General features: G+C 55.6%; 2 protein-coding genes across 10 annotated transcripts; one reads left to right on the top strand and one right to left on the bottom strand.

Annotated features, from left to right (window-relative positions):
• Positions 1-23,380: 23,380 nt before the first annotated feature.
• Positions 23,381-25,491, bottom strand: LOC140913693 (carbonic anhydrase 15). Its single transcript, XM_073350497.2, has 4 exons — positions 25,397-25,491; positions 25,091-25,163; positions 24,651-24,814; positions 23,381-24,340 (listed from the first exon to the last, which is right to left on the bottom strand). The coding sequence occupies exons 1-4, from the start codon at positions 25,451-25,453 to the stop codon at positions 24,131-24,133; spliced, it is 504 nt and encodes a 167-aa protein (XP_073206598.1). The 5' UTR covers positions 25,454-25,491; the 3' UTR covers positions 23,381-24,130.
• A 5,569-nt stretch (positions 25,492-31,060) lies between these two features.
• LOC140913642 (transforming growth factor beta-1-induced transcript 1 protein) lies at positions 31,061-57,428 on the top strand. 9 transcript variants are annotated; one of them, XM_073350374.2, is made up of 14 exons: positions 31,061-31,381; positions 32,266-32,373; positions 32,849-33,686; positions 33,927-35,368; positions 46,182-46,336; positions 46,623-46,690; positions 47,184-47,326; positions 47,717-47,813; positions 48,086-48,191; positions 51,285-51,524; positions 52,075-52,248; positions 54,429-54,510; positions 54,739-54,887; positions 56,278-57,428. In XM_073350374.2, exons 1-14 carry the CDS (start codon positions 31,075-31,077, stop codon positions 56,542-56,544), a joined length of 4,176 nt encoding a protein of 1,391 aa, XP_073206475.1. In that variant the 5' UTR covers positions 31,061-31,074; the 3' UTR covers positions 56,545-57,428. The 9 variants fall into 9 exon arrangements, 8 of the variants coding, with proteins under 8 accessions (XP_073206475.1, XP_073206478.1, XP_073206480.1 ...); XM_073350375.2 differs by having other exon boundaries at positions 31,332-31,417; XM_073350376.2 differs by lacking the exon at positions 31,061-31,381 and adding an exon at positions 31,851-31,943.
• Positions 57,429-60,948: the final 3,520 nt, after the last annotated feature.

The raw sequence follows: 60,948 nt of genomic DNA, 5'->3' as shown, positions 1-60,948 counted from the left end.
CTTTCCTGCACTCTGACATTATTTGCCTCCACGCATTCGTCTGTGCTCTGTCAGTGTGGGAGGACAGCATGAGCTCGGAGAACATTTCATCGTGAGTGCGTTTTTTTTTCTTTCTAAGCTTCACTAGCCTCTGGGAAGGAGAAGATCCTGTGATCATTGAAACACATGCAGCTGGTGGAGAAAAAAAAAGGGACAGCGGTATTTAAAAAGACACATTTTATAAAACAGTGGCTACACTCTTTCAGGGTAAACCTTGCTGTTAACATTACATACATAGCACATGTGCTTTCGTTACAAGGTCGCATTTTGCCTCTTCCCACTGCGTGACTATCCCCTCAACCTTCCCCCCTCCCTGTGGCTAACAGTGGGGAACATTTCTGTTTAGCCACAGGCAAACAGCCCAGCAGGAATGGGCTCCTCTGAGTGTCCCCTGAAGAAAAGCACTCTATTTCAACCAGGTGACCATGAATTATATCTCACTCTCCTGAGGATAACACAGAGAGATAAAGAACGGATGTTGTTTGAATGCCAGCAAACATACACTGCAATGCTTTGTTCTACAATGATTCCCGAGTACGTGTTACTGGCCTGGAGTGGTAAAGTGTCCTACCATGAAGGATGCAATAAGGCTGCCCTCCCCAGAAACCTTTTGCAAAGGCTTTAGGACTACATCTAGGAGAACCGCAAATGCCAGGGCAAAGTAATCCTTTCACATGCTTGCTTTTAAACCATGTATAGTATTTTAAAAGGTACACTCACCAGAGGTCCCTTCTCCGCCTGCTGGGTCCAGGAGGCAGCCTTGGGTGGGTTCGGGGGGTACTGGCTCCAGGTCTAGGGTGAGAAACAGTTCCTGGCTGTCGGGAAAACCGGTTTCTCCGCTTGCTTGCTGTGAGCTATCTACAACCTCCTCCTCATCATCATCTTCTTCGTCCCCAAAACCTGCTTCCGTATTGCCTCCATCTCCATTGAAGGAGTCAAACAACACGGCTGGGGTAGTGGTGGCTGAACCCCCTAAAATGGCATGCAGCTCATCATAGAAGCGGCATGTTTGGGGCTCTGACCCAGAGCGGCTGTTCGCCTCTCTGGTTTTCTGGTAGGCTTGCCTCAGCTCCTTTAGTTTCACGCGGCACTGCTTCGGGTCCCTGTTATGGCCTCTGTCCTTCATGCCCTGGGAGATTTTGACAAAGGTTTTGGCATTTCGAAAACTGGAACGGAGTTCTGATAGCACGGATTCCTCTCCCCAAACAGCGATCAGATCCCGTACCTCCCGTTCGGTCCATGCTGGAGCTCTTTTGCGATTCTGGGACTCCATCATGGTCACCTGTGCTGATGAGCTCTGCATGGTCACCTGCAGCCTGCCACGCTGGCCAAACAGGAAATGAGATTCAAAAGTTCGCGGTTCTTTTCCTGTCTACCTGGCCAGTGCATCTGAGTTGAGAGTGCTGTCCAGAGCGGTCATAATGGAGCACTCTGGGATAGCTCCCGGAGGCCAATACCATCGAATTGTGTCCACAGTACCCCAAATTCGAGCCGGCAACGTCGATTTAAGCGCTAATCCACTTGTCAGGGGTGGAGTAAGGAAATCGATTTTAAGAGCCCTTTAAGTCGAAATAAAGGGCTTCATTGTGTGGACGGGTGCAGGTTTACATCGATTTAACGCTGCTAAATTCGACCTAAAGTCCTAGTGTAGACCAGGGCACAGAGGGAACACCCCCCCCGCAACCAACTGTTATCAACATTGAACAGAGCAGAACATCACACCCGTGACTTGTGACAGCAGGAGCCATCAAGATTCTAAACCGCCATCAGTGGCCCACACTTTGCATAATTACAATAGGACCTCAGAGTTATACTTCATATTTCTAGCTTCAGATACAAGAATGATACATGGATACAAATAGGATGACCACACACAGTAGATTATAAGCTTTGTAATGATACCTTACAAGAGACCTTTTGCCTAAAGCATGTTGCAGTTACATCATTTTCACGTTCTTAAGCATATTTCCATAAAACATATGGAGTGCTACGTCACACCCACACCGGAGGTTTTAATCACTGGCAAAGTGTCTAGAAGCTAGGGTGGAGGTTGGGCTGCAGGGACTGGAAGGATGGGTAAAAATAAATGAAAGGTTTTTGCTAATTTGCTAATGCAAATGGACTTACCAGCATGAAGTTTGCCTCTTTAAACACGGGGATGATTTTGTTGTTTGCATTTCATTTAGGAAGTGAAGGTAGCTTCAGTGTAGGTGGCATTGACACAGTTATTTGCAATTGTGCAAAACACCAGGGATGGCCCCTAATCCTGGCAAAACAAATGGCACTTCAGAGAGCGGTGCCATGCCAGTAGTGAATCAAACAGAAGTTGTCCTGTGTCTTGCTTTAATTCAGCTCCAATTTCACACCACAAAAGGCATATTATCAAGAGTTATTCAAAGCAAATCAGTTGACAAGCGAATTGCCAACGAAGCAAGAAGGAAAACCATGCTTGCTAACGTTTCTAAAGGGAAAAATTTCCAAAAGTAATTTTTGTTGTTGATTAAATCCTCCAAATTATAACTCCCTTTCTGAGTTATTTATTTATCAAACTGAAGGTATGACTGACCATTTGGAGATTTCCTCCGTATATTTTAAAGAATGTTATTGAGCAAAGAAGCCACAGAAGTTATTCCATTATCTAACCCTGCAGCCTCCGCCAAAAAATGCTCTGGATTAGAAAGGTAGATTCATGAAAACTAGAAGAGAGTATGTCTGATGCAGAATGTGTTGAAAAATGCAAAGCCTATAACCTCTGTTCAGATTAATTTTTCCTTGGGTACTTGGGGGATTGCCAATATCCCTTTATAACAATTACTCAGCTCAATCAGTAAAACATATTCTGAAGTTGTGTTTTAGAAACAATGATATGAATGAATCTGTGAGCAGGTATTTAACATAGTTTTATACCAGTGTAACAACATCCACAGAGCTGAACCGTTTTGTAAAACTCTTTTAGTTTCACTAAAATATTCACTTAACTTTCTGAAAACCCCTTCTCCCAAAGTCTAAGCTGTGGCTTCAAAACCAGTAATAGTTTAAGTCCCAAAAGACTAATTATTAGCTAAAACAATGAGGAGTCCTTGCGGCACCTTAGAGACTAACAAATTTATTTTGGCATAAGCTTTGGTGGACTAAAACCCACTTCATCAGAGGCATATTTATACATAGTACATGAAAAGATGGGAGTTGCCTTACCAAGTCGGGGGTCAGTCTAACGAGCCAATTCAATTAACAGTAGAATACCAAGGGAGGAGAAATCACTTTTGTAGTGATAATGAGGGCGGCCCATTTCAAACAGTTGACAAGAAGGTGTGAGTAACAGTAGGGGGAAATTAGTATGGTAAAATTAGGTTTTGTAATGACTCATCCACTCCTAGTCTTTATTCAGGCCTAATTTGATGGTGCCCAGTTTGCAAATTAATTCCACTTCTGCAGTTTCATTTTGGAGTCTGTTTTTGAAGTTTTTTTGTTGAAGAATTGCCACTTTTAAGTCTGTTATTGAGTGTCCAGGGAGATTGAAGTGTTCCTCTACTGGTTTTTGAATGTTGTAATTCCTGATGTGAGATTTGTGTCCATTTATTCTTTTGCGTAGAGACGGTCCGGTTTGGCCAATGTACATGGCAGAGGGGCTTTGCTGGCACAGGATGGCATATATCACATTGGTAGATGTGCAGGTGAACGAGCCCCTGATGGCGTGGCTGATGTGATTAGGTCCTATGATGGTGTCCCTTGAAAAGATATATGGACAGAGTTGGCACCGGGGTTTGTTCCAGGGTTTGGTTCCTGAGTTAGTGTTTTTGTTGTGTGGTGTGTAGTTGCTGGTGAGTACTTGCTTCAGATTGGGGGGGCTGTCTGCAAGTGAGGACTGGCATGTCTCCCAAGGTCAGTGAGAGTGATGGGTCGTCCTTCAGGCTAGGTTGTAGATCCTTGATGATGCGCTGGAGAGGTTTTAGTTGGGGGCTGTAGCTGACAGCTCTTGGTGTTCTGTTACTTTCTTTGTTGGGCCTGTCTTGTAGTAGGTGACTTCTGGGTACCCTTCTGGCTCTGTCAATCTGTTTCTTCACTTCCCCAGGTGGGTATTGTAGTTTTAAGAATGCTTGATAGAGATCCTGTAGGTGTTTGTCTCTGTCTGAGGGATTGGAGCAAATGCAGTTGTATCTTAGAGCTTGGCTATAGACAATGGATCGTGTGCATCATCAAGGATCTACAGCCTATCCTGAAGGACAATCCCTTATTCTCATAGACCTTGGGAGACAGGACAGTCACTGAGGCCAAACATCAACAGACTGACAGAACTGAAGCGTTGCCAGGTATCTGGCAAACACTAAAAACTCTCTGGCAGGCAAAGAATTGTATCAAGTTGTATGACCGTTTTATTATTTCTAAGAAAATCGAAATAAAATATAAATGTTTTCTTTTCTGAATACCATCTTCAGTGGCATTATTGGCCCACTGGGAGGATTTGAGGACTGGCACTGGTCCCAAGGCAAACTGAATTTGAGACCCCTGGTATAAAGCTTATACAGGGTAAACTCATGAATTGTCCGCCTTCTATAACACTGATAGAGAGATATGCACAGCTGTTTGCTCCCCCAGGTATTAATCACTTACTCTGGGTTCATTAATAAACAAAAGTGATTTTATTAAGTATAAGAAGTAGGATTTAACTGGTTTCAAGTAATAACAGACAGAACAAAGTAAGTCATCAAGCAAAATAAAGCAAAAACATGCAAGTCTAAGCCTAATACATTAAGAAGCTGTTTACAGGTAAAATCTCACCCTCAGAGATGTTCCAAAATGCTTCTTTCACAGGCTAGACTCCTTCCGAGTCTGGGCCCAATCCTTTCCCCAGTACAGTCCTTGTTAGTTCCAGCAGACATCTTAGGTGGAAACTAGGGGTGTTCTCATGACTGGCAGCCCCCGTTGTTCTGTTCCACCCCCTTATATAGCTTTGGTGGGAATCTTTTGTCTCTCTGAGTCCCCACTCCTCCTTCTAAATGGAAAAGCACCAGGTTTAAGATGGATTCCAGTATCAGGTGACATGTTCACATGTCCTGTGAGACCCCAGTCTCCATTCTTCCAGGGCTGGCCTGCACGTACCCAGGAAGGTCTGCAAGTGAACAGAGCCATTCACGACCAATTGTCCTAGTCAATGGGAGCTGTAGTAAGATGAGGCCCTGAAACATAAACTCTTGCATTAGAGGCCTGGTATGACGCCTAAGGCCTGAACTAAAGTAATGGTCAAGACTTTGCTAACATAAAGCAAAGTTAAGCTGTGAGCCAGAGGAAAGCCCTGCTCACAGAATCTGGCAAGAAGAGGGCTAATGTTGTAAAAATACACGTACCTAAAATGGTACTGGGCACTAGTTATGGAAACACGTGCCAGGATAGTACCAGAACATGCTGGTACTTGCACATTCCCCAGATAACAGGGACAGGCTGACCTATCCTAAAGACAGGGGCAGGAAGGTAATATGGTAGAGCTGTTTTGTGAGAGGCAGCAGCCTCACATGTAGGGGGGATTGCACCTCTACATGTCAGGAGTGATCTGTAACTTGTTTGAACCTGTGTCTAAGAATGCATCCCTGAGCGGATGTCTGTCTGGCGTAGGGGGCAGTGGTAAATCCCGCCACTGACCGAGCCCGTCCTTTGTCAGGGAGCACATATGTACTAGGAGAACTGCAGACATCTGAACCGGGGAGCTAGAGACTGTGTTTCGTTTGGCAATAAACCTGGCCGGGTGCCTTCATACCTTACCAGAGTCTGTGGTCATTGGGGGTTCTCTCGGGGTTGCTGTGTCAGCGATCTGCACAGAGCTGAGGCAGCACACAGAGGGAACACCCCCCCCCCCGCAACCAACTGTTATCAACATTGAACAGAGCAGAACATCACACCCGTGACTTGTGACACCAGGAGCCATCAAGATTCTAAACCGCCATCAGTGGCCCACACTTTGCATAATTACAATAGGACCTCAGAGTTATACTTCATATTTCTAGCTTCAGATACAAGAATGATACATGGATACAAATAGGATGATCACACACAGTAGATTATAAGCTTTGTAATGATACCTTACAAGAGACCTTTTGCCTAAAGCATGTTGCAGTTACATCATTTTCACGTTCTTAAGCATATTTCCATAAAACATATGGAGTGCTACGTCACACCCACACTGGAGGTTTTAATCACTGGCAAAGTGTCTAGAAGCTAGGGTGGAGGTTGGGCTGCAGGGACTGGAAGGATGGGTAAAAATAAATGAAAGGTTTTTGCTAATTTGCTAATGCAAATGGACTTACCAGCATGAAGTTTGCCTCTTTAAACACGGGGATGATTTTGTTGTTTGCATTTCATTTAGGAAGTGAAGGTAGCTTCAGTGTAGGTGGCATTGACACAGTTATTTGCAATTGTGCAAAACACCAGGGATGGCCCCTAATCCTGGCAAAACAAATGGCACTTCAGTGAGCGGTGCCATGCCAGTAGTGAATCAAACAGAAGTTGTCCTGTGTCTTGCTTTAATTCAGCTCCAATTTCACACCACAAAAGGCATATTATCAAGAGTTATTCAAGGCAAATCAGTCGACAAGCGAATTGCCAACGAAGCAAGAAGGAAAACCATGCTTGCTAACGTTTCTAAAGGGAAAAATTTCCAAAAGTAATTTTTGTTGTTGATTAAATCCTCCAAATTGTAACTCCCTTTCTGGGTTATTTATTTATCAAACTGAAGGTATGACTGACCATTTGGAGATTTCCTCCGTATATTTTAAAGAATGTTATTGAGCAAAGAAGCCACAGAAGTTATTCCATTATCTAACCCTGCAGCCTCTGCCAAAAAATGCTCTGGATTAGAAAGGTAGATTCATGAAAACTAGAAGAGAGTATGTCTGATGCAGAATGTGTTGAAAAATGCAAAGCCTATAACCTCTGTTCAGATTAATTTTTCCTTGGGTACTTGGGGGATTGCCAATATCCCTTTATAACAATTACTCAGCTCAATCAGTAAAACATATTCTGAAGTTGTGTTTTAGAAACAATGATATGAATGAATCTGTGAGCAGGTATTTAACATAGTTTTATACCAGTGTAACAACATCCACAGAGCTGAACCGTTTTGTAAAACTCTTTTAGTTTCACTAAAATATTCACTTAACTTTCTGAAAACCCCTTCTCCCAAAGTCTAAGCTGTGGCTTCAAAACCAGTAATAGTTTAAGTCCCAAAAGACTAATTATTAGCTAAAACAATGAGGAGTCCTTGCGGCACCTTAGAGACTAACAAATTTATTTTGGCATAAGCTTTGGTGGACTAAAACCCACTTCATCAGAGGCATATTTATACATAGTACATGAAAAGATGGGAGTTGCCTTACCAAGTCGGGGGTCAGTCTAACGAGCCAATTCAATTAACAGTAGAATACCAAGGGAGGAGAAATCACTTTTGTAGTGATAATGAGGGCGGCCCATTTCAAACAGTTGACAAGAAGGTGTGAGTAACAGTAGGGGGAAATTAGTATGGTAAAATTAGGTTTTGTAATGACTCATCCACTCCCAGTCTTTATTCAGGCCTAATTTGATGGTGCCCAGTTTGCAAATTAATTCCACTTCTGCAGTTTCATTTTGGAGTCTGTTTTTGAAGTTTTTTTGTTGAAGAATTGCCACTTTTAAGTCTGTTATTGAGTGTCCAGGGAGATTGAAGTGTTCCTCTACTGGTTTTTGAATGTTGTAATTCCTGATGTGAGATTTGTGTCCATTTATTCTTTTGCGTAGAGACGGTCCGGTTTGGCCAATGTACATGGCAGAGGGGCATTGCTGGCACAGGATGGCATATATCACATTGGTAGATGTGCAGGTGAACGAACCCCTGATGGCGTGGCTGATGTGATTAGGTCCTATGATGGTGTCCCTTGAAAAGATATATGGACAGAGTTGGCACCGGGGTTTGTTCCAGGGTTTGGTTCCTGAGTTAGTGTTTTTGTTGTGTGGTGTGTAGTTGCTGGTGAGTACTTGCTTCAGATTGGGGGGGCTGTCTGCAAGTGAGGACTGGCATGTCTCCCAAGGTCTGTGAGAGTGATGGGTCGTCCTTCAGGCTAGGTTGTAGATCCTTGATGATGCGCTGGAGAGGTTTTAGTTGGGGGCTGTAGCTGACAGCTCTTGGTGTTCTGTTACTTTCTTTGTTGGGCCTGTCTTGTAGTAAGTGACTTCTGGGTACCCTTCTGGCTCTGTCAATCTGTTTCTTCACTTCCCCAGGTGGGTATTGTAGTTTTAAGAATGCTTGATAGAGATCCTGTAGGTGTTTGTCTCTGATTGAGGGATTGGAGCAAATGCAGTTGTATCTTAGAGCTTGGCTATAGACAATGGATCGTGTGCATCATCAAGGATCTACAGCCTATCCTGAAGGACAATCCCTTATTCTCATAGACCTTGGGAGACAGGACAGTCACTGAGGCCAAACATCAACAGACTGACAGAACTGAAGCGTTGCCAGGTATCTGGCAAACACTAAAAACTCTCTGGCAGGCAAAGAATTGTATCAAGTTGTATGACCGTTTTATTATTTCTAAGAAAATCGAAATAAAATATAAATGTTTTCTTTTCTGAATACCATCTTCAGTGGCATTATTGGCCCACTGGGAGGATTTGAGGACTGGCACTGGTCCCAAGGCAAACTGAGTTTGAGACCCCTGGTATAAAGCTTATACAGGGTAAACTCATGAATTGTCCGCCTTCTATAACACTGATAGAGAGATATGCACAGCTGTTTGCTCCCCCAGGTATTAATCACTTACTCTGGGTTCATTAATAAACAAAAGTGATTTTATTAAGTATAAGAAGTAGGATTTAACTGGTTTCAAGTAATAACAGACAGAACAAAGTAAGTCATCAAGCAAAATAAAGCAAAAACATGCAAGTCTAAGCCTAATACATTAAGAAGCTGTTTACAGGTAAAATCTCACCCTCAGAGATGTTCCAAAATGCTTCTTTCACAGGCTAGACTCCTTCCGAGTCTGGGCCCAATCCTTTCCCCAGTACAGTCCTTGTTAGTTCCAGCAGACATCTTAGGTGGAAACTAGGGGTGTTCTCATGACTGGCAGCCCCCGTTGTTCTGTTCCACCCCCTTATATAACTTTGGCGGGAATCTTTTGTCTCTCTGAGTCCCCACTCCTCCTTCTAAATGGAAAAGCACCAGGTTTAAGATGGATTCCAGTATCAGGTGACATGTTCACATGTCCTGTGAGACCCCAGTCTCCATTCTTCCAGGGCTGGCCTGCACATACCCAGGAAGGTCTGCAAGTGAACAGAGCCATTCACGACCAATTGTCCTAGTCAATGGGAGCTGTAGTAAGATGAGGCCCTGAAACATAAACTCTTGGCCAATGTACATGGCAGAGGGGCATAAAATCCTTTCCCCTGGTACAGTCCTTATTAGTTCCATCAGACATCTTAGGTTGAAAACAGGGGCTTTCTCATGACTGGCCTGCTTTGTCCTGCTCCACCCCCTTTTATAGCTTTGGCACATTGCGGGAATCTTTTGTCTGTCTGGGTCCCCGCCCCTCCTTCTAAATGGAAAAGTACCAGATTTAAGATGGATTCCAGTATCATGCAACATGGTCACATGTCCTGTAATACCTCATTCTTCATTACCCAGGGGCTGGCCCACACCCACATGTACACAGGAAGGCTTGCAGGTAAATAAACCATCTACAACCAATTGTCCTAGTCAATGGGAGCCATCAAGATTCTAAACCACCATTAATGGCCCACACTTTGCGTAATTACAATAGGAACTCAGAGTTATACTTCATATTTCTAGCTTAGATACAAGAATGATACATGCATACGAATAGGAGGAATATATTCAGTATATTATAACCTTTGTAATGAAACCTTACAAGAGACCTTTTGCATAAAGCATATTCCAGTTACATTATATTTACATTCATAAGCATACTTTTATAAAGCATATGGAGTGCAACGTCACACCCCCTCTGCCCACTCAGTCCAAACTCCTGGCGGTGGGGGCTTGTAATCCAGTCCTCCTGAGATATGTTGCGAATTATACCTGATAGGTCATGTGCAGTTCGAGTCTAGGCTGAGGCACATGAACAAAGTCCCCAACTGCAGAGTTCCCAAAGATATTAAATTTCTTATGCTTGAGCGCGGTGCCCCCCTGCTAGCCAGAAGGGGACCCCGAATGCAGGTTATACAAAGATTGTATACCTTTTATCAAAGCATGTTGCCCTCGTGCATCAGAAACCTTAGCCAATAGACAAACCCTTTCCTTATCTGCCACCTATCCCTGCTAGGTACATTCCCCGTGATAAACTATTACTTCAACTACGCAACATGGTCCTAAAGCAATGCACCAGTAGCCTTTCTTATTAGGATGGGAGGCCCACATCACAAGGCCAGGAGGCAGGGAGTTAGAAATAGACAAAGAACAGAAACCAGGAGTCGAGACAGGCTGGAAACAAGTGGGAGGGTTTTCACAGGAATGCAGTATCTAAGGAACACTCCTCCTGGTGCATGATGTTGTTGCCGGCACCCAGTGCCGAGAGGCTAAACAACAGCTGAGGTTGGTTCGCTACCCGGTGTGCGTCACACAATAATCACAACGGGGTGGAGAAGCAGAAAAGTTTATTTGCAGCTGCAAAAAGGTACAGGGAGAATAAAATCTCAAATCCTGCACACAGAGCAGGAAGTTACACAGGCTTTTATACATCCTTTTTCCCAGCATACTTATCCAATAGCAAGCTGCCCTAAGTATCCATATAGCCAGCCAATCCAGTTCCCAGCTAGTGCCCTTGTTCTCTGTATAATTTGTTAAACCATACATAAAGCTGCTTTATTCAGCATTTTTCTTCCATATCTGCCCTGTTTGGCCTTGCTTAGTTTCAGGCAGTCTGACTCTGCAGCATATTGTTGCAGATTCTCAGCATAACTGCTGTGTGTGCCTCCAGGCGGGGGGGCCAAGGACACTTGGGCCTAGTACGTAGAGCTGCTGCGAGTGCCTCCAGGCGGGACGGGGGGCCAAGGACACTTGGGCCTAGTGCAAGGGGGCTTCATCGACACTCGTGGTCTTCCATCCCCTCGAGTTACCTAGTGGCCATGCCCCAGTGTCCCCAACAACTCCCTCCTTTGAGAACACTCAACAACCTTGGCTCTGAGTTTTCTCACTTGGGCTACTTATTTCCTTACAATAGGACTTTGCATAAGCACTTTGTGATAGCCCTGAAGAGAATGACTTATTAACTTTTGCAAAAGGGCCCTAATACATTATACTGCACAGCACAATACCAGTAATACAAGCAATACAGGAAAGAGAAGTTTCAATAGCAGGCTAAATAAACCACCAAGCCAAGATGACAAACCCCAGCCTGAAAACAAGGTTTGCAACCAATCATTCTCGGGGGCAGTATAGGCAACCTGTGCTCCGGCTCGGGCATGGGCCTCAGCCTGTACCACCTTTTCACAGATCTCATAACTGCTATCATTTACATATACACAACATCGGGGCCCGACGAGGGCACAAACCCCTCCTTGGGATGCCAAGAGATAGTCCAAAGCCAGCCTGTTATGGAGGGAAAACGTCCTGAGCTGCTGTTCCTCTTTATTTAATGTTTTTACTGCTGACCCTAAATTACTAACCGAGTCCTCCAACTCTAAGGCAACTTTCTCAAGTACCATTTGCAGCCTTACAGTATAACGGCCTATGCATGCCATGGCTGGCCCGGTAAACAGTATTCCCAGTACAGAGCACCCTACAAGCTTCTCGGTTGTGAGGGAATTCTTCATATTGCCCTCCAATGCCGTAGTCAGTCGCCGCAGGGTCTTTTCTCGTGACTTTTCTCAACAGAGGTGTCTTGGGCATTTCTAATCTTTCCTTTGGAGTGCGGCAGTTATTGACAGATGAGGAACTCCATGAGCTATATAACAGCTGGCAGCACCTTGTAAGCCTTTCGGCCACATACAAAATAGTGACCCTGTAGGGCCCAGTAAGGACTGTTTCTTAAGGGGATACCTGGGATATTTAAGGCTGCTTTTCCGAACAGTTCATATGCCCCTAAGGGGGCATCCCATCCTCCTGATTGGGTACAAGTGGGGGCATTTCTAATTGTGCCGTTCAAATTACACTCGCCATAGGGACCACTGCAAACCCACCATTGGCTTGCTACATTGGAGATGTTAACTGGACGGCAAGTTATATTTCCAAACCTTTCTTTTGTGGTAAGTTTATTCGTAAGAGTTTCCCTAAAAGGGGAGGAACCATTACACCCACACTGCTGGCCTCCCCTGTTGGTCTTTATCCAATACCCATCAGCCCACTGTGTAATAACACAGGAGCTTTTTCCCACAGGACACCCATCGTGACCAGATTGTTTTCGGGTAAAACATAACACTCCCTCAGTGAGTATTGCAACTGAATACTCCTGGTTCTGATAGGTGGCTTGCTGTAAAGAGGTCTTGTTCCAGAACGGTGAGTTCGTTCTTTCCTGCTCTTTGGTGGTGGCTAATTCTGCTAGGGTCAGGGGCAGCATGTCAAGGGGCATTCCCGTTTTGGGGGACAGTGGAGTTGGAGCACATACCTAGCAATCAGTCTGGTTTGTTAAATTAGCAACATGGTGCGCAAGCAAAACAAAGGAGTTATGCTCCCGATATGCACGGTTTGGAAATACCAATACAAAGAACAACAATGTTACCCAACAAATTATCACCAGAGTCTTCCCAACCCAGGGTCTCCAGTACCTGGGTGGGCCCATTTTAGCATTAAGGTGCCCGCTATCTGTGTGTCTTAAACAGTAGCTTTAGCCCGAGATCGTCACTAAATGAGGAGTCAGCAGGTTGGACGGTCCACTGTTCTGCTGACGAGGGGGCGGGTACTGCCTTCAGACGAGAGGGATGGATCCAGTTCTTGTCTCCCTTGATCTTTGCCGCTGTATGGGAAATCAGCAGGACGGTATACGGTCCCTTCCACTTTTCCTGGAGAGGCTCGTCTTTCCAGGTGCGAACAAGCACAGAGTCACCGGGCTGTAAGGAGTGAACGGGAGAGTCCAAGGGGAGAGGCTGGGAATCCTTGGTATACCTGTGAAGAGACAAGAGAACAGCAGACAGGGAACACATATACTGTGACAACAAACCATTACCCAACTCCCATTCCCCTGACAGAACCGGGGTGCCATTCATAGGCTATGCCCTTCCAAACATAATTTTAAAGGGACTGAGCCCTAATCTATCCTTAGGGAGAACGCGGATAAGGAGTAGGACAAGGGGCAAAGCATCAGGCCATCGCAGTGAGGCTTCTTGGCACATTTTTGAGAGATGCCGTTTAAAGGTCTGATTGATACGCTCCACTACCCCACTGGCTTGCGGTCTCCAGGGCGTATGGAGTTTCCAGGGGATCTGTAAGGCATGTGAGATGCTTTGAATGATTTTTGACGTGAAGTGTGTCCCGTTGTCAGATTCCATCCACAGGGGGAGCCCAAAGCGAGGAATGAGCTCCTTAACAAACTTGAGGGCCACTGTCCTGGCAGTGCAGTTACGGCATGGGAAGGCTTCTGGCCATCCGCTGAACCAATCCACTATAACAAGGAGATATTTGAACCCTTGGGTCCGGGGAAACTCAGTAAAGTCTATTTGCCACACTTGTCCGGGGCCCGGAGTGGGTTCTAGGGCAGCTGGTGGCACAGGATGTCCCGGTCGGGGGTTATTCTTTTGGCAGACTAAGCAGTCCGCTTGTACCTGGGCAGCCAGGGGTCGGAGTCCGGAAGTGATAAAGTATTTTCCCATTAGCTGGATAAGTGCTTCCCTGCCAGCATGAGTGGTTTGATGTAGTTTCTGCAGCACTGGCCGGATTAGGCCCTTTGGTAAGAGGACCTTCCCTTCCGGAGAATGGAGCCATCCCTCCTTTTCCCAGAGACCGAGTTTGTCAGTTAGCTGTCTCTCCTCCCCAGAGTACTGAGGGGTTGGAAGCTCCCCTACTGATGGGATAAGGGCATGTATATGGGCGTTCTCAGCCTGAGGGGATGGCAGGGTGGCAGCATGCTTAGCCTCTCTATCTGCCCGGGCGTTACCTCTGGCCACGTCTTGATCCTCCCTTTGATGGGCTTTACAGTGTACCACCGCCACTTCCGAGGGGAGTTGTACAGCTTCTAGGAGCCGGAGGATTTGGGGCCCGTACTTGACTGGGGAGCCTTGGGCTGTCAGCATTCCCCTTTGCTTCCATAGGCCAGCATGAGCATGCAGCACACCAAAAGCATACTTTCAATCAGTAAAAATGTTGACCCGCTTTCCTTTTGACAGTTCAAGTGCACGGGTCAGGGCTATCAGTTCGGCAAGCTGGGCAGAGGTCCCAGCAGGCAAACCATCAGCTTCCACAGTGTCATGGAGGGTCACAACAGCATAACCCGCCCTCCTTTGCCCATCTATTACTGTGCTGCTACCATCAGTGTACCACTCATAATCTGCATTTGGGAGGGGTACATCCTTTAAATCCGGACGGCTGGAGTACTGGACATCTATGATCTCTGAACAGTCATGGTTCTGTTCCTCTGTTTCTGGCAACAGAGTGGCTGGGTTAAGGGAGGGGCAAGGCTGTAGGGTGACTTCAGAGTTCTCTAACAGCTTAGCCTGGTACCGAGCAATCCGAGCCTGGGTGAGCCAAAGCCCTCCCTTTGCATCCAATAAGGCTCGGACCATATGGGGAGTATAGATTTGCATAACCCCTCCCAAAGTTAGCTTCTCGGCTTCCTCAAGCACTAGGGCAGTAGCTACCGCCGCCTGTTAACATGCCGCCCAACCCTTTGCAACCTGATCCGGTTGCTTAGAAAAATAAGCCACAGGACATCTCCATGCTCCTAACAGCTGTGTAAGCACTCCTAGGGCCATCCCCCTTCGTTCATGTACATACAACTGAAACGGCTTAGAGAGATCTGGCAGGCCCATAGCTGGGGCTTTCATCAATTTTCTTTTCAGGATTTTAAATGCCCTGTCAGCTTCTGGGGTCCAATAGAAGGGGTCATGATCCACTCCTTTTACACAGTCGTACAGGGGTTTAGCCCATAGTCCAAACTCTGGGATCCATATCCTGCATATCCTGCCATACCCAGAAATGCCCTGAACCGCTTACGATTACTTGGAGTAGGAACTTGACAGATAGCTTCCTTTCTTTCGCTTGAAAGCTGACGCTCCCCTTGCCGTATGTGAAACCCGAGGTATCTGGGAGGGCGATTTGAGCCTTACTCCGTGCTACCCGATATCCCCGGAGTCCAATAAAATTCAGGAGGCTCACGGTGGCTTTAAGGCAGGGGGTTTGTCCCACAGTGAGATTGATGGTAACAGCGGTACAGGCCGGCACTAAGAGAAGTGGCCGGGGAGGAAGCGGCCGTGGACGCGACCATCCGGGCCTGCAGGAGAGACGACTGGGTCGCAACCAGTGTGCCCTGTGTCAACAGGAGGGACACTGGAAAAATGAGTGCCCAAAGAGGAAAGAAAAGGGGGGTGCCCCTATGATGGCGATGGTGGAGCAGGAATAGGGGTGTCAGGGGAGACGGACCACCCTACCCCCGGAACCCCGAGTAAAGATGCGGGTGGGAAGCTCAGAAATAGATTTTTTAGTGGACTCTGGAGCGGCCCGAACTGCCGTAAATCAGCCTCTTCAGTTGCCAGTAGCAGATTCCCTTACTGTGGTGGGAGCCACAGGCAGGGACACCAAGTGCCCAGTGTATGCCCCAGCGGAATGTGCTTTGGGAGACAGGACTATATCCCACAAGCTGGTATACCTCCCTGAGTGTCCAACGCCTCTGCTGGGACGGGATCTGCTTTGTCGCCTCGGTGCCACCCTGCATTTTACTGAGGACGAAATAACCCTTACCTTACCCCCTGAGAATGCATGGATCATGACCCTTGCAGTTGAGCCCTCAGCCATGCAAGCCCCAGAATGGAGTCCGTGGGAAGACCAGGTGTACCCCCCCGTGTGGGCATCAGGGATTCCAGGAAAGGCCACCCACCAGACCCCCATTGCTATTCAGCTCATACCAGGGAAAGGCCCAGTGCAAGTAAAACAGTATCCAATCAAGAGGGAAGCCAGAGAAGGTTTACAGGAAACTATAGATTGATTCCTAATATATGGTATTCTCCGGGAATGTCAGTCAGTCTGGAACACTCCCATTCTACCCGTACAGAAGCCTAATGGCACGCATCGGCTGGTACAGGACCTAAGGGCAGTCAATGAACGAGTTAAGACTGTGCACCCTCTTGTCCCTAACCCGTATACCTTATTGGCTTCTATAGGGGGACAGTATACCCATTTTTCAGTCCTCAATCTGAAAGATGCTTTCTTTACCATCCCAGTTGCCACCCCGTCACAGGAAATCTTCTCCTTCGAGTGGGAGGACCAAAAAAGGGTTAAAAAGCAACTTTGCTGGACAGTGTTGGCCCAGGGATTTAAAAACTCCCCCACCCTCTTTGGCCAGGCTCTGGCCAGGGACCTACAGGAGTGGGATAATGAGGAGGCTCTCCTTCTGCAGTATGTAGATGATTTGTTAATTGCCACTGTGGGCCAAAAACCCTGCCTTAAAGCCACCGTGAGCCTCCTGAATTTTATTGGACTCCGGGGATATCGTGTAGCACGGAGTAAGGCTCAAATTGCCCTCCCAGAGGTACGGTACCTCGGGTTTCACATACGGCAAGGGGAGCGTCAGCTTTCAAGCGAAAGAAAGGAAGCTATCTGTCAAGTTCCTACCCCAAGTAACCGTAAGCGGCTCAGGGCATTTCTGGGTATGGCAGGCTTTTGCAGGATATGGATCCCAGAGTTTGGACTGTGGGCTAAACCCCTGTACGACTGTGTAAAAGGAGCAGATCATGACCCCTTCTATTGGACCCCAGAGGCTGACAGGGCATTTAAAATCCTGATTAGAAAATTGATGGAAGCCCCGGCTCTGGGCCTGCCAGATCTCTCTAAGCCGTTTCAGTTGTATGTACATGAATGAAGGGGGATGGCCCTAGGAGTGCTTACACAGCTGTTAGGAGCATGGAAGTGTCCTGTGGCTTATTTTTCTAAGCAATTGGATCAGGTTGCAAAGGGTTGGCCGGCATGTTTACGGGCGGTCGCAGCTACTGCCCTATTGCTTGAGGAAGCCGAGAAGCTAACATTGGGAGGGGTTATGCAAATCTATACTCCCCATATGGTCCGAGCCTTATTGGATGCAAAGGGAGGGCTTTGGCTCACCCAGGCTCGGATTGCTCGGTACCAGGCTAAGCTGTTAGAGAACTCTGAAGTCACCCTACAGCCTTGCCCCTCCCTTAACCCAGCCACCCTCTTGCCAGAAACAGAGGAACAGAAACATGACTGTTTAGAGATCATAGATGTCCAGTACTCCAGCCGTCCAGATTTAAAGGATGTACCTCTCCCAAATGCAGATTATGAGTGGTACACTGATGGTAGCAGTACTGTAATAGATGGGCAAAGGAGGGCGGGTTATGCTGTTGTGACCCTCCATGACACTGTGAAAGCTGAAGGTTTGCCTGCTGGGACCTCTGCCCAGCTTGCTGAACTGATAGCCCTGACCCGTGCACTTGAACTGTCAAAAGGAAAGCGGGTCAACATTTTTACTGATTCAAAGTATGCTTTTGGTGTGCTGCATGCTCATGCTGGCCTATGGAAGCAAAGGGGAATGCTGACAGCCCAAGGCTCCCCAGTCAAGTACGGGCCCCAAATCCTCCGGCTCCTAGAAGCCGTACAACTCCCCTCGGAAGTGGCGGTGGTACACTGTAAAGCCCATCAAACGGAGGATCAAGATGTGGCCAGAGGTAACGCCCGGGCAGATAGAGAGGCTAAGCATGCTGCCACCCTGCCATCCCCTTAGGCTGAGAACGCCCATATGCATGCCCTTATCCCATCAGTAGGGGAGCTTCCAACCCCTCAGTACTCTGGGGAGGAGAGACAGCTAACTGACAAACTCAGTCTCCGGGAAAAGGAGGGATGGCTCCATTCCCCGGAAGGGAAGGTCCTCTTACCAAAGGGCCTAATCCGGCCGGTGCTGCAGAAACTACATCAAACCACTCATGCTGGCAGGGAAGCACTTATCCAGCTAATGGGAAAATACTTTATCACTTCCGGACTCCGACCCCTGGCTGCCCAGGTACAAGCGGACTGCTTAGTCTGCCAAAAGAATAACCCCCGACCGGGACATCCTGTGCCACCAGCTGCCCTAGAACCCACTCCGGGCCCCGGACAAGTGTGGCAAATAGACTTTACTGAGTTTCCCCGGACCCAAGGGTTCAAATATCTCCTTGTCATAGTGGATCGGTTCAGCGGATGGCCAGAAGCCTTCCCATGCCGTAACTGCACTGCCAGGACAGTGGCCCTCAAGTTTGTTAAGGAGCTCATTCCTCGCTTTGAACTCCCCCTGTGGATGAAATCTGACAATGGGACACACTTCACGTCAAAAATCATTCAAAGCATCTCACATGCCTTACAGATCCCCTGGAAACTCCATATGCCCTGGAGACCGCAAGCCAGTGGGGTAGTGGAGCGTATCAATCAGACCCTTAAACGGCATCTCTCAAAAGTGTGCCAAGAAGCCTCACTGCGATGGCCTGATGCTTTGCCCCTCATCCTACTCCGTATCCGCGTTCTCCCAAAGGGTAGATTAGGGCTCAGTCCCTTTGAAATTATGTTTGGAAGGGCATGGCCCATGAATGGCACCCCGGTTCTGTCAGGGGAATGGGAGTTGGGTAATGTTTTTTTGTCACAGTATATGTGTTCCCTGTCTGCTGTTCTCTTGTCTCTTCACAGGTATACCAAGGATTCCCAGCCTCTCCCCTTGGACTCTCCCGTTCACTCCTTACAGCCCGGTGACTCTGTGCTTGTTCGCACCTGGAAAGACGAGCCTCTCCAGGAAAAGTGGAAAGGACCCTGTACCGTCCTCCTGATCTCTCATACAGCGGCAAAGATCGAGGGAGACAAGAACTGGATCCATCCCTCTCGTCTGAAGGCAGTACCTGCCCCCTCGTCAGCAGAACAGTGGACCGTCCAACCTGCTGACTCCTCATCTAGTGACGATCTCGGGCTAAAGCTACTGTTTAAGACACACAAATAGCGGGCACCTTAACGCTAAAATGGGCCCACCCCGGTACTGGAGACCCGGGTTGGGAAGACTCTGGTAATAATTAGTTGGGTAACATTGTTGTTCTCTGTATTGGTATTTCCAAACCGTGCATATCGGGAGCATAACTCCTTTGTTTTGCTTGCGCACCATGTTGCTACTTTAACAAACCAGACTGATTGCTGGGTATGTGCTCCGGCTCCACTGTCCCCCAAAACGGGAATGCCCCTTGACATGCTGCCCTTGACCCTAGCAGAATTAGCCACCACCAAAGAGCAGGAAAGAACGGACTCACCATTCTGGAACAAGACCTCTTTACAGCAAGCCACCTATCAGGACCAGGAGTATTCAGTTGCAGTACTCACTGAGGGAGTGTTATGTTTTACCCGAAACCAATCTGATCCCTATGGGCGTCCTGTGGGAAAGAGCTCCTGTGTTATTACACAGTGGGCTAATGGGTATTAAATAAAGACCAACAGGGGAGGCCAGCAGTGTGGGTGTAATGGTTCCTCCCCTTTTAGGGAAACACTTACAAATAATCTTACCACAAAAAAGGGGTTTGGAAATGTAACTTGCCGTCCAGTTAATATCTCCAATGTAGCAAGCCAATGGTGGGTTTGTAGTGGTCCCTATGGCGAGTGTAATTTGAACGGCACAATTAGAAATGCCCCCACTTGTACCCAGTCAGGAGGATGGGATGCCCCCCTAGGGGCATACGAACTGTTTGGAAAAGCAGCCTTAAATATCCCAGGAATCCCCTTAAGAAACAGTCCTTACTGGGCCCTACAAGGTCACTATTTTGTATGTGGCCGAAAGGCTTACAAGGTGCTGCCAGCCAACTGGACAGGTAGCTGTTATATAGCTTATGGAGTTCCTCATCTTTCCATAACTGCCACACTGCCCAAAGGAAAGATTAGAAATGCCCGAGACACCTCTGTTGAGTCACGAGAAAAGACCCTGCGGCGACTGACTAAGGCATTGGAGGGCAATATGAAGAATCCCCTCACAACCGAGAAGCTGGTAGGGTGCTCTGTACTGGGAATAGCACCACTGTTTACCGGGCCAGCCATGGCACGCATAGGCCGCTATACTGTAAGGCTGCAGATGGTACTTGAGAAAGTGGCCTTAGAGTTAGAGGACTCGGTTAGTGATTTAGGGTCAGCAGTAAAAACATTAAATAAAGAGGTACAGCAGCTCAGGACGTTTTCCCTCCAAAACAGGCTGGCTTTGGACTATCTCTTGGCATCCCAAGGAGGGGTTTGTGCCCTCGTCGGGCCCCGATGTTGTGTATATGTAAATGATAGCAGTTATGAGATCTATGAAAAGGTGGTACAGGCTGAGGCCCATGCCCGAGCCGGAGCACAGGTTGCCTATACTGCCCCAGAGAACGATTGGTTGCAAACCTTGTTTTCAGGCTGGGGTTTGTCATCTTGGCTTGGTGGTTTATTTAGCCTGCTTTTGAAATTTCTCTTTCCTGTATTGCTTGTATTACTGGTATTATGCTGTGCGGTATCATGTGTCAGGGCCCTTTTGCAAAAGTTAATACGTCATTCTCTTCAGGGCTATCACAAAGTGCTTATACAAAGTCATATTGTAAAAAAATAAGTAGCCCAAGTGAGAAAACTCAGAGCCAAGGCTGTTGAGTGTTCTCAAAGGGGGGAGTTGTTGGGAACACTGGGGCATGGCCACTAGGTAACTCGAGGGGATGGAAGACCACGAGTGTCGATGAAGCCACCTCGCACTAGGCCCAGGTGTCCTTGGCCCCCCCTCCTGCCTGGAGGCCCTCGCAGCAGCTCTGCGTGCTAGGCCCAAGTGTCCTTGGCCCCCCACCGCCTGGAGGCACACACAGCAGTTATGCTGAGAATCTGCAACAGTATGTTGCAGAGTCAGACTGCCTGAAACTAAGCAAGGCCAAACAGGGGAGATATGGAAGAACAATGCTGAATAAAGCAGCTTTATGTATAGTTTAACAAATGATACAGAGAATCAGGGAACTAGCTGGGAACTGGATTGGCTGGCTATATGGATACTTGGAGCAGCTTGCTATTGGATAAGTATGCTGGGAAAAAGGATGTATAAAAGCCTGTGTAACTTCCTGCTCTGTTGTACAGGATTTGAGATTCAAATCTCCCTGTACCTTTTTGAAGCTTCAAATAAACTTTTCTGCTTCTCCACCCCGTTGTGATTATTGGGTGCAGCACACCGGGTAACGAACCAACTCAAGCTGTTGTTCAGCCTCTCGGCACTGGGTGCCGGCAACACCACCACAGTAAGGGAATCTGCTACTGGCAACTGAAGAGGCTGATTTACAGCAGTTCGTGCCGCTCCAGAGCCCACTAAAAAATCTATTTCTGAGCTTCCCACCCGCATCTTTACTTGGGGTTCTGGGGGTAGGGTGGTCCGTCTCCCCTGACACCCCTATTCCTGCTCCACCATCGCCATCACGGAGGCACCCCCCTTTTCTTTCCTCTTTGGGCACTCATTTTTCCAGTGTCCCTCCTGTTGACACAGGGCACACTGGTTGCGACCCAGTCGTCTCTCCTGCGGGCCCGGACATTCGTGTCCATGGCCCCTTTCTCCCCGGCCACTTCTCTTAGTGCCGGCCTGTACCGCTGTTACCATCAATCTCACTTGCTCTCTCTCACCTTCTCTGTCTCTCTCAGACTATAAGCTCGGTTTGCAGTCTCTACGATTTGTGCCATGGTCATGCCCATTAAATCCTCTTTTTTTTGTAACTTTCTCTTAATATCAGGGGCTGCTCTGCTCTTAAAAATTCCCTTAATAATTGACTCAGTTGCCTGATCATCGGGGTCTGCATTAGTGTTCTGTCGAATTGTGTCCCGAATACGCTGTAGAAAGGCCCCTGGGCTTTCTTTTAAATCCTGCATTACTTCATATGGCTTTGCCCAATTATTATGTCGGACAGCCGAGTGACGGAGTCCATGTAAAAGCAACTCCTTATAGGAGGTAAGGCGGGTCATATCCCCAGGATCATTTGGATCCCACCTGGGGTCTGCTCGGGGGACTTGTGCATCCGGGTCAGGGACATTAATATGATCCCGGTCGTACCGTCTCTGCGCTTCCTCCCTTGCCTTGGACACAACCTGTTGTCTTTCAACCTCAGACAATAGGGTTCGCAGGAGGACGTTACAATCATCCCAGTCCGGCTTGTGACTGCTGAGGCACCCCTCAAAGACTGAAATAAACCGGCTTGGGTTCATGGAGAATTCCCCAGCCTGTGTTTTAAAAGCTGCTAAGTCTATTGGATTGAATGGCACATGGGTGTAAACTTGCATAGTGGTAGCCTGACGTCCGTCTGCCCTGGGCAAGCCACAATGGTCTCGGTAAGCAAAGGATAGAGTCCCACCGAGGGGGCAATCTCTGTAACCCGAGGCATCCTACCCTTATAAGGTGGGGGCGTGGGGGCCGAAGGGGACACCGGCTCTGCCATTACAGTGGGGGTGGGGGTCTGGGGACTAACATTAGCTGCTACTGAACCAGTCGGAGTCAAATTACAACTCTGCAGAATTACAGCTCTGTTCTATTTCTTAAAGCCATAAACGCTTGTGCATACAAGTATTCATTCCATTTACCCATTCACTGACAAAACAAAACTAATTGGAGGATTATGTTGTAATTAATTGACCCTCCTGGTGGCCACCACTCCTGGTCCTCTAGTTGATATTGAAGCCAGTCAACTGTAGAGAATCGTTTTAATTGGCTCTTAGTCATCGGATCCGCACCAAATACCTTCCAGTTTGCTAGAATGCATTCTAGGGGCATACACCATGCCCTAACCCCTGAGCTCTGTCCCTGTCCCATACCTACAGGGTAACTCTGGGCGTCCACAGGTTGCAACAGAGCATACAATCCGGATTTCAAAAGGTTCCTACCTTATCCAAGGGACCGGTTCTTCACCGTGGCCTGCAGCTGCTCCTCCCCCATGTCTAAGGGACTGGTTCCTCACCGTCGTCCACAACAACTTCCCCACTATATGAGTGCGTTGCACCATTGTCTCCTCCGAGGCCCGCGGTGAACTCACCGGTGCGCGCTGGGCGTCGGTTCTCGCCGCAATCCTCGACCTCCAGGAGGGGTCCGGGCAAGGCTAAATTGCAGCCTCGTCACCCACCCAGGGACACCAAAAGCTGTTGCCGGCACCCAGTGCCGAGAGGCTAAACAACAGCTGGAGTTGGTTCGCTGCCCAGTGTGCTACACCCAAGAATCACAACGGGGTGGAGAAGCAGAAAAGTTTATTTGTAGCTGCAAAAAGGTACAGGGAGAATAAAATCTCAAATCCTGCACACAGAGCAGGAAGTTACACAGGCTTTTATACATCCTTTTTCCCAGCATACCTATCCAATAGCAAGCTGCCCTAAGTATCCATATAGCCAGCCAATCCAGTTCCCAGCTAGTTCCCTTGTTCTCTGTATCATTTCTTAAACCATACATAAAGCTGCTTTATTCAGCATTGTTCTTCCGTATCTGCCCTGTTTGGCCTTGCGTCGTTTCAGGCAGTCTGACTCTGCAGCATATTGTTGCAGATCCTCAGCATAACTGCTGCGAGTGCCTCCAGGCGGGGGGTGGGGTGGGGCAAGGACACGGACACCTGGGCCTAGTGCGAGGGGGCTTCATCTACACTTGTGGTCTTCCATCCCCTCGAGTTACCTAGTGGCCATGACCCAGTGTCCCCAACAACTTGCTTGCTTTTAGACAATGGTGGGCCCCAAACCAAAATGGAGTCACATATGCTAACTTTTCCTTAACAGATATATTAGCTGAAGGTTGTGTTCCCATTCAGTCTCCAAGAGGACTGTGATCAATGCTGTCTCCAGGACTGTGGAGCAAAACCTATCACTATTTTATCTATGGGGAACTGAGGCCCAGAGCGGGGATGGTGCTTGATGATGGTCACATAGGGAGTCTGTGGCTGAACCAGGAATGGAACCCAGGAGTCCTGGCTCCCAGCACCCCCCGTGTCTGTCTCTGTCTCTTTATAGGTGCCAGGCAATTGCTGTGGTACTGATGAGCAGAGGGATCAAGGTTGCAGGCCGCAGGGTGGAAGAGGAGCTGGGGGCGACTCGGAGGCCCGACGAGGCCTGCACGTGGCGATTCCCAAGGCTCTGCAGAGGCCGGTAGTTGTTCTGTAGCCGGGGCCCAGCATCTGAGTTTGTGGAGCTGAGGATGGAGGGGAACGCAGCCACCTGGGGAGAGAGAGACAGATTAGTGGGGGGGGGTCAAATTGAGGGGGGAGGCAAACTTGGGGTGCCCTACTGCGTGCAGAGGAGGACACCCCATCAATGGAGAGAACTGGGAAGGTTCTGATGGGGACCACTTTGGAGCAGAGAGAGTGGGGGTTTGAACAGCAGAGGGGAGGTGAGCTGGAAAAAGAGACCAGGAGCCCTGACTCCCAGCCCCCTCTGCTCTAACCCACTAGACCCCACTCCCCTCCCAAAGCTGGGGAGAGAACCCAGGAGTCCTGACTCCCTCCCTTCCCCCCAGCCCCACACTCACCACACCAGGAGGCACCAGGATGGGGTTGGGGAAGACAGTCCAGACCACGACTTCGTCACAGTTGGGGGTGGTGAGGGAGCCCTGGTAGCGGTAATAGCGGGCTAGGTTCACCGAGCCCAGGAGCTCCCGCAGGGAGAAGGAGCCGTCCAGATCTGTTTTCTTCCCTGGAGGGGCAGAGGGAGAGTGAGGGCCCCTCCCAGAGCTGGGGATAGAACCCAGGAGTCCTAGCTCCCAGCCCCCCTGCTCTAACCCACTAGATGCCACTCTCCTCCCAGCTTTAGGGACAGAACCCAGTAGCCCGGACTCCTAGCCCCAACCCCGCTCCTCTCATCCATTAGTCTCTCTCGCCCCCTGGTGGCACAGAGCTGTACTGCCCCCAGCCCCAATGCTAGGCCAGCCGTAATCCACCTCTCGCGCACCCCAGTTCAGGGGATACTCACCCTTCAGAGCCACCTTCTTCAAGTGTTGGGTGAAGGAATCCCAGGAGTGGGAGGGGCGTGTGTGGGCTGTTGCCTGAGGGACAAGACCACATGAGTACAGCAAATAGGGAAACTGAGGCGTGGGGAGGGCTGGGAGTCATAGAGTGACTCAGGGTAAGACTCCAGTCCCTCCTTGAATCATTAGATACCATTTCCCATCCAGAGAACCCAGGAGTCCTGCTGCCCAGCCCCCACTGGACCCCGCTGCCTGTCCAGAGCTGGGGATAGAACCCAGGAGTCCGGGCTTGTCGCCCCGCACTGCCTCACCTGGAGGAAGAAGGCCAGCACAGCGATTCCCTCGGGATCCTTGAGGGCGTCAGCCATGCTCAGGTTGTTCTTGGTATGAACAATGTGGAGCTAAAGGGGGAGAGAGAGAAAAATTGGAGAGTGCCCCCTATGGAGCCCCTGCGTGCTCCCTGCAGCCCAGCGCCCTCTACGGAGCCCCCCACCTGCTCCCTGCAGCACAGCGCCCCCTGCTGAGCCCCGACCTGCTCCCTGCAGCCCAGCGCCCCCTGCTGAGCCCCCGCCTGCTCCCTGCAGCCCAGCGCCCCCTGCTGAGCCCCCCGCCTGCTCCCTGCAGCACAGCGCCCCCTGCTGAGCCCCCGCCTGCTCCCTGCAGCCCAGCGCCCCCTGCTGAGCCCCCGACCTGCTCCCTGCAGCCCAGCGCCCCCTGCTGAGCCCCCCGCCTGCTCCCTGCAGCCCAGCGCCCCCTGCTGAGCCCCCGCCTGCTCCCTGCAGCCCAGCGCCCCCTGCTGAGCCCCCGCCTGCTCCCTGCAGCACAGTGCCCCCTGCTGAGCCCCCCACCTGCTCCCTGCAGCACAGCGCCCCCTGCTGAGTCCCCGCCCGCTCCCTGCAGCACAGCGCCCCCTGCTGAGCCCCCTGCCTGCTCCCTGCAGCACAGCGCCCCCTGCTGAGCCCCCCGCCTGCTCCCTGCAGCACAGCGCCCCCTGCTGAGCCCCCGACCTGCTCCCTGCAGCACAGCGCCCCCTGCTGAGCCCCCTGCCTGCTCCCTGCAGCACAGCGCCCCCTGCTGAGCCCCCTGCCTGCTCCCTGCAGCCCGGCGCCCCCCCGCTCTGCCCCCACAGCCCACTCCAGACCGCACAGCATCCCCCAGCTCAGCACTGGGGCCAGTGCTGCGCCCCCTGCCTCTCTCACCTCCATGGAGAATCCTTGGTAATTGATGAAATGCTCCGAGCCAGGCTGGGCTGCCCCCTGGCCCCAGTGCAGGTGGAAGGATTTGGCTGTGTAGATAGCTGGGAGCCCCTGGGCGCTGAGACGGAGCCCATCCGCTAAAAGCACATCCACTGTAGGGGATGGGAAGAGAGACCAACACAGGGAATGGGACCCAGGTGTCCGGAGTGGCAGTGCTGGGCACTCACTCCGGGGCAGGGACCAGGGTGGGGAATGGGACCCAGCAGGGCTGTAACATGGGCAGGGTGAGCCGGGCAGCCACCCAGGTGTGCCCCACTGTTTGGTTCAGAAGCTGGTGGGAGCGACCTGCCCGCTTGGGCCCCTGGGTCTCTGAGCTGTGGGGAGCCAGGGTGCTGGCTGGCTGCCAGGCAGCCCTCCCTGCCCTGTGCCCCAAGCCAGGCCACCTCTGCACAGCCAGGTGCTCCCCAGGCAGGGCGGGTGGCACGGCTCCTCTCCCCTTCTGTGCTAAATGGAAGGCAAAATCGGGGGGGACGGACAGGCCCCCTGCCTGCCCCCCCATGTGTCGCCTCTGGGGGGCACAGATATGTTTGCTCACCACAGGTGCTAAAATGCCTAGTTCTGGCTCTGGGACCCAGGCACCTGGCCTGGCAGTGCAGGGTGCTCGGTTTAGGGGCAGTCTGTGCCTACCTGTCGTCCCCTTGTTTTCCATGGAGATAAGCTTCCTGGCATCCCCATAGCCAGCGAGGGACACAGCCCCCAGGTGGGGATTGTGGACAGTATCAAGGGTGACGATGTTGATCGGGGATTGCCTGGTGCCGTTACAGTGACCCAGAGCCGCCCATGTCTCTGGACCTGCCAAGAGGGGAGAAGCCAACAGGGAGGGGGAAGGGCCACAGAAGAAAATGGGGGAGGAGTCAGAATGTTAATCAGCTGGTGTCACCCACCCCAGAGGTGGCTGCATGAATCATAGAATATCAGGGTTGGAAGGGACCTCAGGAGGTCATCTAGTCCAACCCCCTGCTCAAAGCAGGACCAATCTCCCATTTTTGCCCCAGATCTCTAAATGGCCCCCTCAAGGATTGAACTCACAACCCTGGGTTTAGCAGGCCAGTGCTCAAACCACTGAGCTATCCCTCACCCCAAATTTTAGTCCAGGAGTCAGGATTCCTGGGTTCTGTCCCTGACTCTGGCAGCGGAGTGGGCTCTGGTGTGATAAAGTGGGGGAGCTGGGAGTCAGAACTCCTGGGTTCTCTCTGCAGCTCCGGCCAGGGAATGCTGTCTAGTGAGTTAGAGCAGGGGAGGCTCCTGGGTTTTACACACGGCTCTGGGAGGGATTGTGGTTTAGAGCAGGGAGGTGGGGCTGCCCCACCCCTTCTCTGTGCCTCAGTTTCCCCACCCACCCAAAAAGTGAGAAAAGAGTAATTAATCCCACTCTGGGTGAGGTCAAAGGCTGCATGTCTGTGTCGCAGGGGATGGATGGGTTCTCTTACCACATTTTGGGTCTTCGTAGCACCAGGAACCTGCAGGACAGAGAGAGGTGGGGGAGGGGGTCAGAGCCGGGAGGTGGCCAATAAATAACCACATCCTGCTGCCCCCTCTCCCCTGGGCTTGGCCCCAGCAGGTAGGGTCACTGTAGAGCAGGGGCGGGGCGGGCTGGGGAGCAGCTTTACCTGTTGTATCGGCACTGGTGAAGCCGGCGCCCAGCAGCGTCCCCAGGACAATGAGGTGCTGGACCCAGGCAGGATTCATGTCTCCGATGTCACCTGCTGACAGCAACCTGGAGAAAGGATTGGAGAGTCTGGATTCAACTCCCCTGCCCTGGTCCAGCCAGTGCCCCACTCTGGGGCCAGATTGGAGCCTGCGCCCTAGAGGGGACGGGCCCCATGCCTCATTTCCCACCCCTGGAGCTGGCGCCCCTAGAGGAGACAGGCCCCTAGAGATGCTCAGCAGCAAGCAGCTCTCACCTGCTCTGTGCCTGGTGGGGGAAGGTCACACTGCAGGGGTGAAGGGCTCCTTGCAGCTCCTTATATACATGGGGTCACCGCCCAGTCCAGCCCAGTGCAGCCGGGGGGTGGAATTACAGGGAAGGGATGAGTTACATCCACGGGGTGGGGCAGTGACAGAGAGAGGTTGGGAAGGGAGGGAGAGAGAAAACCAGGGAGTGGGAAGGAAAGAGGGGGACGGTGAGAAAGAGGAGAAAGGGGCGCCAACCTGGGAGGCCGTGGGCACCCTCTGTAGGGGGAGAGCTGGTCTCAGATGCCCACGTCGGCTCTCGCTCTTCTTGGAAGGGATGTGCAGGAGAGATGGCGCAAGAAGGAAGTGACACAGGGCAGCCTGGCATGGGGCACAGCACGTCCCCCGCTGCTGGAAAGGTACCTCACACCCACCCTGGGGTGAGCAGATGTCCCTGAACCACTGCCCCTTATTGCCCGCCGAGAGCTGGGGATGGAACCCAGGAGTCCTTGTTTCCTGCTCCCCCTGATCTAACCCACTAGATCGCACTCCCCTCTCAGAGCTGAGGGCAGAACCCAGGTGTCCTGGCTCTCAGTCCCCACGTCTAAATTATTAGACTAGATTTTTGCCACCCTCAGTTATTGGCACTCAGAGGATAGAGAGCGCCCTCTATTGAGCCCCTCCCACTCCACTCCCGGCACAGCACCCCCTAATGCCGCTCTGGGGCATTGGGCCAGCCGCCTCTCCTGAACTACCAGGTGTGTTCATAGCCCCCTGAGGGCATTCGGCAGCTGGCGGGTGTACAAGGCGAAGATGCTGATGTTATCTTCTGTAACCCCATGATACCCAGATCTGTTTCCCCATCTGATGAAACTCAAGCTGGGCGGATGGAGCAAGCGTGCTTCCTGGGTTTACAGGTTCTCATTTCCCATTTAACAGGCTGAGACTGACTCACAACAGTGTCAGGCTGGTGTCTTTCATACACCCTGCTCAACATGTGGGGAACACCCACAGATCTCCAGGAGCCGGAAGACTTCCTTGAACCCCTCAGCTGGGGCTAGAACCCGGAGTCCTCGCTCACAACCTCCCATCTCACCTACTAGACCCCACTCCCCTCCCAGAGCTGGGGGGAGAACCAGGTGTCCTGGTCCCAGGATGGGGTGCAAGAAGGGTCAAAGTTGGCGTTGATCCCCCACCCCTGCCCCGACTGGTTCTCTAGCCTGGAGATGTGGAGTCGCTGGGACTCTCTGAAAACAGGGCAGGAGGATGAGGCCAGATAATTTTGGTGACATACCACGGCCCATACAAGGGTTTTAAATTCATGAGGTTGGCTGCTTCCCCACTGTGACCTGTACTGACCATGACAGTCATTAATGGGGGGCAGGGTCTAGTGGGTTAGTGTAGTGAGTGGGATGGGGGAGGGCTGGGAGTCAGAACTCCTGGGTTCTCCTCAGAGCTCTGGGAGGGGAGTGGGGTCCAATGAGTTAAACAAGGGGGGTCTGGACTCAGGACCAGTTTGGGGTTAGGGGGCTCAGATCACAAAGGCATGTGGGGACAGGGGACAGAGGACTCTCTCTTTGTCGGTAGCATCTACAAGTGTGACTGGGAACCAGTCTGGATAACTGGGCCAGCTTGTGGGAACTGGTCTGTGTTGTACCCAGAGGGAAGTGTCTTCCTCTCCTCGCTGGGAGCCTGTAAACAGGCAGCTGCTGACAGTGTAAACTCTGCTGTGCTTCACCCCAACAACTGATCTCCCCTCAGGCCTGGGGGTTGTGCAGACAGAGGTCATGTCATCCTTGCTTATAACCTCTGTCTCTCTCCAGAGGCCCAGCGCCCCTGAGGGGTTAGTGCTCTGCACAGCTAAAACGCAGAGAAGAGATGGTAGGGATGGAGTCTATTGTTTTGGAGGGGGCATGGGAGCCAGGACTCCTGGGTTCTATCCCAGTTCTGGCAGGGGAGTGGGGTCTATTGGGCACCTGCAGGGGGTTAGGCCAGATGACTCCTGCAGTCCCTTCTAACCCTATGAATCTATGATCAGACCCTGGGGCGGTGGGTTCCCATCTTCTCTGCAGTTCCTCCGAACTCCCTGATGCAACGCTAGGTGAACTGGTACCAAACAGGAGCCTAGGGTGCAGCTGCCCCCTGCCAACCTGTGGGCCCCCCACCCAGTGCGTGTGTGCTGATGCCTGGCTGGGCTTTCAGCCCTGCCTATGGTAAGTTTGCGCCCCACTGCAGTCGGACATGTTCTCCTGGCCTGGCATGTGGGGAAAGTGAGGCACCAGCTGGGGAAGGGAGTCAGTGAGGCAGCCAATGACAGAACCCGAGTCCTGGCTCCCGCGCCCCCTCGAACCCACTCCCCTGCCAGAGCCGGGGACAGGACCCGGGAGCGGGCGCTAGGGTGGGTGACAGCAGCTGTCCAACAGTCTGACCCCGCCCACTGGTTCTCTGTGGCTCCTCCCCCTCCGTGTAGACCCCTCCCCGCTCGTCAGCGCCAGGGAGGTGGCAGACCCCCGGGCAGTGTGACAGCCCCCGCAGCCACGCCCCCAGCGGAGGTGAGAACCGCAGCCCCCGGCAGGCATTGCTCCCCGCCCGAGCAGAGCCCCCCGCGCTACGCCTTCTGGGAGCTGTAGTCCTTTCCCCGTCAGCTCCGGTAGGGAGAACTACAGCCCCCACAATGCATCGCGCTCTCCCCGCGTCTCATGGGAGGTGTAGTTCCACCGGCCGCCTTTAGCGCGGACCCTGTCCGGGCCCGAACTACAACTCCCACAAACCCCCGGGGCCGGACCCCTTTCAAGGGCCCCCCCTTCCCCCGTTGCTCTTGCCCTTGGGCCAGTCCCGCGATGGCCGCCGCAGCCGGGGGGAGCTGCCCCGCCGAGTCGCTGGGCTACTGCCTGGCCCAGCTGCGGGGCGGGGCCGAGCCCGGGCTGGGCCGGGCCCTGTTGGCCCTGCGGACCCGGCACATCAAGCAGCCCGGCGGGATCGAGCGGTTCCGGGCCCGCGGGGGGCTGGGGCCCCTGCTGGGGCTCCTGGCTGGGGCCCTCCGGCCCCGCCGCACCCTCGACCTGGCCCTCAGCATCCTGGGCAACTGCTGCACCGAGGGGGGGAGCCGGGCCCAGGTGCGGGAGCTGGGGGGGATCCCCTCGCTGGGTGAGTGACGCGGCGGGGAATCCCCGACGCGAAATGGTACGGTCCGGGGCCACCTGCCAGGCCTGGGGGTGCAGCCTGGGTGTCGTTCCCCCCCCCCGAGCCAGAGTGGTACAGTCCAGGGTTACCCTATTCCTGCCAGGCCTGGGGGTGGAGCCTGGGTACTCCCCCCCTCCCCGAGCCAGGGTGGCACAGTCTGGGGTTACCCTGCTCTGGGTCGCCCCCCCCCGAGCCAAAATGGTACTGTCTGTGGTCCCCTTGAGATGTAGTGGTATGATCTGGGGTTACCCTGCAATGGCCAGGCCAAATTGGTACAGTCTGCGGTCTCCTTGCACCTGTTAGCCTGGAGGTGCAGCTTAAATCCCACCAAGCTGAAATGGTACTGTCCAGGGCGCCCCGCAGCCGAAGTGGCATGTTTCTGGATTCTCACGGTCCAGGGTTGCCCTGCGCCTGCCTGCCCGCCCTGGGAGGTTGCATCTGGGGCCCCTGTGCTCTCACATTGTGGAACTTGGGCTCCCCCATTGGTGCCGCAATAGTGCTGTGCCTTGATTTCTCTTTTCCCTGGGTACGGCGTGGCTTGGCATTCGCCCCGTGCATGCATGGTACAATTTGGGGTCCCCACTGGTGGTACAGGCCTGTGCCCCCTCCATCTCTCCTTGGGTCTCATGTCCACCTCAGAGGCGGCTACATCTCCGCACTGGACAAGGGATCGCTGTATAAACAGCCCCCGTGCCCCACCCCGGAGGTGGCTGCACCTCAGCGCTGGACGAGAAATCCCTGAATAAACAGCCCCTTTGACCCCCCCAGAGATGGCTGCATCTCAGCTCTGTGCGAGGGATAATGCACTCACCATGGTTCATAGATGATTTCTTTCTCTCTCCCCCCAGTGATGATCCTGAAATCGCTTGGAGTCGAAAGTATCCACAACCGGACAGCACGGGCCCTGGGCAACCTGGCCATTGACGTAGAGAACCTGCAGGCTATCCATGATGCTGGTGAGTGGGGTCATGCACCCCCCCTTGCCAACCTGCGAATGGAGGATGGGGGAAGACTAGGAACTGGGATTCTTGCCCCATATTGGGGAGCCCCTCGGATCCTGCTAGCTGAAGTGTAGTACTGAGGCTCACCCCGTACTGAGCATCCCCTGCTGACCTGGGCTGGGGTAATGGGAATTGTTCCATACAGGGAGCCCCTCTCTGCTTGCTTGCATGGGAGTAATAGGGGGGCTCACCCCCATACCGGGAGCGCCCTGCTGACCTGGGGGATAATGGGGTTCACGCTTATATTGGGGAGCACACTCTCTGATCCCTTGTGGGGGTAATATTGGCGTTCACCCCGTACCAGAGAGGAGCCATGTTGGGGTTCACCTGCATACTGAGGAGTCCCCTGCTGACCTGGGAGGGGGTAATTGGGGTTCATTCTCTGGATCTGGGGCTCACTAACCCCCTTTCTCTCTCCGCCCCCTCCCAGGCGCGGTGCCACCCCTGGTTCAAGTCCTTGCCAGCTCCCAGGACAGCGAGTGCCTACAGAGCATCATTCGGGCCCTGCGCAACCTGGCCGCCACCCCAGCATACCGCCTGGCGCTGGCCCAGCAGGGCGCAGTGCGGGCCATCGCCGAGCGCCTGGCTGCCAGCCCCGACGACCCCGCCCTGGCTGCCGCAGCTGCCCGGGCCCTGCTAGAGCTCACCAAGGGCTGCAGCCGGGACTGCGCCGAGCAGCTGAGCCTGGGGGGCGGGGTGGCCCCCCTGGTGGCATTAGCCGGCCACAGCAAGCGGGCAGTGCGGGAGGCGGCCGTCTCGGCGCTGTCCAATCTCTGCCTGCAAGGGATGCTGCGGCCGGCCGTGGGCAACGCTGGAGGCGTGGCGGTGCTGGTGGGGGAGATCCGGCGCCGACGAGGGGCGGGAGCCGCCGGCGCCGTCCTGCAGCCCCTGGTCAGGGCGCTCTGCCTGCTGTGCCGGGAGGCCATGAACCGCAGCCGGGTACGGGAGGCCGGCGGGCTGGAGCTGCTGCTGGCGCTGCTGCAGGATGGGCGCCAGCGAGGCTCCCACGCCCGGGTGGTCGTGGCCTTCGTGGCCTTCTTCTACGACCAGGAGGCGCTGGAGGTTCTGCAGGCCGGCGGGCTGGTGGCCCTGCTGGTGGGGCGGCTGGTGGCCCAGGGCCAGTGGGCTGCGCGCTGCGAGGAGGAGGACAAGGAGGAGGAGGGAGAAAGCGAGGACGAGCGGGACGCTGCCTCCTTTGACTTCCCCCCCGAGGGGCGACGGGAGAGCGGGGCACCGGAAGGGGAGTCACCCAGCTTCCAGAGACTCAGGTGAGCGTCTCTCCTGGTGTGCTTGAGGCTCGCTTGAGGGGTTCTCCTCCCCACTCCCTAGTGCTCCCTTCCCCCCCCGGCCCTCCTGGTTTCCCCACCCCCTGCTTGCTCCAGTGCTCCTGACTCACTAGCTCGTCTTCCTGCTCGCTTGCTCTGGGCTCCCTTGGTTCCCCCTTCCTCTCTGCACTTGGGGCTTCCTTGACCCCCACCCCAGCTCTCACTCCTTCCCTCTTGCCACAGGTCCTGGCTGCTCTCTGAGGGTTACATTGCCAGTCCCGGCGACCTCTCCCCACAGTGGTCCCCTGACGGCTCCTTCAGCCCCACCCTCGAGCTGCAGGACGACACGCCGGGGCCTGGCCGGCTGCCTGTGGGGCTGGGCTCGCCCACCTGCTTAGCTCCTCCGTCGCTGGAGCTGGCTGCCAGGGTGCAGTGCTTGGCACCCGGGGCAGAGCTGGACTCAACTGTGGCTGATGGGAGCCATGTGGCAGAGACGCCAGGTGCTGAGGCACCGGTCCTGGCACGTTCGGCTACAGCCGGAGCTGCCAGGCACCATCCAGCAGAGTTACTGCCAGCTGCGGCACCGGATTTAGCTGCCAGGCACCATACAGCATTGCCTAATCCAGCCAGGACAGGGGAGCACAGCGCAGCCCCCATGGTGCTGCTGGCTACACCAAAGTCCCCTGGGACCAAAAGAGAGAATCTGGCACAGATTGCCCCGGATGCTGCCGGCACCGCCCAGAACCTGCAGGCTCAGTTGCCACGGTCGGCGACCCCGAATGAGGAGCTCTCGCCAAACTGCGCTCGGACTGACTTGCAAAATCCAGCATGGTTTCCGGCTGCAGCAGCCACCAAAGAGTTGTGTCCAGGCACCCTGATGTCAGCCGGGCCTGGCTGGCACGTCACGGCACCATCAGACGAGCCAGGTCCAGCGCTGATGTCGCCAATTCCCACCGGGGCCAGCCGGTCCGATCGGGCACCAAGCCCTGTTCCCGAGCGCCTGCGTCCGGCGTCGCCAATTCCCACCGCGGCCAGCCGGTCCGATCGGGCACCAAGCCCTGTTCCCGAGCGTCTGCGTCCGGCATCACCAATTCCCGCTGGGGCCAGCCGGTCCGATCCAGCACCGAGCCCAATTCCCAAGGATATACGTCTGATTTCTCCGATTCCTACTGGGACTGAGCAGCGCCTCCTTGCCGATGACTTCCTGGAGCCCCAGCCCGCTGCTTTCTCCTCGCGGCGCCGTGGCAAATCACGTCCCCATCCAGACGTGGCCCCTTCCACGCCGGCTCTCTTCCATCCCCCAGGCGAGGCCCTGGCCCCACAGTTCTTGCTGTGGGGTGGGGAGGAGGAGCTATCGGCCCCCGAGGCACCTGCCCTGCTGCTGCTGTCCCGGTTCTCCCAGGCTGAGGACCCCAGCCGCAGCCTGGTGACGGGCCCGGTGCTGCGGGGGCTGCTGACCTATGTCACCGGAGCCCCCGTCCCGTTACCCCGCTGCCTGCGGCTGCTGCATCGGCTCACGTGCAACCCCATCTGCCTGGAGGCCTTTGTGCGCTGCTACGCCCCCTCCATGTTGCGGGCCTGGCTGGTGCTGGGCGTTCCCCCAGAGGAGGCTGCCGCTGTGGGACATGAGACCCCCAGAAGCCCAGGCTGTAGGCACCAGGCTGGCAGGAGGTTCAAGGAGTTGGGTGAGTCCTCTCCCCTGCTGAGCCCCGGTCCCAGGGTATGGGGATCCCCCGCTGTGCCCCAGGGGTAGGTGAGCGCCCCAGTCCTGGGCAATGGGGGTCACCTTGCTGCATTATGGGGCTCCCAGCATCCCAGTGTGAGAGCACTCTGTCCCCGAAGAACTTGAGTCCTCTCTCCGGTAGCCCCCCACTGAGGGAACTGGGGTTTGCTCTAGGTTAATGGGGGTCTCCTGCTCCCCAGCTCAGGGTGAGCCTCCTACTTCCGCTGTCAGGTTCACAGTGCCCCGGCGTGGTACTAGGGGGAGCTGTGTGGCAGGGCGCGGGGCTGGGCAGGGAATTCTGCGCGGTGGGGGCTGGGCACCCTGCTGGGGCGGGGGGGGGGGGTTTGGAGGGATGCTGTGTCACTGGAGCTGTGGTGCCGTGGGGCGTTGGGGGCGGGGGGCTCATGCTGCAGGGGCAGGGCAGGGGGATGGGAGATCTGCGCCGTTGGGGGAGGGGCTCTGACATGCTGCTCCCCTCCCCAGGCGAGACCCTGCTGTGCAATCTGTGCGTTCAGGCTGAGTCGGCCTTCGGGGCGGGCGTCCTCACCCACATGCTGCTCTCAGGCGCCGAGGCCGACCAAGTGGCCTGTGCCGTGGCCCTGCCCCTCATCTGCAGGTGGGTGGCACCGGGGGGGGGGGTGCATGGGTGGGCAGGGGGCTGGTCATTGAGGGGCCTGGGCCCAGCTGGTGGAAGGAGGCCGTTCCGGGGGAGGTGGTGGGAATGGAGGCTGCGGGGGAGGTTGTGGGGCTGATCCAGGGAGATTCTGGGGCCATCTGGTGGGGGGGGAGGGGGAGGCTGGGGGCCGATCCGGGGACTGATCTATACCCCCCCCCGCCCCGCAGGAAGAAGTCCCTCTGCCGGAGGCTGCTCCTGGAGCACTCGGGCCTGCGCCTCCTGCTGGCTGCATTGACAAGTGGCGCCGACCCGCCCTTCACCTTCTATGCCGTGGACTCGCTCTCCCTGCTGCTGGGGGCCGCCGCCCCCCTCCCCGCCCCGCCCGCCCCCAAGCGCTCCCGGCTGGCAGCCTCCCCGCCGTGCCCCTACGAGCGGCTGGTGAGGGCGGGCGGGGCGGACCTGCAGTTCCGGCTGGACTCGGGCGCCCTGGTGCCGGCCTCGCGCCCGGCCGCGTGCGCCGGCTCCGACGTCCTGCGGGCCATGCTGGCGGGCGGGTTTGCTGAGGCCCGCCAGGCCCTGGTGCCCATCCGTGGGGCGGCACCCGCCCCCTTCCTGGTGCTGACCCACTTCCTGCATGGCTGCCGGGGCGAGCCGTGCCCGGCCCTCGGGGGCCTGTTCCCGCCCGGCGAGGGGGAGCTGGCCGAGCAGACGCTGGCGGTGGCCGAGCAGTTCCTGCTGCCCGAGCTGCAGGAGCTGGTGGAGGACGCGTTGTGCCGGGAGCACCTGCGCCCTGGCGCCGGCCCGGACCAGCTGTACCGGCTTGCGGAGCGGCTGGGCCGCGGTCAGCTGCTGCGCCGCTGTGTCCGCTACGTCCTGCTGGGGGCGGCGGAGGAGCCCGCCGGCCGGGCGGCCGCCCTGGGGCGGATCCTCCGAGTCACCGGAGACCCCCAGGGCCTGGCCCAGGAGCTGCTGGAGGTTGCCATGGAGACGCCATGGGGAATGGGCACTGATGGGACCTAGGCGAGGGGGCTGGCTGAGAGCACCGCCCATGCCCCTCTGGGTGGGGGGGAGGGGCTGGGCTTAGGGCACTCTCTGTACCCCTCGGGGGGAGGGGCTTGGGGAACAGAGGAGGTTGGGGGGTCAGGAAGCTGTGGGGAGGTTGATAGTGGGGGGGAACTGAGGGGGAGAAATGGGGTAATGGCAAGGTGAGGAATGGGTATAGGGGACCCATGCAGCAAGAGGTATCAGGGCAGTGGGGATGAGCCGCTGACCCCCAGGAAAATTTGGGATCCCTTCCCTCGGTCTATGGCACAGGGTGGGAGCCTGCCTGCAACCTTCCCTGAGGAAGGGATTGTGGTGTATTTGGGGGGGGGTCCCTACTTTTGCAGCACAGGGCACCCCAATTCCCCACTTGAGGCCACAGCGAGCAGCGGGGGGGGGCTTGACTGGAGGCTGGCGCAGGGCAGTGTGTGGGCTTTGTGTGCACAGAGATCTGCCCCCCCCCCTTGTTTCCTATGTTCCAGGTAGGGTAGGCCCGGGGGATGCTGCAGGGAATGGTGAGGGGCAGCCGGGGTTGCTGCTCTGTGCTGGCGAGGGGGTGGGTGTGTACAACGGGAGTGTATTGAATAAGCTACTGTACGTGGAGAAATACAGGGTGGGCTTCGCTACGCACATGTGTCTGTCTCCCTTCATTCTGCTGCGTCCCCCCCACCCCCGAACTGGGGAGAGAACCCAGGCTCCCAGCATCATCATCTCCCCCCCCCCCTCGAATGGGGGAGAGAACCCAGGAGTCCTGGCTCCCAGCATCATCATCTCCCCTCCACCCCCCTCGAATGGGGGAGAGAACCCAGGAGTCCTGGCTCCTACTCCCCAGCCTGCTAGACCTGATCCTGGACCCCCAGAGCTGGGGAGAGAACCCAGGAGTCCTGGCTCCTTGCCCCTGCTACTGTCTGTCCCCGTCCTCCCCAGCTGAGGCTAATCTCCCATCTCTGCACCTGGCTGGGGTGTGGCGGGGACAGTGGCAGTGTGGGATCTGCCCCCAGCCGGGGGGGGGGTGCCTGAGCCTGGAAGGGGCTGGGGCAGCACCTTTCCGAGCGGGCTGGGGACAAGGATGGGGGTGGTGGATCAGGGGTGGGGGGGAACCAGGCTGTGGACTCCCTGCTTGGCGCTGGCTGCTCTTCCAGCTGCCCCCCCCCTCCCCTCCCTGTGTCACAGGAAAGGCCTCCTGCTCAACTGCTTCCAGATGGGCTGGGGGGGGAAGGGAGGGCTGCTTCCTGAGTGTGGGGCCTGGGATGTGTCATTCCCCCCCCCAGCCTCTCCTCTGTCCCCTGCCACTGGGAGCCCCCCCAGCCTCTCCTCTGTCCCCTGCCACTGGGAGCTGTCCCAGCCTCTTTCTCCCCCCCCCCAGCCTGTCCTCTTCCACTGGGAGCCCCCTCAGCCTGCCCTCCATCCCCTGCCACTGGGAGCCCCCCCAGCCTCTCTTCCTCACCCCCAGCTTCTCCTCTTCTCCCCCCCACAGTCTCTCCTCTACCACTGGGAGCCCCCCCAGCCTTTCCTCCATCCCCTGCCCCTGGGAGCCCTCCCCCAGCCTGCCCTGCCCCCACTATCACTGCCAGGGGTCCCTCCTGGCTCCCTCACCCACCTCCCTCGCTCCTGGGATCTGCCCTTCGCTCCCCCCTCTGGCTCTCCTGGCTGGGGGACCTCTCTTCTCCCTTTCTTGGCTCCGACCCCGGCTCCTCTCCCCACATCCTGTGAACAGTCAGCCAATTCTCTCATTTGGTGACAGTTTTTTTCCCAACGTCCCAGCCAGAAAAGCCCGAGCCGGAGCCCCCCCTGGCCCTGCGGCCTCCCCACTTCCCTTAGCGTCAGCAGCAAGAGGGGAATGGCACAAGAGAGAACCCAGGAGTCCGGGCTCCCAGCCCCTGCTCTAACCCACAAGCTGCACTCCCCTCCCAGGGCAGCGCTGGCCCACTGGGGGCCCTCAGCAGGAGTAGTTTTGCCCCCCCCCAAAGGAAGAGGGGACCCTAGGCAATGGCTTAGCCTGTTCATGCCTAGCTTGGGTGGCTGGGGGGGGGGGGAGGGAGGGAAAGAGAAGAGGGGTCCAGGCTCCCAGCCCCACCAGTTGCTGGTCCCAGCTCCCCAACCCATGGGGATGGAACCCAGGAGTCCGGGCTCCCCGCCCCTGCCCCAGCCCGCTAATCCCCACTCCCCTTCCTTGGGGGGTGGAACCCAGGAGTCCGGGCTCCCCATCCAGCCACCACCCACTCGTCCCCACTCCCCTCCCTTGAGGGATGGAACCCAGGAGTCCGGGCTCCCCATCCAGCCACCACCCACTCGTCCCCACTCCCCTCCCTTGGGGGATGGAACCCAGGAGTCCGGGCTCCCCATCCAGCCACCACCCACTCGTCCCCACTCCCCTCCCTTGAGGGATGGAACCCAGGAGTCCGGGCTCCCCATCCAGCCACCACCCACTCGTCCCCACTCCCCTCCCTTAGGGGATGGAACCCAGGAGTCCGGGCTCCCCATATAGCCATCACCCACTCGTCTCCACTCCCCTCCCTTGGGGGATGGAACCCAGGAGTCCGGGCTCCCCATCCAGCCACCACCCACTCGTCTCCACTCCCCTCCCTTGGGGGATGGAACCCAGGAGTCCGAGCTCCCCCGTCCCTGTCCTGACCCGCTGGCCCCTGGCCCCTCCCTCGGGGCTGGAACCCAGGAGTCCGGGCTCCCAGCCCCGCGCGCCGAGCGATGCCCCGTTGCCATACATGGTCAGCGCGCAGGGGCCGGAGCCGGGCTCCCTGGCTCTCCGGGAAGACGCGTCACGGGGCGGGAGGGGATCGGGGGGGGCTCTGCCTCCATCCGCCGCTGGGGCCGGGCCGCCATGGACGACCTGGGTAAGGGACCCGCTGCCAGGCTGGGACCCGCCGCGCCCAGCCCGGCCCCAGCCCCAGCCCCTCGCCCTACGCCCGCTGCCCCGCTCCCTGTTCCCCCTCCTTCCCTCCCTTCCTTCTCTCTCTCTCTTTTTCTCTCCCTTTTCCTCCCTCCTTCTTTCTTTTTTTCTTTCACTCCCTTCTTTCCCTCTCTCCCTCTTTTCTCTCTCCCCCTTTTCCTCATTCGCTCCCTTCTTTTTCTCTCCCCTTCTCTCTTTTTCTCTCCCTTTACCTCTCTTTCTCTCTCTTCTTTCTCTCTCTCCCTCTTTTCCCTCTCTCATTCACTTCCTTCTTTTTCTCTCTCCTCCTCTTTTCTCTCTCTCATTCGCTACCTTTTCCTCTCTCTCTCTCCCTCTTTTCTCTCTCCCATTCACTCCCTTCTTTCCCTCTCTTTCTCTCTCTTCTCTCCTTTTCACTCCTGTCTTTCTCTCTTTCTCTTCCCCTCAACTTTTCCTCTCTTGCAGGCTGCTTTTTGCTCCCATCCATCCTTCTCTCCCCCCCCCCCCCGCCGTTCCCCAGAGCGGGCAGGGCATGGGGAAGGAGGATTTTTTTGAGGGGGGGTGCGTCCCCCCTCCCCAGCCTGTCTCCATCTGGAGGAGAAGGAATTTCTCACCACATTCCTGTGGCTTCGTGGGGCCTGGGGTGGGGCCCAAACTGCAGGGGGCGCTAATAACCAGGGACCTCCCCCCCCCAGCACCCTCCCTGCTGCCCCCCTCAGAAAGTTATACCCATGTGCTGCAGGGTTCCTTCTCTTTCACCCTTAACACGTGTGTGGGGGGGGGGGGCTGTGCCTTAGGGGGCGGGGGCAGTGCTGAGGTGGGAAGAAATGGGGGGCTGTGTCCCGGGAATGTGTCCCAGGAATAGGGGTGGGGGTGGGCTGTGTTATTGGGCGATGGGTGGGTGTTTCACGCTGCGGGGAGGCTGTGTCCTAGGAAGAGTGTTTGGGGGCTGCACCCCAGGAAGGAGCCTGGGGGGGCAGGGCTGTGGGAGGGGGGTCCCAGGATATAGGATCTGGGTTGGGGGGGTCTGAGTCCTAAGAGCAGGGGCTGGATCCCAGGGGAGGGAGCTAAACTGGGGGGATGGGGTGCTGAGCTGTGGGGTGCTGAGGTTGTCCATCCCCAATCCAGGTAAGAGCCCCAGTGAGTCCTGCAGTGAAGACATGTCTGTGCCGGGGTACGGGTGTGGGGGGTCACTGAGCCCCCCACCCCAGGATTCCCCCCCTTGCCAGATTTCCCCAGCACCCCCTCCCAGCAGGAGTGTTGCTGCCCTCTCTTCCTGGCCCCAAACCAGCAGGGTGGGGCGGGCAGCCCACAGCAGGTGTGACCAGGACTGGGGGAACCACTGGGTGAGGAGGGGTTCTGGCTGCGGGGGGAGCCATGGAGGCTGGATGGTCAACCCTCACCCTGGGCTCACTAAACCTGAATCTCACTTTCCCCCTCTGTCCCCTGGTCTGGTTTGTTATTGTAGGGTCTCCTGTGACTGACAGAGGGACTGTATTCATTGTGGTTTGTTGTTGTAGGGTCTCCTGTGAGGGCTGTGACCACAAGCAGTGGTTTGCTAGTGTAGGGTCACTTGGGAGGGCTACCCATGCTGGGTTATTATTGTAGGGTCTCTTCCGGACCTCCAGGGCTTCTGACACTCCTTTGTTATTGTAGGGTTGTCCACAAGGACTCCTTTATTTTTATATGGTTGCTTGTGGGCCTTGAGGCTGAACACCTCTAATTGTTTGCTGCAGGGACATTTACGAGATTGCTTTGTTATCGTAGGGTCTCTTGTGAGCACAAGGCTCTATACACTGGTTTGTTATTGTAGGGTGGCTCGTGAGCAGCAGGAGCTGTTTGGTTGGGTGGGGCCTCGTGTGAGATATGGGTGGCATGTGCTGGTTTGTTATTATAGGGTCTCGTATTTACACACGGTTTGTCATTGTAGGGACTTAGATTTACGCATGATAGTTTGTTGTAGGGAGGTGAATTTACACACAATGGTTTGTTGTTGAAGAGTGCATGGAAGCACTGGGGTTACAAGCTCTGGTTTATTTTTATAGGGTCTCCCATAAGCAGTTGCTGAGAATACTGCTTTGTTGTTGTAGGGTGCCCATTATTGTAGGGCCTCCTGTGCATGCTGTGCAGGTTTGTTATGGTAGGGGGACAATGGGCACTCTGTGTTATCGTAGGGTCTCCTGTGAGCAGAGCAATGGGTTGTTATGGTAGGGGGGCAGTGGACACTCTGTGTTATCGTAGGGTCTCCTGTGAGCAGAGCAATGGGTTGTTATGGTAGGGGGACAGTGGACACTCTGTGTTATTGTAGGGTCTCCTGTGAGCAGAGCAATGGGTTGTTATGGTAGGGGGGCAGTGGACACTCTGTGTTATTGTAGGGTCTCCTGTGAGCACAGCAATGGGTTGTTATGGTCGGAGGGACAGTGGACACTCTGTGTTATCGTAGGGTCTCCTGTGAGCAGAGCAATGGGTTGTTATGGTAGGGGGACAGTGGACACTCTGTGTTATCGTAGGGTCTCCTGTGAGCACAGCAGTGGGTTGTTATGGTCGGAGGGACAGTGGACACTCTGTGTTATCGTAGGGTCTCCTGTGAGCAGAGCAATGGGTTGTTATGGTCGGAGGGACAGTGGACACACTGTGTTATCGTAGGGTCTCCTGTGAGCAGAGCAATGGGTTGTTATGGTAGGGGGACAGTGGACACTCTGTGTTATCGTAGGGTCTCCTGTGAGCAGAGCAATGGGTTGTTATGGTCAGGGGGACAGTGGACACTGTGTTATTGTAGGGTCTCCTGTGAGCACAGCAATGGGTTGTTATGGTCGGGGGGACAGTGGACACTCTGTGTTATCGTAGGGTCTCCTGTGAGCACAGCAGTGGGTTATTATGGTCGGAGGGACAGTGGACACTCTGTGTTATCGTAGGGTCTCCTGTGAGCAGAGCAATGGGTTGTTATGGTCGGGGGGACAGTGGACACTCTGTGTTATTGTAGGGTCTCCTGTGAGCAGAGCAATGGGTTGTTATGGTAGGGGGGCAGTGGACACTCTGTGTTATTGTAGGGTCTCCTGTGAGCACAGCAATGGGTTGTTATGGTCGGAGGGACAGTGGACACTCTGTGTTATCGTAGGGTCTCCTGTGAGCAGAGCAATGGGTTGTTATGGTAGGGGGACAGTGGACACTCTGTGTTATCGTAGGGTCTCCTGTGAGCACAGCAGTGGGTTGTTATGGTCGGAGGGACAGTGGACACTCTGTGTTATCGTAGGGTCTCCTGTGAGCAGAGCAATGGGTTGTTATGGTCAGGGGGACAGTGGACACTGTGTTATTGTAGGGTCTCCTGTGAGCACAGCAATGGGTTGTTATGGTCGGGGGGACAGTGGACACTCTGTGTTATCGTAGGGTCTCCTGTGAGCAGAGCAATGGGTTGTTATGGTCGGGGGGACAGTGGACACTCTGTGTTATCGTAGGGTCTCCTGTGAGCAGAGCAATGGGTTGTTATGGTAGGGGGACAGTGGACACTCTGTGTTGTCGTAGGGTCTCCTGTGAGCAGAGCAATGGGTTGTTATGGTCGGAGGGACAGTGGACACTCTGTGTTATTGTAGGGTCTCCTGTGAGCACAGCAGTGGGTTGTTATGGTCGGGGGGACAGTGGACACTCTGTGTTATCGTAGGGTCTCCTTTGAGCACAGCAATGGGTTGTTATGGTCGGGGGGACAGTGGACACTCTGTGTTATCGTAGGGTCTCCTGTGAGCACAGCAATGGGTTGTTATGGTAGGGGGACAGTGGACACTCTGTGTTATCGTAGGGTCTCCTGTGAGCACAGCAATGGGTTGTTCTGGTCGGGGGGTAGTGGGCACTCTGTGTTATCGTAGGGTCTCCTGTGAGCAGAGCAATGGGTTGTTATGGTCGGAGGGACAGTGGACACTCTGTGTTATTGTAGGGTCTCCTGTGAGCAGAGCAGTGGGTTGTTACGGTCGGAGGGACAGTGGACACTCTGTGTTATTGTAGGGTCTCCTGTGAGCAGAGCAGTGGGTTGTTATGGTCGGGGGGGACAGTGGACACTCTGTGTTATCGTAGGGTCTCCTGTGAGCAGAGCAATGGGTTATTATGGTCGGAGGGACAGTGGACACACTGTGTTATCGTAGGGTCTCCTGTGAGCAGAGCAATGGGTTGTTATGGTAGGGGGACAGTGGACACTCTGTGTTATCGTAGGGTCTCCTGTGAGCAGAGCAATGGGTTGTTATGGTCAGGGGGACAGTGGACACTGTGTTATTGTAGGGTCTCCTGTGAGCACAGCAATGGGTTGTTATGGTCGGGGGGACAGTGGACACTCTGTGTTATCGTAGGGTCTCCTGTGAGCAGAGCAATGGGTTGTTATGGTCGGGGGGACAGTGGACACTCTGTGTTATCGTAGGGTCTCCTGTGAGCAGAGCAATGGGTTGTTATGGTAGGGGGACAGTGGACACTCTGTGTTGTCGTAGGGTCTCCTGTGAGCAGAGCAATGGGTTGTTATGGTCGGAGGGACAGTGGACACTCTGTGTTATTGTAGGGTCTCCTGTGAGCACAGCAGTGGGTTGTTATGGTCGGGGGGACAGTGGACACTCTATGTTATCGTAGGGTCTCCTTTGAGCACAGCAATGGGTTGTTATGGTCGGGGGGACAGTGGACACTCTGTGTTATCGTAGGGTCTCCTGTGAGCACAGCAATGGGTTGTTATGGTAGGGGGACAGTGGACACTCTGTGTTATTGTAGGGTCTCCTGTGAGCAGAGCAGTGGGTTGTTATGGTCGGGGGGGACAGTGGACACTCTGTGTTATCGTAGGGTCTCCTGTGAGCAGAGCAATGGGTTGTTATGGTCAGAGGGACAGTGGACACTCTGTGTTATCGTAGGGTCTCCTGTGAGCACAGCAGTGGGTTATTATGGTCGGAGGGACAGTGGACACTCTGTGTTATCGTAGGGTCTCCTGTGAGCAGAGCAATGGGTTGTTATGGTCGGGGGGACAGTGGACACTCTGTGTTATCGTAGGGTCTCCTGTGAGCAGAGCAATGGGTTGTTATGGTCGGAGGGACAGTGGACACTCTGTGTTATCGTAGGGTCTCCTGTGAGCAGAGCAATGGGTTGTTATGGTCGGGGGGACAGTGGACACTCTGTGTTATCGTAGGGTCTCCTGTGAGCAGAGCAATGGGTTGTTATGGTAGGGGGACAGTGGACACTGTGTTATCATAGGGTCTCCTTTGACTGCGGTGCTGGGTTGCTTGCCCAGGGTTCTGGTGAGGGCTGAGTCGGGCTGGTGTGTGATCTGTGGTCTTGCCCCTCCCTGGCTTGGCTGCTCCTGGCTGCTGGGGAATGAAAAGGCCTCTGTGGGGCTCAGTCTGTGGTGGAGAATGTTCCCACAAAGGAGTGATTGTATGAGGGGGGGAGTTGGCTGGGGTGGGAGAGGGGCAGGGGCGCTCTCCCCGCATAGTCAGTGGTGGCCCCCCTGTGGTGCTAGGAGGTGCAGGGAGTGGATGGGGGGCTCAGCAGGGGTTGCCGTGCTGCAGGGAGTGGATGGGGGGGCTCAACGGGGGGCGCTGTGCTGCAGGGAGTGTGGCGGGGAACTGTCCCTTCACGGAATGTGCTAATTCCAGTGCCCCTCTGTCCCTCCTCCCCATCTGCCCCCCCATCTCCTTCTGTCCCGTCTCCTTTTCCAGGGGGCTCTGGCTCCCCTTCTTTCCTGCTTCGCCCCCGTATAGTGGTGTTTGGTACGTACTGTATGAGCTCCCCATGTTCACAGCACACGTGGCTACTCCTGGGGCACTGCCTCGGGGAATCATTTGTATTGCTAAAGGTTGAATCTGTTCTTGGGAGAGGAGTGGGGTCTAGTGGTCAGAGCATGGGGCTGGGAGTCAGGACTCCTGGGTTCTATCCCAGCTCTGAGAGGGCAGTGGAGTATTTTGGTAAGGGGAGGGGGGGGCTGGGAATCAGCAATCCTGGGTTCTATCCCAGCTCCGGGAGGGTAGTGGGGTCTAGTGGGGGATAGAGGATCAGGACTCCAGGGGCCTTCCCCCAGCTTTGGGAAACTACAGATCTTGATGCTAATTCCACAGCCCCGGGCCTGGGCATCCTCTCTTCCTTTTCTTGTCCCTTGTCTCTGCTTCCCCAAGCCCCTGCTCCCTCTCTGTGCCCCCTCCCCCCCCCAGCAGTCCACCCCAGATCCATCCTAGCCTCTCCCCAACCCCCCACCTCTCTCTGCTCCCCCGACAGATGCCCTGCTGGCTGATCTGGAGACCACCACCTCTCACATTTCCAAGCGCCCAGTACTGCTCACGGACTCTGGGGCAGCCCACGCTAACGGGCTGGGGCAGGATGGGACGCCTGAGGCCAGGCCCCCTCCTCCACCCTACAACCCTCAGCAGCAGGTAACACTAGGGGGGTACTGCAGGGAGTGGGGCGAGGGCTTAGTAGGGGGCGCTCTCCTCTGTCAGTGCTGGCCTGGCCCCAATCTGCCAGCGCAGTGCTAGGGGGCACTGAGCTGCAGGGAGCTGGGACGATCAATCCCTGTGCAGCTGTTCATCAGGCTCTGCACCCCACCCCAGAGGTGGCTGCATCTCCCTAGTTAGTCTGAGACCCAGCAATCTCATGTCACTGGTGAATAGAGGCCCATTCAGTGTCTCCTTGCACCCCCTCATGTCTCTCTCTTTGCAGGCCATGTCCATGGACCCTCTGCCTGTCTCTGCCCCGCCCAGCGGGGGCGATAAAGAGCATCTCTACAGGTGGGTCCCAAGCACGGCAGGGTTAGGTCTACAGGGGCGGTACTGGGAGGGAGTGAAGGGTATGAGTGTGGGTAAGGAGCTGGGGGGGAGCTCATTGGGGGAAGGGAGGGAGAGACTGGCAGGGGTGGGGTGTGTAGGGCGGGGGAGAAGTAGGTGGGAGTGGAGGGGTGGGGGCAGGGGAGAAGAAGCGGGCGGGGGTGGGGTTTCTGGAGCAGGGGAGGAGAAGTGTGCGGTGGGGAGTGTGGGGTGGGGAAGGAGAAGCGGGTGGGGATGGGGCAGGGGTGGCAGCAGGCAGGCCTCCCCTTGGCTTTGGCCCAGTCCCTGCTGGCCATGGTCCAGCTGCTCCATTAAGAGGCTCCCTATAAATAGCGTCTCCATCCCGCCCTGCCTCCCCACTGCTCCCTGGGCTGGGTGGGAGCTGGCTCCTCCCTGCGAGGTGGCTGGGGGAGGGGGGCTGCTCCCCGCACTCTACTCACCCTCTGCTCCCCCCCAGCACTGTCTGCAAGCCCCGCTCGCCCCGGCCCAAGGAGCCAGCCGCGCCACCCTTCTCCTCATCCAGCGGGGTGCTGGGTGCCGGCCTCTGTGAGCTGGACCGGCTGCTGCAGGAGCTCAACGCCACACAGTTCAACATTACAGGTAGGGCGCTGCCAACCTCTCCCCGGGCACTGCTGCTTTGGCGCACCGCCGCCCCCCTGCTGGGCTGGGATCCGGGCTCCCCTCCGGGGCACCGCCACCCTCTGGGCCGGGATCCAGGCTCCCCTCCGGGGCACCGCCGTGCCCTGCTGGTCCGGGATCCGGGCTCCCCTCCGGGGCACTGCCTCCCCCTGCTGGTCCGGGATCCGGGCTCCCCTCCGGGGCACTGGCATGCTCTATTGGCCTGGGATTGGGGCCACTCTAGGCCTTAGCATCTCTCCCTATGGTTGTGAAATATTTTCCCCTGGTGGATATGCTTGGTCACTGCAGGCAACTAATGGAAACACTGTGTATGTATGTGTGCGTTTGTCTGTCTGTCTGTCTTTTCCCCAGACGAAATCATGTCCCAGTTCCCATCCAACAAGGGCCCTGATGGGGAGAAGCGGAAGGAGAAACCAGAGGATGCTGGGGAAGGGGGGTCCCCAAGCCAGTGAGTGACCCTCCCATTTCTGGCCGTTGGTCCTTGGGGTTAAATATCCCACTGGTTGGGAGTCCAGACTCAGTACTGAATGGGCAACACCCCAGAGGTGGCTGCATCTCAGTGCCAGGTGAAGAATCCCTGTATAATCAGCCCCTGCACGCCCCCCCCCCCCCGAAGAATATGCATTTCAGGCGCGGTGAGGGATTCCTGTATAAACAGCACTGGGAGCCTTTGGTGGGAAGTTGTGGGGCCCAATGACCATGCTGTCGTTTCCCTCCTAGCTCGGCTGGCTCCACCCCCCCTCCTGTGAAGCCATCAGCCACATCTGCTACCCTGGAGCTGGACAAACTCATGGCCTCATTGTCGGACTTCAGAGTCCAGAGCAACGTGAGTCTGGTACAGAGGCACTACAGGGGACAAGGCTCAGTCTGGGGGTGGGGGCTAATGGGATTCGGACTCTTCCTGTCCCGCAATGGGATCCAGTAAGTGTGGGAGTAAAAGAAGCAATGGGGGGAGGGGGCACGTGTGTGCAAGAGGAGGGACTTGTGTGTGTGTGTGTGTGTGTGAGAGAGCAAGAGCGAGCAAAGGCTGGTATGTGGACAAGGGAGAATGTGTAGAAAAGCATGTGTGAGAAGTGGTGTTTGCAAATGTATGCACAAATGAGGGTTCAATGGCGTGTCTGAGTGAGCCTCTAAATGATCATGGAAGAGCAAGTGTGCTAATGAGCAAATGCACATGAGTGTGCAAGATGCAGTGCATGCAAATGAGCATGGGAGAGTGTGTGCACAAGGGGCAGTGTGTGCAAATGAGTGAGCAAGGGGCAGTCTGTGCACATAAGTGTGCACAATAATTAGTGTGAGAGTCAGTGTGCAAGGGACCCTGGGTCTGTGTGGATGTGGAAATGAACGTGCAAGAAAGAACATGTGGGAATAAGTTCATGAGCCCACAGGCGTGCACTCAGTATATGTGTGCAAGCAAGTGCAAAGGTTGGTTTGTGTGTGTGTAAATGGGGGTGCAAGAAAGAGCGACCCAGCAGGTGGGCAAGGGAGTGTGGAAGTGGCTGTGGCAAGTATCTGGGCGTGGGTGAGAAGCCACAGGTGTTGGTGCCAACATGGGTGATGGGGGCTGTGATTGTGAGTATGAAAAAGGACAAGGTGGTGCACAAGCGCGTGCCCTCTCACAGGGGAGCCAGGAGGGGTGAGTCTGGGGGACAGCTGGCAGCTGCCTGGGATCAGACGTGGCCTGGTGAGATCACCCGTGTGGCGGGCAGCTGACTCTGACTGTCCCCTGCCTACAGCCGCCCTGCGGGAGCCCAGGCACCGGGCACATTCCTGCCCTGGCACCAGCCTTCTGGCAGCCCACACTCTGGTATGTGGCTCAGCCTGGCCTGCTGCTGTGTGCCGTGTGGTGCTGTTTGGCACTGGACAGTGCTGAGGACAGTGCTGAGTGCTGTCCGTGGGACAGGGCAGGGTGGCATTCTTCTGGGTGTGGTGATGCACAGGGCAGCATCAGGCTCTGTAGCTTGCTGGGATGGTGCTGCATGGCATTGGGTATTGTATAGCATGGCATGGTGCAGCCCAGTGCTGCCGGTTTGGCCTGGTGAACAGGTGAACACAGCGAGTGCCTGGTGTGGGATTCTCTGTCTAACCGGAATGGGTGTGGCACCGAATGCCAAGGTAGGTAACAGATGACTTGGCGTCGTGCCCCATATCCCAGCAGCAGGGTACAGCGTAGTGCAGAAACCTGTATTAGTCTGGCATGGCACTGTGACGTTCCCCTGGTGTTATCTGGACTGGTGATCTGCTAGGTCACTCCAATCCTCAACTCTGGGAGCCAGCCTTACCCTGCTCTGCTGTGAGAACCCCCACTCCTGGGCTGTTCATGCACAGCCACTGGCATGTAAGATGCTCCCTGCTACGTGAGTGAGCACTTTTGGCCAGCTGCTGCTTGGATTGTGCAACCGAGTGACACTAGCCAATAGCTCCGGTCCCAGGTACAACCCTAGGAACCTCCGTCTGGCAGTGTCCAGTTATGCCCACTAGACTCTGCAAGCTCATATGAGTTTGTCAATTTAACAAAGCAATTGCTATGTACCAGGCTTGTTATCCCAAGGGGAGACTCTGACACACTGCAAACCAAACGCACTGCTTCAGGTAGAATAAACAAAAAGATTTATTAACTACAAAATATAGATTTTAAGTTATTGTAAGTCAAAGCACAAGTCAGATTTGGTCAAATGAAATAAAAGCAAAACGCATTCTAAGCTGATCTTAACACTTTCAGTGTCCTTACAAACATAAATGCTTCTCACCATAGGCTGGCTGGTTGCCCTTCAACCAGGCTCTCCCCTTTGATCAGCGCTTCAGTCACTTGGTGGTGGTGGTGTCTGTAGATGGAGGTGGAAGAGAGAGAGCATGGCAAAATGTCTCTCCCTTTTATCATGTCCTTTCCTCCCTCTTGGCTTTGCCCCTCACACCCCTTCAGAGTCAGGTGAGCATTACCTCATCGTAGTCCCTGACTGACCAAGGGAAGGGGGATGACTCACTCGAGAGCCCAGCAGATCCTTTGTTGCTGCCTAGGCCAGTGTCCTTTGTTCCTGTGAGGCTGGGCTGGGTTTGTCCCATACATGCCCTGATGAGGTGTGAACTGCCCCTCTGCTCCTGGAGAGATTTTGCCTGGGCTTGTTTTAAGCCGTGAGGACACATTTTCAGCCTCATAACTACATACATGAAATCACACACCTATTACAACATGTTTACAACATCACTATAACAACAATTTCTATAACATCACTACAACAACAATGCTCAGTTCCATCATGAGCCTTCTGAAGACACCCGACATGACAAACTTTGCAATGGCTACCACGCAATCATGATAAGGATGAACATGGGGATGCAGGGTGTTCCCCCGAGGTACAGAGCATCACCTGGCGTGGAATGGTGGCTGGCATGGCCTGTGGCATGGAATGGATTGGGGTGGCATGCTCTGATCTGCCCTGGCATGGGTAAGGGGGTGCTGTGGTACAGACTGGCCAGCACACACCATGGCTGGGTGGCAGAGGCTGTGGCCAGGTTTGGGGTGGCTGGTTGGCGTAACGCCTGGCACAGTGAGTTGGGGGCAGGGAGTTAGGGTGCTGTTTGTGGCCATGGGGCACGGGGCGTTGTGGTGCTTCAGAGGCTGTGTGGCAGGGATGGGCACAATTTGGTGTCCTGTGTCATTCCTTGGAGGGGTGGGGGGGAAGATGGGGGCAATGAATGGGATGCGATCGGTGCTTTGTGGAACAGTTTGGTGTCATTTGTGGTTACGGCTCCTGCAGGGCCATATTCAGCCCTGCCTCGTGCCAATATGGGCAGCTTGGTTTGGCACCGTGTGGTGTGCCCTGCATTGCTCTCCGTTGGGACACAGCGTGGTGCTGTATCACCCGGGCGCCTTTTGGTTCATGTCTCAGCACTCATATCACAGCCGGTTCCCTTCCAGCTCCCAGGGGTCTCGGCCGCGCCGCCCCCGGCCCCCGCCCGAGTCTCCCTGGCGCAGCAGCCGGTGATGTCATCCGTCTGCCCCAGCCCCTCTGGGCCGCCTCCCCCAGGAGCGCCGGCCCCGCAGGGTGGCAACTTGGACAGCATGCTGGTGATGCTGCAGTCGGACCTGAGCCGCCAGGGGATCTCCACCAGCACCAAGGGGCTGTGTGCCTCCTGCCAGAAACCCATCGCTGGACAGGTGAGGACAGGACTGGGGGCACCTGGGGGGGAAGGGGGAGGGGAAATCAGGGAGGTGGGTACAGGACTCAGGGGCTGGGGGCGCGCAGAGGAGCAGGGCACTTGGGAGCAATCAGGGGTAGGACTGGGAAGTGGATTAGGGGAGGACAGATTGGGGAGGGGGCGGGGTCAGTTTTGGAAGGGGAGGGACAGATTGGAAGAGCGGGTGGGAGATGCGGAGGATGTGGTAGGGCACTGAGTGGACGGCGGATGGGACCATGCAGCACTGGGGAGGGGGAGGGTGGGGGAAAAGGAGGAGCACCAGGTGGGGTGTGAGGGGGAGGGGAGGCAGGTCAGGGGAGGGGCTATCTGGCGGACGAGGAGGGGTTGGGGGAAATGGGGGGAGGGAGGAAGGGGCCTGTGGAGGTGGGAGTCCAGGACTAGCGAGGGGAAAGGGAGGGGCCAGTGTGGGAAGTTGGAGAAGGGAGGAGCTGAGTCTTTTGTCCTCTTGGTAGTGGGTGTGCATCCGTCTATCTATCTATCTGTCTGCCCTCCCACCCGCCCTTGCCCAGGTGGTGACGGCGCTGGGCAACACCTGGCACCCCGAGCACTTCGTCTGCACCCACTGCCAGAAGGAGATGGGGGGCAGCAACTTCTTCGAGAAGGATGGCGCCCCCTACTGTGAGAGGGACTACTTCCAGCTTTTCTCGCCCCGCTGCGGCCTCTGCAATGAGCCCATCCTGGATGTGAGTTGGCCACGCAGCACCCTGCTGGTGCCATTCCCTCAGAGCACAGTGCAGTGCAGGAGAATGCAGTGCTGCACAGTGCTGTGTGAGAGCGCACAGTGCCGTGCAGTGTTATGAAGTGTGAGAGCACAGTGCCAATGAATGCAGTGCAGTGTGAGAGCGCACAGTGCCATGCAGTGTTATGAAGTGTGAGAGCACAGTGCCAGACAATGCAGTGCAGTGTGAGAGCGCACAGTGCCATGCAGTGTTATGAAGTGTGAGAGCACAGTGCCAGACAATGCAGTGCAGTGTGAGCGTGCTGTGCAGTACCTTGTAGTGTGACAGCGTTAGAGCATGCAGTGACATTCGGTGTGAGAGCACAGTTCAACACAATTCAGCGCAGTGTTAGTGTAGTGCCACACAAGGCAGCACATTGCAAAAGTGTGAGACAGACACCGTGTAGTGCATGCAGTGATACACAGTGTGACAGAGCAGTGTGCCACATGGTGCAGTGCAGCACTGTAGAATGCAGTGCTATATACTGTGGTATAGTGCTATAGAGTGTAGTGCGAGCAATGCAGTGACTGAGTGCAGTTAAACACAATGCAATGCAGTACTGTATGTAGTGACTGCATGCAGTGAGACCCAACAGCATGTGTGGTGAGGCTATAGAATGCAGTGCACTGACTGCACTGTTATGACATGGAATGTAGGGCTGCAGATTGCAGTGTGATAGGATACAGTGCACTGACATAAAACAGACCAGTACAGATTGCCAGTGCAGTGCTAGAGAAGGCAGGGTAATGCCTCAGAAAGCAGTGAGAATCTATGGGATGCAGTGTGCCATGATGCAGGGTGACACAACAGTACACGGAACACTGCAGGGCAATGCAGTGTAACATAAGGCAGTGGGTGTGGATGGGGAATTGGCCATGCAGCGCCAGAGTGTAGTGTGGTGCAGTGGACTCTAGGGTGGTAGCTTCCCCTTCAGGCAAGTGGGGTCATCTCACCCTGTGTGATGAGACACCCCCCGTGAAACAACCTGAAACTGAGACCACTGTGCCTCCTTAACTCTCCAGCCTGGGCTGTCTCTCACAAAGCTATGCCAGTGACAAGCAGCAAACCCCTCCAGGTGCTGTGATCACTCAGCCATCAGCATGGGGAGCCCCACACCCAGCAAAATTGCATGAAGGCTCTCTCAGCCAGGCATGAAATATAAAGAGAGAGGCACCAGCCAATCACCCCAGTCCCCAGCCTTGCACCCCAGAAATATACCGTCTTACACTGCTCAAGACTCTCTTGGACAGTGAAAGCTCATTAATTAGTTTGCCACGCCAACAAAGGGTAGTGGACATGCGATGGCCCTTGTTAACCTGAGCTGAGATTCCCCAAGCACTTCAACCAAAACTGCACTGTTTTAGGCAAAATTTAAACAGATTTATTAACTACAGAAAGATCGATTTTAAGTGATTATAAGTAGCTGGCATAGAGCTCAAAGTTGGTTACAGAAGAAATAAGAATAAATTTGCACTCTAAAGTCTACAGACTAAGCAAGATTTGAGTCAAGCAGTTTCTCACCCTAATAGATGGTACCGGCAGCTCACAGTTCTCAATACACAGGCTGGATTCCCTTCCCAGCCTGGGACCAATCTCCCTAGTTCAAAGTCTTTGTCTTCCAGATGCTCTTGCAGGTGTTGAGATGGGGGAGAAGAGAGGCCAAGTGATGATGTCACTCTCCCTCTTTTATACTTTCCTCCAGCTGCCAGAATGATCCTTGCTGTGATGTGGGTTAGGCGGCTTTCACTGGGTACGTGCCCTCTCTGAGGGGTCTCTGGGATGGCCACTGGAAGAGTCAATTCCCCTTAATGGGCCATCAACACATGTCTGGTTGGTCCTGATGTAAATCTGTCTTACTAGGCGCTCCTTTGTTGCCTCTCAAAGGCTCGCTGTGGGCGATTCCCAACCTCACCACCTATTTCAGTAACACACACATAGCAAAATTTCATAACATCAGATACAATGATCACATGTCCAATCCAACGGGATAGCAATGTTCAATGGCTCAAGACTTCTGAAATGATACCTCACAAGCCATACGTTGTACGAAACACTTCATAATCATACTGCAGTGGTGAATGTGGGGGGGCCCAGGGTGCTATTTTGAGGCACAGAGTGTCACACCCTGACTCTGTCCCTTCCAGAAAATGGTGACAGCTCTGGACAAGAACTGGCACCCGGAGCATTTCTGCTGTGTGAAGTGCGGGAGGCCCTTCGGGGAGGAAGGTGAGTGAGCACCCCTGCCCCACTGTATCCCACATCTCAGGGGACCTAGGCTGCGCCCCAGTAACCCCTCCAAGAGGCAGACCAGTCCCCCAACTAGCATTGCCCCCCACTGCAACCTCTCTGTGGGAGCACCCAGACCCCTCACTTGCAGTGACCCTCCCCAGCCTGCTGCAGTGCGGCCAGTCACTGAGGAGCGCACTGCACCCTGCTCTCTGTCTCCCCCCACAGGCTTCCATGAGAAGGACGGCCAGCAGTACTGCCGCCAGGACTTCTACGAGCTCTTCTCCACGCGCTGCCAGGGCTGTGGCCAGGCCATCCTGGAGAACTACATCTCGGCCCTCAGCGCTCTCTGGCACCCTGAGTGCTTTGTCTGCAGGGTGAGCCCCCCCGTCCCCGCCCGGGCACAGCGCTGTGGGGCTGGAGGGGAGGGGGCAGTGGGGGAGGAGGTGGGGGAAGAGGGCAGTGCAATGTTGGGGTAGGAGGGACCATGGAGGGAATAGGGGAGGGGCACTCTGGGGGATGGGGGAGTGCTGGGAGTATGGGGAATGTGCAGTGCTGGGGGGGGAGGAGATGGGGAAGCACAGGGGAAGTGGGGGGATGGGGCAGTGGAGAGGGAAGGTGCAATGCAGGGGGAGGTGGGGGGATGGGGAGAGGGCAGTGTGGGAGGAGGCCAGGGAGGGAATGCAGGGGATGGGGAATGGGAGGGGAAGATGCAGTGCGAGCAGTGGTGGGGGAGGGGGCAATGTGGGGGATGAGGGGACGGGGCAGTGCAGGGGGCTGTGGGAGTGTGGGGAAGTGGGGGAGGGGCTGTGGGGGATGGGGCAGTGCAGAGGGAAGGTGAAATGTGGGGGGAGGTGGGGGAGGGAGTGCAGGGGGATGGGGAGTGGGAGGGGAAGATGCAGTGTGAGCAGCGGCGGGGGAGGGGGCAATGTGGGGGATGAGGGGACGGGGCAGTGCAGGGGGCTGTGGGAGTCTGGGGAAGGTGGGGGAGGGGCCGTGGGGGATGGGGCAGTGCAGAGGGAGGTGAAATGTGGGGGGAGGCAGGGGGAATGGGGAGAGGGCAGTGTGGGGGGAGGTGGGGGAGGGAGTGCAGGGGGATGGGGAGTGGGAGGGGAAGATGCAGTGCGAGCAGTGGTGGGGGAGGGGGCAATGTGGGGGATGAGGGGACGGGGCAGTGCAGGGGGCTGTGGGAGTGTGGGGAAGTGGGGGAGGGGCTGTGGGGGATGGGGCAGTGCAGAGGGAAGGTGAAATGTGGGGGGAGGTGGGGGAGGGAGTGCAGGGGGATGGGGAGTGGGAGGGGAAGATGCAGTGTGAGCAGCGGCGGGGGAGGGGGCAATGTGGGGGATGAGGGGACGGGGCAGTGCAGGGGGCTGTGGGAGTCTGGGGAAGGTGGGGGAGGGGCCGTGGGGGATGGGGCAGTGCAGAGGGAGGTGAAATGTGGGGGGAGGCAGGGGGAATGGGGAGAGGGCAGTGTGGGGGGAGGTGGGGGAGGGAGTGCAGGGGGATGGGGAGTGGGAGGGGAAGATGCAGTGCGAGCAGTGGCGGGGGAGGGGGCAATGTGGGGGATGAGGGGACGGGGCAGTGCAGGGGGCTGTGGGAGTCTGGGGAAGGTGGCGGAGGGGCCGTGGGGGATGGGGCAGTGCAGGGGGTGGAGGCGGGGGGACGCGGAGGGGCCCAGGCAGGGAGAGGCGAGGGGAGGGAAGCCGGGGCAGCGTGTGGGAGGGGCGGGGCGTGCACTCACCCCTCCTGCCCCTTCCCCCCCCCCAGGAGTGCTACGCGCCATTCCTGCAGGGCAGTTTTTTCGAGCATGACGGGCGGCCCTTCTGCGAGACACACTACCACAAGCAGCGGGGCTCGCTGTGCTGGGGCTGCGAGAAGCCCATCGCCGGGCGCTGCATCACCGCCATGGCCCGCAAGTTCCACCCCGAGCACTTCGTCTGCGCCTTCTGCCTCAAGCAGCTCAACAAGGGCACCTTCAAGGAGCAGAACGACAAGCCCTACTGCCACCCCTGCTTCCTCAAGCTCTTCGGCTGAGCCCCGCCCTTCTCCAGGCAGGCCCCGCCCCTGGGCCCAGCCACACCCCAGCAGGCCCCTCCCCCTGTCCTAGCCACACCCCCAACCGGCCCCGGCCCCTGGCCCAGCCACACCCCATCATACCCCGCCTCCTGGCCCAGCCACACCCCAGCAGGCCCCTCCCCCTGTCCTAGCCACACCCCCAACCGGCCCCGGCCCCTGGCCCAGCCACACCCCATCATACCCCGCCTCCTGGCCCAGCCACACCCCAGCAGGCCCCGCCCCTGGCCCAGCCATGTTGGGCAAGCCACGCCCCACCCCACAGCCATGCTTCAGCAGGCCATGCCCTGGGCACATTCACGCCCCGGCAGGGGGCACCTCACAGCAAGGCCACGCCCTGGCAGGCCCCTGAGCTGGCATAGCCACGCCCACCGTCTCTGAGTGGGGGAAGGAAAGGCCATGGTCCCCAGCACAGGCATGTCAATCATTGCCAAAGGCTGGGTAAGCCACGCCTCCCAAGACACCCTGGGAAGCACCGCCTCTTTCAGAGCCACACCACAACCGGCCGGGGCCAGCACATCTGCCATTCCTCCCATGCTGCTGATAGGTCTTGCCCCCCACAAGCCACCTGGAGGCCCCGCCCCCGTGCTAAGCAGAATTCGAACCCCAGGCCCACAGGGGATGGGCACTGGCCATGGATCACCTTGTCCAACAAGAAGGCATGGTCATTGGGGGCAGAGAGGAAGGGCCACCAGCCTAAGGCCTGCCTTCAATGGGGTGTGCTGTCTGGGCTAAGCCCCAGCCCCTGGGCACAGCAAAGTAGGGGGAACGTGGCTTATTTTTTCCAAAACTCACGTTGAAATGTCATAGGATCACAAAGTGTCTTCAGCTCTGGGCTGGGGGGGTGTGGGTGGGGAATGTGGGGGGGGGGCGTAAAATGGGGTAGGTGGGAGATAATTCAGGGGAAGGGGAGAAAGGGGTTTATTACAAGCACAAATAAGGGAGGTATTTTATACTCATGCTGATGTGTTGCTGTTCAAACACAGTGGGGGTCTCTCCAGACCGGCACCAACAATCCTCACCCCCAACGCTATGTGGCTGTTAAACAGCCGCTGCGCCCTTCCCCAGAGGTGGCTGCATCTCAGTGCAGGGTGAGGGATTCCTGTATAAACAGCCCCTGTGCCCCACCTTAGAGGTGGCTGCTTTGCAGTGCCGGGTGAGGGCTCCCTGTATAAACAGCCCCTGTATGCCACCACAGAGACAATGGGGTGGGGAATAGGATTGGAGGCCTTTCCCCTCTAGGGGGTGCTGGTGTGTGGAGGGGTGATTGCCTGCGTATGGGGATCCTACTGTGTTCCACAATGTGTCTTGTCTTTTATTTTGCTTTTTATACACTCAGTTACGCTGACGCTTTAAATATTTATTGTAATTTTGTGGCTCTTTTAAGGAGCGTTCATGACAGCACTCTGGGCTCTGTTCCAGCTTGGAGACAGGATCGGGAAGAGCCAGAGAGCCTGGGGGCCGAGCGTAATGCGTCCTGTGGGGGGAGCGGGATTGTAGGCAGAGAGCGTTCTGATCTGAAAGAGGGCAGCGGGAATGCTGACGAGACAGAAGAGATCAGGGAATGAGACACGGGGCCTTTTCCCTCTAAGGGGCACCAGCTCTGATCCATCCCAAGCACTGGCTGGCTCAAACTGTGGGCAATAGGCCAGGGGCCTTTCCCTTCTAGGGGGCGCTGGTCCCAGGTTACTTGCTGGGGGAGTAGGCAGGATTGTATCAGGGTCACATTTCTTCTTTTCTTTTACTGTATAAGCCCAAAATGCTTCTTCACTCTCACTGCTGTCAGGTGCCCAGTGGGCGTCGGCACGCATGGGTCATTTCTACCCGGCGTGCACTCACTGCTGTATCCATGGGTATTACAGAATAAAAGCCACGTTTGAATAAAACGCTGTGTGTGTGTGTGTGTAAGCGAGAGAGCACAGTGCTGCCCCCTGCTGGAGGGTATCAGGGCCCCCTGCGTGTGTATCCTGGGCGTAGGATCATCATGCGCGTGTATCAGTGTTCGGGGGGGGGGGGGAGTGTCAGAGATTCTGGCTCTGGGAGAGAGCTGGGGGTTGGGGTGTGGGCTCCCGCCGGACGGCACTTACCTCGGGCAGCTCCCGGTCGGCGGTGCAGCGGGGCTAAGGCAGGCTCCCTGCCTGCCCCGGCCCCATGCAGTTCCCTGAAGGGGCCAACAAGCCCCTGTGGCCCCAAGTGTGTGAGTGCAATAACGAGCCTGATCTTAACGGCCTTACCGGTCACGTTCCCCTTATTACTTGGTTCAGCTCCTTCGTCTTCCATGGAGCCACGCAGGACAATGCTCCCCACCAGGGCAATAAATGGGGTTAGATGCAGAGTCAGTAGCCAGAAGAGACTCTGACTGCCTGTACAGAGCAGGCCAGAATTGCCCCCAAATAATTCCTAGAGCAGAGCTTTCAGAATGGGGCTGCCTTGATAGACAGAGGGCTATCTGTGGGGAATGCACAGATAAGGGGCTATGGGGCTAGACAGGGGGGTCTGTATGGCACTGTGTGGATAGAGGGAGAAGGACAGAACTCCAAGCTCACGCCGCTCATCATTGGCTTGTAACTGGGGTTCCCAAGGCCACGAGGCCGAGGAAAGGGAAACCAGCAGTCACAAGGGGACTAGAGGAGATAGACTCTGACCAGCCCTAGGTCTGGATCTGAGCCAGCACCCTCCAGAGGGGACAGACTCCATACTCCATTCCCCACCCCTCAAGGCAGCCAGTCCCCTACTCCAGGGCCCGATTGGAGCCAGCCCCGCCTAGAGGGGAAAGGCCCCATTCCCCTGACCCAGCCAGTTCCCCACTGTGGTGTTAGGTGGACAGAGAAGTTTCTTTCACTTCCTCCCCTTAACTGTTGGGCAGTGTTGCCCTGTGTCTCCCATGTCCCACCCCAGAGGTGGCTGCATTTCAGCACTGGGTGAGGGATCTCTGTGAACTGAAATGCACATACTGGGGGGGAAAGCTCCCAAAGTGACTAAGTGATCCTGGCCCCTAAGGGCCTAAATCCCTGAACATGGGGCTCAGGGCATTTCTACACATCAAAGTTATTTCGGATTAACCAGAGTTTTGGGGGCTAAACTGCCCTGAGTTCCCACGGACGTTTTTTTCCTAGCGAGCTGGCACAAGCCACCAGATTGAACTCAAATTCCCAGACTGCGCTGGCCAGGCCCATTAAAGTCACTGAACATCCTCTAGGTGGGATAGTGGTTGTCCTAGAAACATACACCCCTGCTCCAGCCATTGGAAAGTGCAGTCAGGGCAGCCAACATACAATTCTGCTCCTCGCAGCGCCCCTTGCTGGGGGAAGCTGCAGCGTGGGGAATAGAAAGAGAGACAGGACGTCTTATCACTCGATCTTGGTTTTTTATGAGGTAGGACGATTTGGTTTTCTAGTGCCAGTTTGGGGATTAAAGTGCACAAAATGTGGGGGGGGGGTCAGCCCCCCCCCAGCCCCCTTGTGGTGGTTCTGCCTCTGTTTCCCTCTTAGTCCCAAGAATAGGGACAGGCCTAACTTCCCTCAGGGCAGTGATGGCAAGTCACCATCTCTAGTCCAAAGAGCTCTGCCACCCCCCGGGCTACCCTTCCTCCACTCCCTCACAGTGCGCTGGCCGCCGGGGCTATCTCCATGGGGGCAGAATTGTTGCTTCCATCATGGGACTCAATGGGCCGGGCGGGGTGGGGGGGGAGATTCTGGCAATGTCGGGAATATCTGGCAAAGAACCAGGCCAATGAATAAAGAAGAAATGATCTCTGGTGGGACAGACAATGAATAAAGAAGAAATGATCTCTGGTGGGACAGACGTTTGTCGGAGGCCATTGATAACCCCAGGGCAGGTAGACGAGATTGGGTGGGGGAGGGGGAGTTGCACACTGCATGCCACTAATACCAAGGCTCAGATCCCACCTCGCTCTTCTCTCCCAGGGAGCCCGAAGGCACTTTACAAAGGACGGCAAGTGTCCTTGTAGCCCCTTTCACCATACGGGGAAAGTGAGGTACAAAAATGTGACCGTCCCAGACCTTTAAAGGTATTTAGGAGCCTAACTTCCACGGAGAGAGGTGCCTAACTGGGCAGAGCTGGGAATAGAACCCAGGAATCCAGACTCTTATGTAAGGGGCTGATGGCCCATTTGTGAAACTCAGTGATTGGCCCCCTTCCGACCCTGGAGAAAGGGGAAGGGCCAAAGAGGAGTCAGGATCCTGAGACTGACAGTCCCCAGGGCAAATGGGGAGCAGCTAACTTCCAAGTCAGCCGGATTGACAGGGCAGGCAGGCCAATGAAGGAGTCAACAGCATAGTTTAGGAAAAAAAACCCTCTCACTCCTGCCCGGGGCATGGGCTGCTGGAAGTTCGCCTTGTTGTG

The sequence above is a fragment of the Lepidochelys kempii genome, chromosome 6 (genome assembly GCF_965140285.1).
Source record: "Lepidochelys kempii isolate rLepKem1 chromosome 6, rLepKem1.hap1, whole genome shotgun sequence".
Taxonomy (NCBI): domain Eukaryota; kingdom Metazoa; phylum Chordata; order Testudines; family Cheloniidae; genus Lepidochelys; species Lepidochelys kempii.
The sequence above is the reverse complement of the archived record's forward strand: the minus strand, read 5'-3'. Positions and strand labels throughout refer to the sequence as shown.

Bases quoted from the DNA above. Each gene is read 5' to 3' on its own strand.
- LOC140913693 (XM_073350497.2), bottom strand. From the start codon at position 25,453: ATGGCTGACGCCCTCAAGGATCCCGAGGGAATCGCTGTGCTGGCCTTC. The intron at 24,815-25,090 runs GTGAGTATCCCC...CTGCCCCTCCAG, and splicing joins GAAGAAGGTGGCTCTGAAGG to GGAAGAAAACAGATCTGGAC. The intron at 24,341-24,650 runs GTGAGTGTGGGG...CTCTCTCCCCAG, and splicing joins TCCTGGTGCCTCCTGGTGTG to GTGGCTGCGTTCCCCTCCAT.
- LOC140913642 (XM_073350374.2), top strand. From the start codon at position 31,075: ATGGCCGCCGCAGCCGGGGGGAGCTGCCCCGCCGAGTCGCTGGGCTAC. The intron at 31,382-32,265 runs GTGAGTGACGCG...CTCTCCCCCCAG, and splicing joins GGGGGGGATCCCCTCGCTGG to TGATGATCCTGAAATCGCTT. The intron at 35,369-46,181 runs GTGAGTCCTCTC...CTCCCCCGACAG, and splicing joins CAGGAGGTTCAAGGAGTTGG to ATGCCCTGCTGGCTGATCTG.